This window comes from Ovis canadensis, chromosome 20 (assembly GCF_042477335.2).
Source record: "Ovis canadensis isolate MfBH-ARS-UI-01 breed Bighorn chromosome 20, ARS-UI_OviCan_v2, whole genome shotgun sequence".
Classification (NCBI taxonomy): Eukaryota; Metazoa; Chordata; class Mammalia; order Artiodactyla; family Bovidae; genus Ovis; species Ovis canadensis.
Genome location: NC_091264.1, coordinates 52,572,763 through 52,627,828, shown reverse-complemented (window position 1 = coordinate 52,627,828; position 55,066 = coordinate 52,572,763). Strand labels below are relative to the sequence as shown.

Genomic DNA, 55,066 nt, shown 5'->3' with positions numbered 1-55,066 from the left:
CAAATCCAGGTCTCCTGCATTGCAGGCAGATTCTTTACCATCTGAGCCACCAGAGAATTATCTAAGACTTTAACAAATTTTTAGATTATCCGGTCAAACAGTTGTCTTTTAAGGAAAAATATTTTATGAAAGATTATAATATCATTTAATTCTATTTAAGAGAAAATTGTTTATCTGTATTCCCTCCCCAAGGGGTGGTTTTTCAAACTGAACTATTTTTATATACAATTACTAATGTTGATAAAGTTCAAAGTTAACTCAGTCTCTTTTCCTTTAATTCTGCATCTTTAATTCCTTTAGTGCTTTGTTGCATATGTTTTGCTAGTAGAAAAGTGTGCTAGTTTAATCATTCTACATACAAGTGAGCTTTCATGCTGTTTGTCTCCCTTCCACACACTTATTTTCCACCACAGGTACACAGCTGACTGACATCATGAACCATCCAACAACCAATGACAGCTGTGTGAGTTCTACAAAAATGTCTCCAAAATTCCTCCTCAGGGGCAAAATAATGCAACTGTTTCTTGAACATTGTATCTGTTCTTAGGAACCATGACCTAGATATAAAAAGATGGGAAAGCTATTTTTCTCAGCAAAGGCAGATTTGCTGTTTTGAATTCCTACTCAATATTCAGTTCCAAGATGTGAAGCCAACTACTGTTTACTTGGTGTCTCTCCTCTAAGTAGTTAAAATACACTTAATTGAGCTTTTTCTGTAGTATTCTGGGATTATTTTGTGTTCACTTTAAAAGAAAGGGAGGGGGCTTCCCTGGTGGTCCAGTATCTAAGACTCAATACTTACAATGCAGGAAGCCCCAGGTTCCATCCCTGGTCAGGAAACCAGATCCCACATGCTACAACTAAGAGTTGGCATACCACAACTAAAGATCCTGCATGATGCAGCGAAGACCCAGCACAGTCAAATAAATAAATAAAAATAAATATTTTAAAATAATAAAAGAAAGGGAAATACTAAAATCCCTCCACCAGTGAGGTCTAGCCATAACTTATGCCATGAATAGAACAGACTATTAGCAAAGTCTCGAATTATTACCTGCTCCAAGAAAGAATGCGGCAGAGGGATATATATCAATATTTATTGGGACAAGTTTTTTAAATAGTAAATAAACGAATAAATAAATTCTGTTTCAAATTTCTCTATAAAGGATAATGATGAGCTAAAGTGAGAATCTGGTCTCTCTGGCCTCTTCCTAATCATTTTATCTATTACAAGCTCATTTCAGTAATGGCACAGACACTGATGGACATTGGTGTCTATTATGCACAAGTGTACTGCCCCCTATTGTTTACTTACTGCTTTTCTCCTGGGACTTTCAAAGCAGCAAATCCTTACTCCACCCCTCTAAGTCCCTCCTCTTGGCCAGTGGAGAAGCTGAGGCTACTGATTGAGCCATAGGATTTTAAGAGCAAATACAGGGTGCCTGCTGGGAATTCGTGCTCCCTGCTCTGGAAATGAATGCATCTAATCCTGTTACATTGTGTATTTTCTTGCGAAGGAAACAATGAAGAGGAAAAAATGCTAGGCCATCCTGAAAACAGAGTTATGAAGCATCTTATCTTCTCCACCCAGTGTGCATTTGCCCCAAGGCAGCGGCTAATCTGGGATCATTGAGACCGAAGAGGTCACAACTGAGGTGAAACAGAGATGAGAAACCAGAACATAGCTTTAGTTTTTGCAAAAGAAAAAAGTATTTCAAATAGTCAGGCTGAGTCTCCTCCTCAGAGCCTCAAAAACCCACGTCACAACAGAACAGGTCATGAACCAGCAAGGAGTGGATGTGGTTTTAGCAGAGTCCACTTCCAGTAAGTGACTGAATATGTTAATGCATTACTATGACAGCTGATACATTAAAGCAATATATGTCTCATGACTGCTTTGGACAGTGTCTCACCAGCATTCCGTTAATGCTATGATCCCTGCCTGAGAGCAATTTGATACAGAGTTTAAAGGAAAGACAGAGAGAGAGAGACCATAAAATGCCCACCTGTAGAAGTTAGAAAACAAACCCTGGTGGATTCATAGAAGGAACTCTTCTGAGTTTTGAAAGTGAATTTTTTAAACTAATACTTTTAAACAGCTCTATGGAGATATAACTGGCATTCAATAGATACAGATATGTTGTACAACTTAATGTTTCAACATACATCTGTGAAACTATTACCACCGTTAAGATAATAAACATATCCATCACTCTCATTCCCCTTCATGGCCCTTGGATATACGATTTTATCTCTTGGATAGGTGCCTAACGGGAATGGCTGGGTCAAATGGCATGTATACATTTTACTTTGTAAGAACTTACAAAATTGTTTTCCAGAGTGATTTTTCTCCTTCTACATTCCCATCAGCAGTACAGAGAGTTACAGTTGTTCCACAACCTCACCCATATTCAGCATGTTCAATCTTATTAATTTTAGCAGTTATGACAAGTGTGTAGCAGTATCTCCTTATAGTTTCGAAGCACAGCCCAAATGATCAGTGACTTTGAGCATCTTCTCGGGTGCTCATTCATCATTTGTATATTTTACTTAGTGGGTACCCTTGCCTGGAAAATCCCAGGGACAGAGGAGCCTGATATGCTACAGTCCTTGGGGTCGCAAAGAGTCAGCCACGACTGAACGACTTCACTCACTCACTAGTCTTATGGAGCCTTGTGTCAATTTTTTAACTGGGTTGTTTGTTTTCTTATTCATGAGTTGTGAGAGTTCTTTATATAATCTGGGTACACGTTCTTTATATATTTTGGATACAAGTCCTCTCTTGAAAAAATTTACAGATTTTTAACTTTCACATGGAAACGCAACAACTCCAGAATAGCCAAAGAACTCTTAAAAAGAGGAGCAAAGCTGAAGGACCAGCCGATCAGCACGACCCGATTTCAAGACTTGTAAAGCTGTATAATCAAGACAGTGTGGTCACAGTGTAAAAACAGACAAATAGACCAGTAGATCAGGATTCAGAGGCTAGAAATAGACCCATCATACACGCAACCAACTTTTGACAAAGGTGCAAAGCCAATCCAATGGAAAGAGGATAGCCGTTTCAATGAAGAGTGCTAGAACAACTGGATATGCAGAGGCAAAAATATTAAGTTCAATCCATATCTTAAGCAACATACAAAAAGAACCTGAAAACAGATCACAGATAAAACATAAAAGCAGCCCTGAGTGGGCCCAAAGCAAAATGAAAACACATGGCCCCCATTCAGAAATTACTGAGAATTTCAAAACAGCAATGGCAGAAGCATTAGCCCAAGCATGGGGCCCTTCTAAATGCGGGACCCTGTGTTACTGAACAGGTTGCAGGCCTGTGAAACCAACCCTACCTAAAAATTATCAAGCTTCTAGAAAAAAAATAGGAGAAAACCTATGTTACCTTGGCTTATGCAAAGATTCCTTAAATAGGTACAATACCAAAAGGACGATCCCTAAAAGAAGAAATTGATAAACTGAACATCATCAATATTAAAAACTTCTGTTCTCAAAAGATTAAGTGAACAAAAAGATAAGCCACAAACTAGGAGGAACTATTTATCAAAAATAATAAATTTGAACATTGTACACATCATGTGCCAATGTTCTAAAAACTTTATATAAATTCACATATATATATAATAAATACCTTATAAAGTAGATACAGTTTTAGCTTCATCTCATATAAAAAAAGATACAAGAATTTAAGAATCTGGCTTAACGATATAAGACAATAAATCAAGGAGCCAAAGTACTGGAGTCCAGGCTGTCTGATTTTGAGGCCACGTTCTTGATGTCTTCTACAGTAAAAACAAATGACATTTCTGTCTTCTCATTTTCTGTCCTTAATTTATCTGAGGGGAGATTTTTTTAAAAATCACCTACAACTTATTTCAACAGACTACCTTGAAAAATTCCCGAAGTGGGCATTGTTGATGGCCACGACTGCCCAACTATGTTCAGTATACAAAGTCCTCTTCCTATAAGCCTTTTCCAAGGCCAGGTAAACCCAGCGGTTATCAGTGTTTCCGGGACCGGTATCAGCAGTCCAAGGGTAGCACAAGTAAGTTTATAAAGCTTAGTGCCAGATAAAGCAGCCTTGATTTGAACTGCCTCATTGCCCGATTTTCTCTTTTGCAGCAAGGGACATTCCTGCAGCAAAGTACAGCATGGTTTCCTATGCCCAGAAAGAATGCATGGGCCTCATTCAGTGACCACTTACATCCAGAGAAGGACCAAAGCATGGGAACACTCATGTTTATCTATGTGCCTGAGCCCACCCACTGCTTCACTGCAGGCCACGGAGAAAGAAGCATCAAGTCCTAAAAAGGCATTGGGGCTGAATAGCACAATATGCTTGGATACCCATGCTTCATGTAAACACAGGGCAATTGTGAGTTCTGAGAGCCTGGGTGTTGCAGTTCAGCGAGGGTCTGATTAGCATCTAGACAGCAACCCCAGAAAGGGCTGCAGATCCCTTTGTCTGGAGGAAGGGGTGTACACATCATTCTGGTCAACAGGACTCCCCAGCAACTCTCCTCTGAGTATGTCACCCCTGGTTCCCACTGAAGTATGTTTTGGGAGTCTCCAGCATCTTCACAGCAAAGGGCTTTTGGCTTGTCTGCCTTACTTTTTACAAGCGCGAGGGCAGCAGTTTGAAGTGAAAGGGAAGAGTCATGGGAAACTGAACTTCCGGCAGAAATAATATAGCTCGTGAGGTTGCTACAGAAGCTGGCAATTGCTGAGTAAACTCTGTTTTGAACTAGCGGTGTCCGGAATCTTTCGAGACTTTAGCTTTGACGTCACGTAAGTGATTGTGTCTAAAAATCAAAAACAGACACTGCGAGAATCCTAGTACTCTCTGGTTTCCTGGGTCAAAAGGCTCAGGATGCATATCTCCCTCCTTTCCACAGTATAATGCTTTAGGTAGAACTGTGATTTTTTTTTTTTAAACTGTCTTGCTGCCTTTCCACCTTCACAAAGAAGAATATACAATGACTATTTCTGCCCGCTCTGTGGTAAGAGCTGGAGATAACGTTTTTCCTGAGAGTTCTCGATCCTGTGGCCAGAGTACATTCCTTTAACTTACCCGTTAAGAGTCCAACAGTCACTCAGCCTCTCTGACTTAAGACAGTCACACACAGACCAACCCCAACAAAACCTAAAACTTCGGTATTTGGCACCTGCCACACCCAGGGCATGGCTTTCAGGAGATTTCACCAGGTTCAAAAAGATGGATATGATTGTCCCTTAGTGTTACGTATTTGAAACTTAAATTTTAATTCTTATCAACCTAGGATATGAAAAGTTGTGACGTGTGAGGGTACCCTGGGCATATCAGCACACAAATTTTGTCAAACAGAAAAATCATAGGTTCTTAATTCAGGAGCAGTTTTTAAACTCTCGGAAAGAGAGAAAAGAATCAGTGGAACAAAACATCTGTACGTAGATCCTTTTATTACTATTATCTGCTGACGTGATTGGCTCCAAGGGAATCACTTGCACCCAGAAGGGTTCCCTTGCCCAGCTTTCTATCTAAAATGGCAATATTCACTGTGTTTATTTATATCAATTTAATCAGTTATACTTCCCTGATGGCTCGGATGGTAAAGAATCTGCCTGCAATGCAAGAGACCCCGGGTTCAATCCCCAGGTTGGGAAGATCCCCTGGAGGAGAGCATGGCAACCCACTCTAGTATTCTTGCCTGGGAAATCCCATGGACAGGAGTCTGGAGGGCTACAGTCCCTGGGGTCATAAACAGTCAGACACCATTGAGTGGCTAACACTTTCAAGCATTTATAAAACTATGCCTGTATTTAGAAGCAAATCTTCTTTTGGGTTTTCTAATTCTGCTTTTCTGGATAACTGCATGCTGACCATCTAGGTGTGCACATTAAGAATCAATAAGATTGTCACTCACTTCCAAACAAACATCAGAGATCTTAATATATAAAGATTTAGGGGCAAGGAGGGCTGTTGCCTCTCCCTGTGAAACCAGCATTAAACAGTCACTCTTCACTTCATCAGGAAAAAGGAATGTACTCTGGAGAAACAGCAATGCTCTAGTCATAAAGTACCCACGTGGCTAAACAAAATTCCCGCCCAATTCAGGTATTTCAGTTCTGGGAAGGAACGGAGGGTTTCCTTACAGAGGGTAGACAGGAAGAAATGAGGTCCATGTCCCTTTCTTTCAATTATCTATAAAAATGAAGGTGCTTATTTATATAAGGTATATAAATTAAGAAAATTCTAGAGCTAATTCATCTAGCTTGTCTAAAGGTGGGAGGTTTGCAGGCTAAAGGCGCACAGAATTCATGTCCCCATTGACAGGGTTTTCATGCTCATTTCTTATCTGAAGGGCTCAAGTTTTTCTTGCAGAGTACACACAAGGCCCTATCAAAGTTCACTGTGCAGTTTTGTTTTTAGCTGCTGAAGGACAGCTTTCCCATTAGAAATCTAACACAGGAACGTCTTTAATTAGCAGACTTTTCTGCAGGATGGGGCCCAAGCAGGACTACCGGGACTGAAGTGTGAATTTCAATACTTCGTTGCAAAAGGAGGAGACTGGACATTCTCATTATCTTATTTGAAGCGGGGTACGATGACTCATACGTGAAGCAGTGCATTAATGGCCTACATTATGTTACAGGTATGAATTTTACATAAAACGGATTAATATTATATGTCATGGTGGAATTTTAAATACTCCGTGCCCATGCATTTTTAATTATTACGTGCTCTAATTTAATGTTCAAGGCAATTGCATTTCTTGAGCCCACTTTTGCATCTAGATGGGTAAAAGAAAAACCCTACGACGTCTCGGTTTTATTTATACGTCCCTTCACCAAAAATGTGCATTCGGCCTTCTTTTCCATTTCCCTCTCCCCACCCGCCACCCCTCACCGCCCAAGCTTTAACGTTTTAAAAACAGGCACGGAAAGGCAACGCATTCCATTCCATCATTATGGTTTCAGCAGTTGGGAAAAGCTGAAGAAAGAAACGGGAGTGGGGAAACAGGAGAACGAACGTGCCTTCTAGAACAGCGTCCTTCTTAAGGCGCTGAAATCCAGGGATGGAGGGATGGGTGGTGGACGGTCCTCGGGCGCCAGGCTGTTAGCAGTGGCAGGAGAGCCTCGAGCAGGGCCCGGGCGCTCCCTCCACCGCCTAAGCCGGGGCGGGGGGGGGGGGGGGGAGTGAATTCCAGCCGCACATTCCCGCAGCTCTTCGCAATTAACTTCTCCCTCTCTTTTCGCCTCCCTAGGGCACACACCAGCCTGGCCCGACTCCCACCCAGCTCTCGGTTCTCAAAGCCCCCACCCACGGCGTTGACGGAATGGAGTGCCCTTCCCATTGGCCCGAGCGTCATTCCCTGAGGTGGCACCGTCCGCCTGATTGGCTGGGCACTCCCGACCCCCCGCCCACCCCTCCACTCGGGTTGCCCGGCTCCCGCCCCCCGGCATCGCCGGGAGCCCCCGCCCTCGCCGCCTCTCTCCGCGCACCCGCCCCCCAGAGCCCAGCCCGGACTCGGCTTTCGCTCGCGCGGCGACCCGGCCGGCGCGCTGGCCCCGCCCCCGGAGCGCGCGGCTTATAAATACAGCTGCGCGGCGAACCGGGCCGGAGCGGAGAGGAGGTGCGGTTGTGAGTCTGAGATAGGAGCTGGGGACACCTCGGGCCTGGGGGAGCGCGGCCGCGGCGGCCGGCTGGCTGTAGTCGGAGGTCCGAAGGGAGTGACTCGGGCGCCCGGTGGGCTGCTTTCTTTCCGGTGCCTTTGATATTTTTTTTTTTCTTGCCTTTTGGTCCCGGCCGAGTGTCGCCCGCTGTCGCCCAGAGCGATTCTTCGGTCAGTTGTGGGGCGCGCGATCGCCTGGAGCTTTCCGGTGCCCCGAGCGCAGAGCAGGAGCGCGGGGCGCGAAGGAGAGGGGAGCGGAGCCGGCCGCCAACAAGGGGAGGGGGCCGGAGCTTGCCTGCCTCGCTCGCTCGCCCAAGCGGGTCCGCTCGCGCAGGGCGCAGTGCGCGCGCGATGAAGGCGGTGAGCCCGGTGCGCCCTTCGGGCCGCAAGGCGCCGTCGGGCTGCGGCGGCGGCGGCGGCGGCGAGCTGGCGCTGCGCTGCCTGGCCGAGCACGGCCACAGCCTGGGCGGTTCGGCGGCGGCGGCGGCGGCGGCGGCGGCCGCGCGCTGCAAGGCGGCCGAGGCGGCGGCCGACGAGCCGGCTCTGTGCCTGCAGTGCGATATGAACGACTGCTACAGCCGCCTGCGGAGGCTGGTGCCCACCATCCCGCCCAACAAGAAAGTCAGCAAAGTAGAGCTCCTGCAGCACGTTATCGACTACATCCTGGATCTGCAGCTGGCGCTGGAGACGCACCCGGCTCTGCTGAGGCAGCCGCCGCCGCCCGCGCCGCCGCACCTCCCGGCCGGGACCTGCCCGGCCGCGCCGCCGCGGACCCCGCTCACCGCGCTCAACACCGACCCGGTGAGAGGCCCCGGGGCGGATGCCGCGGGGGTCCGCGGGGAGGGCGACGGCCGGGTGGAGGCACGCGGGCGCTCCCTTTCCCCGGGGCAGGGCGGCGGAGAGTGACAGTTCGTCCTGCCGCTCCTCCCGGGGGCTGGGTGCAGCAAGCTTGGGGGCCGGCCGGGTGGGCGCGCGGGGCGGGAACCAGGGGCTGGGCGCCTCCTGGGCTGTCAAGTCCACTCGGTGCCCCCCCGGGGAAGGGGCGTCTCCCCCTGGGGCTGCAGGTTGGGGTGGGGGCATGCGTCGGCGGGCCAGCCTGGCTTCCGGGAACCGATGAGGAAGACCGGGAGGAGCGCGGTGGGGGCGCCCGCTAACCTTTCCCTCGGTGTCGGTTGCTGTTCCAGGCCGGCGCGGTGAACAAGCAGGGCGACAGCATTCTCTGCCGCTGAGCCGCGCGTCCCAGGTGAGCGCGCGTTTCCCTTCTCGGGTGGCCGGTCACCAGAGACATCCCGTCCCCGGGGCCTTCCGGTGTCAGGCACAGTGGTGTTCTTCGCCATCCCCCCACCCTACCCCACCCCCCGCCCCAGCATTTCTGAGGGCAGATTCCCAAGGAAGATTCATCTCTCTCTCTCTGCCACCCATTTAGTAAGTGAACCCGTACTTAGCTTCGAGAACTGGGAGACGGATCACCTCGTATCCCCGCCGCCCCCAGTGATCGGCCGGTCTCCTCGCCGAAGTGAGGGTACCCTCGTGGCCGTGGGGCCCGATGTCGCCCACCCCCTCCGCCCCCTACAGTCTGACACCCACGAAAGAGGACGCAGGCAGGGTCCCCGGAGTGGGTGCCCGGCGCGGGCTTCCCGGGGGCTCGCGACTGCCTGCATGGCGCCGGGCCGGGCGGCGGACTGCGGGTGTAGTCTGACCCGGTGGTTTGTTTTGGGTTGTTGATCAAGCATGTCTTGAGTTTGGTCGGTGGCGCCAGTTAGTCTGCAGCGGGAAGGTTCACACACCCCCTCTATTCATTCCTCTTCCACAGGTGTGCGGCCGCCTGAGCCCGAGCCAGGAGCCCTAGAGAGGGAGGGGGAGAGAGCAGAAGTTAGAGAAAAAGCCAACCGGAGGAAGGAAAAATGTAACAAAAAGATCAGCAAATCTTAGAAACGTTTCATTCGTCATTCCAAGAGAGAGGGAAGAAAAATAAAACTTTTCATCTTTGTTAAATTTTTTTTGCACGTTCATAAACATTCTACATACGTATTCTCTTTTGTCCCATTTATAACCGCTGTGAATTGTACATTTTTTGTGTTTTTTGGAGGTGCAGTTAAACTTTTAAGCTTAAGTGTGACAGGACTGATAAATAGAAGAATCAAGAGTAAATCCGACTGTTAGAAACCGACTTTGTGACCAAGGAGCTCAATTTTTGTTTTGAAGCTTTACTAATATACCAGAGCATTGTAGATATTTTTCTTTTTTTTGACATCTATTGTTTAAAATAGATGTTTATACGGAGGCAGGGAACTTTGTGTTCCCTGCAAGAATGTTACATATTGTATAGATAACTGAGTGACATTTCATACCATGTATATATAGAGATGCTCTATAAGTGTGAGAAAGTATATGCTTTAATAGACTACTGTAATTATAAGATATTTTTAATTAAATATTTTTTGTAAATATTATGTGTGTGTTTTTTTTTAATCTGTGGGAATATTTCTTTTGGAAAATTATTTTTCAGCTCAGTTGAAGAGCTCTTGATAATCTTGAATGTCTTTTCTGTTTGGTCTGGCTCTTAATTTGTTTTTGTCTACCGGTGGCCGGTAGACTCGGAAGTAACAGTTATAGCTAGTGATCCTGCATGACTGCATGAGATGTTTAATCACAAAATAAACTTGTTCTGAGTCCATTCAAATGTGTTTTCTTTAACCTAGATCGAAATCTTTGTATTTGAAGCCTACATGTGAAAAATGCGCTTTATCAGTTTTTAAGTACAGGGTTTGATAGTGTAATATATAAAGAGTAAGTGTGTGTTTTTCCTTTTTTAACCGAGGTCAAGATGGATTCGGAATGATTTTGCTTACGGGATGGGGAAATGCTTGGATCCTGATGAGTTTATGAAATCTACTGTTTTATCAAAGTGGAAAAATGCTTATCCTTCATTTTACACTAAAGCTTAATGTCACTGAGTTTCATGTCTGTACAGATTATTTAAATCATAGAAATGAAAAATGTTCTCTGCTTGCTACCAAAGGACAAACTCTTGGCAATGAACACTTTCTGCTTTCCTTCCTCCAAAGAATATTAATAGGCAACAGTGGGAGAAAAAAAAATTTAAGGCATAATGGCAAATCCTTCAAGCAGGGATAAAAGTCGATCTTCAAACATTAACTTAAGTAGACCAAAAATTCTGATGACCGCATCTAGATTATTTTTTTATAAAAATGATTTTCACTATAGCTATGTTAACCGCTAAACTACTGTCCAATCTCTTGTGATGTGTAACTTTTACATGTGACTATTAAAGTAGATTTATCTGTCTTGTACCGTGATTTCTGGTCTCATTTCTTCAAAACCTTAACACTTATTTTTAAGACTTTCTTTTCTCTTGAAGGAAGGTAGTATATTCTGGGTTAGATAGGACTGTCAGGGCTTGTGAACATTATGCATTTAATGTGATCAGTGCTCTACACACCAGTTAGATGGAATTTTTAGAGTGAGAATTAAGTAGGATTTAATTGGGTGCTTTGTAAATAGTTAGTCAACTGTGTGTGTAACGTGGTCTGTTTGATTTTTAAAAGGAAAGGATTTGTTTCAGCTTATACAAGAATAAAAGTATTACAAACCCAAGGGACTTTTTATGAGGTCAAAGTCAAATATTTATATGAATATGAAATATGGCCTCTAGTAAGTCAGTTGAAATGGCAATATCTCAACAGAAATGAACAAAGTTAATGCTGATAGATTCTAAAAAATGTAAGATTTTAAAAAATCTGTCCCCTGTCTCCTTCATGTTACCCCCTCAGCTTTGACATTTCACTGGTCTTAGGTATTTTTAGAATTTGATGTATTTGATGTTGAGACTTAAAAAGTCAAAGGACCACTTGTTTAGATGAGGTTTATTTTTATTTTTGATGTTATTCATTCTTGTCACACATCGAGGAAAACACAAGAACACTGCTGGAATTCCAAGTCTGAAGAATTCTAACGATTGCATTCTTTGTTATTAAGAAAGGGGACAATCCCTCCTTTTTATTTGGCAGCTTAATTTCAGTAGGAAGCAAGTCACATGTGCTCTGTTGGTTGGAGTTAGGCGTTTGTCAGGCCTAACTACCATATCCTTAAGTTTTTAAGCAGAGCTTAAACTTATGCTGGGAGATTGTACATCTCAAAATGAATATTCTTGATTTTTGAAGATAAGTCTTGCTCCTTAATTAATTTCATATTTGGGGCATGAAGAACCACTAAAAGGGGAAAAAGTATTATGGATGTTACATTTGAGAGACTTGACATTTTCCCCTCAGCCACTCACATAGCACTGAATGTCTCTAAAGAAGCTAAGTCACTGTTCACTAAATTTATATGCAGTTGTATAAGATAATACATTTTATTAAATGTTGGCTGTGTCCTAACCAAGTAACCAAATAAAAACATTTGTCATTTATCTATGTAGTTGTAATGATTCAGATAATTGGTTTCACAGAAAAATACTGACTTCTTTCATTTAGTTTGTCTGCCTTTAATGTATAGGCACAACCAAAGAGTAAGAATCGTTTATACCTACAAAGGGAAAAAAAACATCCCATGGTGAGATGTTTCTCATTGTGGTTTTAAAATCCTGAACATCTCAAGACATTTCATGTTGAAGGAGAAAAAACTTTCATTTCAAAAAACTAATATACTTTGGCATTGTATAAATCTTAAGTCTATTGTCAAGCTTTAACTGAATTTTTAGAACTTTTAAAAATTTTCACCCCATAATCTGTTGTATTAAATGCCTTCTATAATAATAAATCTTCACTGAGCAAAGGGTTCTGAAGTTTGTGGTTTTTAATTGACTTTTTACTGAGTTATGCAATTTTTCATGATCAAGAATGGGTCTTTTGATGGATCACCTCAATTATTTACAGTGTTCCTTACCAGGTGATGAAAAATGTGGCTTGAAAATGGTGATATGAACGAAAAGGAAATCTAGTTTGAATGCTAGAAAAATCTTGTTTACTCTTTGGTATGTGCTAGGAGAGGGAGCAAGAATTCCAAAAAGCCAACAGAATGATCCTCAGGGAAACTAGAACCCCCTCTCTCGCTCTCTCTCTCTCTCTCTCTCTCTCTCTCTCTCTCTCACACACACACACACACACAATAATGTTGACAGAAACTATTTTACAGTAGTGCAGAACCAAATAAAACTGGCTCTGTCTTTCTAGCTGATACACTTTAATTATATATATGTTAATCAGCCCAGATAGCCCTTGGGTCTCTACTGGGCCAAGGACCAACCCCTCCAGGTTTCTGAAGAGGGAAAAGCTTCTCCTTGCTGCTTTGCAAGTCCAGGAAATTAATTTACTCACCTCAGAATTAATCTTAATAGGGTTGCCCTCAGTAGGTACTCTTCAGACCCAGATGGTTTCTTTCAATTACAACCCATGACATTTTGCTAAAATATTAATTATATTAATTAGAACCATTGCCCAAAAGGTTTTAAAATTGTAATTTTACTTCGAGTTCTACCTTGAGCAATGATACAATAGATACTTGAAAAGATAAAACTCTTACAAAAGGGAACTCATTTGTTCCAGAGAGATGAACTGCAGTCGTAGAAACTTAATTAAAAGTGATTTTCAAATTTTTGATGAATTTTTTAAAAGTGTGTTTCTGTGTTCAAGTGCCTCCTTCATGATGATTTATATCCTGGCTATTATAAAAAATTTTGCTTAGGCGCTAAACTAGGGTCTGAACACATTGCCAAAGTTTTTTTATACTCACCGAAGCAAAGCAATTCGGTAGTCAGCTGCTGAAATTGACTCCGTCTTTCATAAGTCTCCACAATAAATTCACACAAGGGATATGAAAAAGGGGCCATAAAAACTGAAGTTAATTTGAAAAGCCCCTTTGAGTCCTTAAAAGAGTAAACACATCAGTTTCTCGGGAAGAAGAACAAAATATGTTACCTGTATTCCACTGGCTAAATGTGATTGAAAAGGAACTTAAAATATTTAAATAAAGAGACCGAAGACAAATTTTCCATATGAATTCACTGACTCTGAATGTTTTTCCAATAGGAAATCTCATACTTTAGAAAGAGATTTCCTAAAATATTACCAAGGTATTGGCAAAATATGCAAATTCCTGTTGAAACAGGATACCATTATTTGCTTTAAATGACTGTTTCTCAATTCATGATGATAAAAAGTTCGTGTTAGCACTTTTAGCATGCATATTAAATTCACATTCTAAAACTGCATCTTTTATTCCAATGTTTAATTTCCAAAAGAAGGTACTGCAGTCCTACAGTTGTTCTTCATGCAAATTCATGTATTTTAGAATGTTCCTTAAATATTTTCTTAAATATTTTAAGCATTTTTTAAAATATCTACTGCCCATTTCATAAACTTTAGCAGTCAACGGACAGACTGTAACTGTGTGTGTATGTGTGTGTTTATCTAAAAATAGTTAACCAACATACAGAAAAATAGGTTTGAAAAAGAAGTTTCACTCTAAAAAATAAGTAAATTGTTTTAACCTTCCTCCATTCTCTCTCCACTTTAATTCCTAAGATTGGCGATTTCCATGAAGATGTACCCTTCATTGTTTGGACTGCTGTGAGTTAGTCATGTCATGTTTAAGCATAAAGAATGATAGAAAATAAAGAGCAAGTAAATCAATTCTCATGTTTATCATCTCCTAGAATTTGGCTTAATCTCATAAGAAATCTGAAGAAAAAAAGAAAAGGCCTTGGGGGGTGGGGGGGGGAACTAACTTACATGGAAAACCTCAGAGAAAGCCAGAAAAAGAGATCTAAATTTGTAGACATAATTTTACACCTTACTTCAGCAATAAATCTAAATACTTTTGCACATGTTAAACCTGAGCTTGAGGCCATAATTTAAACAAAGTAGGCTCCTTAAAGGGCTTCCTTGGTGGCTCAGAGGTAGAGAATCTGCCTGCCAGTGCGGAAGACACAAGAGACGCTGGTTGGATCCCTGGGTCAGGAAGATCCTCTGAAGTAGGAAATGCAAACTTGCTCCACGATTCTGGCCTAGAAGAATTCCATGGACAGGGGAACTACAGTCCATGGGATAGCAAAGAGTCAGACACAACTGAGCACACACACAGGCTCCTTAAAACATTCGGCTATATGTGATTCTTCTTTGCATGTCCTACAGTGCTTTACCAGGGCCTGGTATAGTATTTGTTGCACTGAATTAAAGTTTTAGTCACTCAGTTGTGTCCAATTCTGTGCAAAACTATGGACTATAGCCAGGCTCCTCTGTCCATGGGATTCTCCAGGCAAGAATACTGGAGTGGGTTGCCGTGCCCTTCTTCAGGGGATCCTTCCAACCCAGGGATCCAACCCCTGGCCTCCTGCATTGCAGGCAGATTCTTTACCATCTGAGCCCCCAGGGAAGCCCATTAACAGAGGATCTGTCTTCCCAATGCTCTCAGTTACTCAGTTGCTGCTTCATCTACAGTGATTCACAGTTGAACTGGAGACCAGCATATCTACCTGCCTCTGGTCCTCTCTGCCACTGAAGTGCAGTAGAGTTGAAACAGCATTTAAGGTTTCTGCAAACTTGTCCCTCTTTCTGGATTTCCTATTGCCTTGGTCAATTTGGGCTGCCATAAGAAAGTAGCATTGACTGGATGGATTAAACAATAAATGTCTATTTCTCCCTGGTCTGGACGCTGGGAAGTCCAAGATCAGGGAGCCAGCCAGTTCTGTTCCTAAAAGTCGCCACTACTGCAAGATGAGCATAGCAATCCTCGTGCTTCCTTCAAGTCCCCACAGTCACACAGGGTGCTTGGCTTCCTCCTTGGAGCTGGACCATAAGATAAAAACAGAACCCAGGGCTAAGCAAGGTCCTCTTCCTGCCCCTGTGACCTGGATGGAAGGATCTTTCAACTCGCATTTCCATCAGTCCTTTCTCTCCTTTACTTCTGGCTGCCTTTAAGCATAGTCTATACTTCAGCTGCGGGCTTCTCTGGTGGCTCAGATGGTAAAGAATCCGCCTGCAATGCAGGAGACCCGGGTTGAATCCCTGGGTTGGGGAGATCCCCTGGAGAAGGGGATGGCTACCCACTCCAGTATTCTTGCCTGGAGAATTCCATGGACAGAGGAGCCTCATGGACTACAGTCCATAGCGTTGCAAAGTGTATCAGACAAGACTGAGCAACTAACACTTTTGCATGCTTCAGCTGCACCGAAGTTCTCGTCTCGTGGATACTAGCCAGTAGAGCAGGCTTCTCTCTCTAGTCCTGACAGAGTATGATTGATTTCCCGAGAGTTAACAAAAGAGCAGGCTCAAGAAGGACACACATGCAACATGGAGGGTGGAAGTGGGAGAGGGGACCTGCCCTGCCAGCCAAACCAGCTAAGTCCACTTGCCCATCAGTGGGTAGGGCGGAACTTGCTACATCCAAAATGGTGCGCTTTTTTGTGCTTTCTTTCCGCTGCAAGTGGTGTTACCCCCGCCTGGATCCCATCACCCACACTCCCAGTCTAGGCTGTTGCTGACCTCCTTCCTTCCCATCCTGTAATACCCAACCATCACCTCTGCTGCAAGAATTATAAGATGCCTCTCCCCTTCATCCCCCAAAGAGCCAACACACCCCATGCTATAGTATAATTATTTTCACATGTCTGTGTTTCCTGTAGCTTCCTGACCCTCTAGGGATTCCAGACCACAAAGTACTAGAAGAACATTCCTGTAACTCTCCGTGCCAGCAAATCTAGCAAATTCCTTACAACTCAACAGTGCAGTTGAGAGATTTTCATTATCTCTGAAAGCCTTTGGCTGCCTTAAATGTGGAAAACAGATAAGCTGTGTGCTCTTGAGAGTGAGGGAGTGTGTGGTCAGCCTTGGGCAGAGAGAATCAGAAGGAAGGGCTGAAGACAGGAGAGGCTGAACAGATGCTGGGTCTCCAAGAAACAAGAGACAATTCTGACCCAAGTTGGGATAAATAAACAAAGACACCTCAGTGCCAGATGTGAAAACATGGAGCAATGACCACACACAGGTGTGGGATGTGATGGGTCTGGGGTATAAGCAGGAAGATGGTGCAATGGGGTTCCTAAGTGTGTCATAGGCTACTCTGTTTCCCAGGACGTGGGGTCCATCAGCCACAAGAAATGCAGTGACTCCTCATGAGTCAGTTCTGAAAGAACACACCTGCTGCCCGAATAAGAATCCCTTTTCCAGATGGAAGCTTCATTACCTCTACTATGACCCAGGACCCTAGAAGCAGAATCAGATAATTAGTAACCTGCCATATGTCTTATACGGAGAAGGCAATGGCAACCCACTCCAGTACTCTTGCCTGGAAAATCCCATGGACGGAGGAGCCTGGTAGGCTGCAGTCCATGGGGTCGTGAAAGTCAGACACGACTGAGTGACTTCACTTTCACTTTTCACTTTCATGCATTGGAGAAGGAAATGGCAAGCGACTCCAGTGTTCTTGCCTGGAGAATCCCAGTCTGTGGGGTCCCACAGAGCTGGACACGACTGAAGCGACTTAGCAGCAGCATGTATCCCGTTTTCCAGTGAAGGAGACAGAAGATGACCCAGAGGTGAATGGTGGAGTCAGATCTAGAACCTGGTTTTTCCGTCTCTAATCCAGGACCACGAACCTCAGTATGGATGGATTCTGTCCCAGTATACTCTTAGGGGGTTTCTTTCAGCTCATATTCTCATCTACAAATTGCCCCATGCTGTCTCCTAAAAAGATGGAGTCCAAATCCTAAGCAAGTAGTCATTAAAAGCAGGACTGATCTGGTTGCCTTGTATTTCTTTCATGGTTGGTGGTTTAGCTGCTAAGTTGTATCCAGCTCTTGAGACCCTGTCGACTGTGGCCCTCCAGGCTCCTCTGTCCAGGGAATTCTCCAGGCAAGAATACTGGAGTGGGTGGCCATTCCCTTCTCCAGAGATCTTTCAATTGTTGTATTCTGGCTGCCCTTTAAAAAGGAGAACAGAGGTAAAGTACTTTTATAACGAGAATCAAAGCTCTTTGACAAAGGAGCAAAGGCAATTCTGTGAAGCAGGGATAGTCTTTTCCATGAGTGATGCTGGGACAACTGGATGTCCACATGCCAAAAAAAAAAAAATGAACTTAGTTTCAGAGCTTACACCTTTCACAAAGAATAACTCATAATGGGTCATAGACCTAAATGTAACGTGGAAAACTAGAAAGCTTCTGGAAGGAAACGTAGGAAGAAATCTGTGTGACTTTCGGTTTGGTGATGAATTTTTAGATCCAACAACAGAAAGCATGAGACTTGAACCCTAGGTTGCGGTCGTTCAGTCGCTAAGTCATATCCAACTCTTGTGACCCCATGGACTGTAGCCTGCCAGGCTCCTCTGTTCATGGAATTCTCCAGGCAGGAAATACTGGAGTGGGTTGCCATTTCCTTCTCCAGGGGATCTGCCGCTTCCCAACACAGGGGTGAAACCTGGCTCTCCTATACTTTACCACTGAGCCACCAGGAAGCCCAAATCCTGTGTTATCCTCCAGCGTTTTATCCCTTGCATCCATTCAACAGAAGCAGCGTGGTGTGGGAGGGGTCATGGACTATGTGGTCAAGGCAAAAGAAGTGGATGCTACTCAGAGCTCTGCAACTAATTAGCTGTGTCCCCTCAGACAAGTAACTTTTCCATGTTCCAATAGCCTCATCTGTGAAATGAGAATTACCTATTATTGCATAGAGGTTTCTTGAAAGGTACAAAGAAAGTAACATATGTGAAAATTTTATAAGACAATGGTTATAATTTTGGTATATATAAAAAAAATCTGAGGGACTTTCCCTGGTGGTCCAGTGGTGAAGAATCCACTTTCCAATGCAGAGGATGTGGGTTCCATCCCTGGACAGGGAACTAAGATTCCCACATGCTGGCAGGGCAACTAAGCCTGTCTGCCACACACTACACCTGAGAGAAGCCTGAGTGCAAGTGTGAAGATTCCACATGCCACCACTAACACCTGACGTAGCCAAAAAATGAAAAATACATCTGGAGAGAGTTTTCAGTTTTCGATTCCTGAGTTCCACCCCTCCGTCCCTCCCCTCCACCGAGACTGACTCATCAGGTATAGTGTCGGAACCAGGAAACTGCATGTCAGTGTTCCCCCAGGAATCTAAGGCAAGTCTCCCAGGAACCCCACTTCAAGAAACAGGACTGTAAGCCATAAAATGCCATATAGGTTTAGGCTGTTGTTGCTATGCCACGCATGGTGGGTTTCTCCTTCTTTTTATAGCACTTTCTAATTTTTCCTTCCATGGTGGCTTAGATGATAAAGAATCTGCCTGCAATGCGGGAGACCCGGGTTTGATCCCTGGGTCGGGAAGATCCCCTGGGGAAGGGAATGGCAACCCACTCCAGTATTCTTGCCTAGAGAATTTCATGGACAGAGGAGCTTGGTGGGCTACAGTCCATGGGGGTCGAAAAGAGTCAGACATGACTGAGCAACTAACACTCTCACTTTCCAGGTGAAGTAAAAAGCAGAGATTAATACAATATCATGTTTTACCCATCCCACTGAATCTTAAGTTTTCTAAGGAAAGATACAAAAGAAAGAGATCAATTTCTACCCTCTTATACATCATTCCAAAATTTAGGTTCCCTTACCACATGTATGTATTGACTTAAAAAATGTCTGGAGAAGATGAGCCTGCACAGGCAACAATGAGCAGTATTTCTTTAATAGTAAAGAGATTCTTCTGGATAAACAGATTTAGGAAAAAATGTTTCATTTCTCCTGGTACATTATATATCATTCTAAGAGACTAACTTTAACATGATGTAAAAAAAATACTGTCTAACTGGTCTTGCTCCAATCTGTTGTGTTAGACTTGGAACTGTCCTAATTCATGGCTAGCAAATGTTAAAATACCATACGCATGTAAAGTTGGGATACGATATAATTGTACCTTCATTTCACATAATAGATTTCTTCTTGCTAAAATTATATGATTTTTATGAATCATAAAAAGCAGTGGAGACAATGGCTTCCATTCTTCTAAAGCTGTGAATAAGAACTTTAAAAAAGGAAGCATTAGGAAGTCTGTGGAATTAGGTTGTGCACTCTGCCACTTACTGTGTGGCACTGGGCAAGGTACTTAACCTCTCTGAGCCGTATTAAAACTTTTTTTTATAATGGGATTACAATAGTTATCAGTAAGAGTCTTTATGACTCTTCATGAGGATCATGTGTGCAAAGCCCCTAACTTCGTGCCAGCCACAGGAACTATTCAATACAGGCTAGTTTCTTTCTTTTAATCATTCGCACCTCTATTCATATTCTAAGACCTAAGAATGTGCTTGCCCTCCTCCCACATGAAAATGGGATTAACAAGCATGGAGGAGCAAGGGATGTGTGTGTATCTGGGTCCTCAGGATGCAGGGCAAGGATTTCAACAACACATCAACCTTTCTGGGAAATCAAGATTTTAAACCTTCTAAACGCACAAACTATTTTCTGTGCCATTTCTTTTTTTCCAGAATAACCCGGAGGTACCTACATACAAAAGATATAAATGACCTACATGTTGATGGACAAAGAAGGATTTGAGGAAAGGTGGGAGTCTGAAGAGCAAGAAAGAACTGCCGTGGTAAGAAAGCAGAGAAAAACAGATGAAGGCTTACAGGAAATTAAAACGGTGGCCTAATAGCTGTTGATCTTGCTGTTAACATGATCAGCCAGAAGGCTTGTTTGCTTTGTGATCTACTTTCTGATATTAGTAGATAGCTAAGGGCTACTGGACTGAGACAGATGCTAAGGATGGGCCAGAGGGAGCAACTCCCTACATAAACTCCCAGATTCAGGGCTGAATAATCTGGCACCCAAAAATATTCTCCTGGTAGCGACACAATTTTGAAAACCAAACATATACCACTGGAGTGGTACACAAGAGTCCAGGTGGTATTTAAGAGAGAAACGAAAATTAAAAACAGCATTAAAAATTGTGTATCTCGTCATGGCTTAGAAAAGCGTACCTTTTACAATGCATGTTTAATATAATTTCTGATAGCTATGCTTTATCATAAACTAAAGTTTATCACTATGCAGTTACAGGAGAAGGCAATGGCAACCCACTCCAGTACTCTTGCCTGGAAAATTCCATGGATGGAGGAGCCTGGTAGGCTGCAGTCCACGGGGTCGCACAGAGTTGGACACGACTGAAGCAACTTAGCAGTAGCAGCAAAACCAAGATTAATTCAATAAGGTAAAGAAATCAAGGTCAATTGCCATACTTCACTGAATCATAAAATAAGAATTTTGAAGTAAATTCAAATGCCCTTACTTTACTGAGAAGAAAACTGAGACTCTAAAATGTAAAAATGAGCCTTTCGTAAGATGACTTAATGGAGGGGCAGAGCTGCCAGCAAAATTCAGGACTTCCAACCTGCAGTCTCCTTAATTTTATTAAGTTCAACGGATTTATGGTTATTTATCTCATCGGGTTCTTATTTGTTGCATGTATATTTCTTTTTTCTTGCGGATCATTTTCCTCTCAAAAAAATTGTGTAAATACAGCCATTTCTCTTTTTCTTTCTTGCTTTTTTTCTTCATTTATAATTTGAGGATTGGGGTCATTCCTGAGAGAGCTATGTTCAGGAGAACAATTTTTTTTTTTTTAAAATTCTGGAGATGACTGCTCTGGAAAACAGAAATGTATCATTTTGCCTAGAATTATTTTGAGATGAAAGATCTCAGGATTACTCTGGATTCTGTTATTCTACAAGTGGATTCCATGGGTGCATGCTAAGTCGTTCAGTTGTGTCCAACTCTTTGTTACCCTATGGGCCATAGCCCACCAGGCTCCTCTGTCCATGGGATTGTCTAGGCAAGAATATTGGAGAGGAGTGCTGTGCCCTCCAGGGGATCTTCCCAACCCAGGGATAGAACCTGAGTCTCTTGCATTGACAGGCAGGTTCTTCACCACTAGCGCCACCTGGGTAGCCTCCAAATAGACTACAAGGACACTTAAAGAAAGCTCCAGACTTCCTTTATGATCCTATGGAGTAATAGAGACCCTGTTAATTTGTTTATCAATTTGCAGCTTTAATTTCATGACATGTGAAACACTAGTAAAAAAATAATCTCCTTAATCTCCTGCCTCAATATTTTGGAGAATACAGAGAAATACACTATCACTGTAGAGCAGTTAGCTCTTGCCAAGTCTGGTTTTTAATACGATACATATGAAGAGAATCCTCTATTTGCCAACATCTATAAAGGGACAGATTTCCTCAGCTCCATGGTAATTGTTTAATATTAAACCAGTCCAAAATTTCAGGACATGTTTCTCAGAAACCCTTTGTCTAGCATCAGTTGTGGACCTAGACAATATAGCAGCTGTTAATTCTAGGTTGCAGAAACAAAAATAAAATAAAAAAGATAATGTGCCGATTCCTAGGATGGGAAGTTCCCCTGGAGAAGGGATAGGCTACCCACTCCAGTATTCTTGGGCTTCCGTGGTGGCTCAGATGATAAAGAATCTGCCTGCAATGTGGGAGACTTGGGTTCAATCCCTGGGTTGGGAAGATCCCCTGAAGGAGGGCATGGCGACCCATTCCAGTATTCTTGCCTGGAGAATCCCCACAGACAGAGGAGCCTGGCAAGCTACAGTTCATAGGGTCGGAAAAAGCAACTAAGTGCAGAAGGGAAATTCTTCAATGCAATCGAACTTGTTGAAGAAGTAAAAAAATAAATAAATAAACGTCAGTTCTTTTTAAAAATAAAAAATATGCTCAAAATCAATGGAGTTCAACTTTTAAAAGGCAACATCTAGATTCTTTAAGTATTTGAGGTTTTCCAGGTAACTTGACATGATTTTAAAATGCTTTTAATACAAAAGGAACTAGAGTGAAAATAATTACTTAAAACCAGGTCAGATATTTTTAAAAGATCATTATGAGCTTTGCAATACCATTTCAGGGTTGATTTTAACAATACAATTCCTTTCTGTTCACGGTTTTTCCCTGCCAAATGACATAGAAGAACTTTTCTGGGAGGCTATATTAGTAATAAGCACCTGATATCAGACTTTTTAGGAAACAGGATCACAGAGATGAACCCTGGGATGAAATCCTAAACTCTGCAAGACTGGGTTGAGGACTCTGCTTTGCTTTCTACCCAAGTGCTTCACGCCTCTTCCCCTCCAGCAGTGTTTTTCCTCCTCCACCCTACCTGCCCCCAGCCTCCCTGAAACCCCAATCTCCCAGGAGCTGGGGCATGTCCTTCCCATCACAAGCTTTCTTCTGCAAGCACTGGAAAATCTCAGAGAGAGTAAGAGAATCCTTTGCTCCCACATCCTGTGATTCTCAGTCCCTGTGCAATTTACCAGGTAGGGAGAGACTGCACCCTCTTTGTGGGGAGGGTCTTGTTTATTTCAGAATATCAGCCAACTCTCTTACAAGGCCGACAAAGCACGTGGGCAGTCTCTCCACACCACCCTGCACGGCCATTGCTCCTGTGTCTCGGCTGTGACTTTGCTGACATAGGCATCGCAGGTTTTCAATCCCTAAATCACGTGGCATGAGGCTTCCGTGGTGGGCAAGAGGCCCCCACTTGCCCTCCATATCACCAAAGCTCATTAGATCCCATGAATCAAATATCTGCTTTGACAGATATTAAACACGCAGTTCTAGAAGCACACACTTCTGGCTCAGCTAACCCTTGCAGGATGTGAGTTTTGATAAACCTGCAGATTTTCTATTGACATTCCTCAGGTTACAGGCTTTCCTGGTCCGACAGGCAGTGTCAGCTATCTGCTGCCCTCTTTTGAGTCTTAGGGCACACTGCAATCACAAACAGAGCCCATTTCCTGCAGGAGCCTCTTCTGCCTGTCAGGGTAGGAGTGGGTGGATGGGCAGGTTCAAGCTTCTAGCTTGGTTTTCTGATGACCAGCAAGGGCTATTCCAGTGGTGTTATAATGGTACTTTAACCACTCTGACGGTTTTCTTCTGTGTCGATAGCAAAAACCATTTTCTACAACAACAAAGCAGCAGATGAATTACAAGACAGGCTATTGTTCCGTTTTGTTTTGTTTTCTTATCTTATCCCAATTTGTCACCTGGACCAGTGCCCCTCAGGGCTGATCTATTTATTCCCCTAAAGTACTCACACACGTTTCTGGCTCTAAGGATATTATTGAAAGGAAGGTGTGTGCCTGAATACATTCCCAATGCCCGTCCAGCTGAACACATCTGCCCTTCTAGGACAATGATCAGGCTGAGGTCCTCACAGAGGAGACAGTAGTAGTAGTAGGGTTAGTTGCTCAGTTGTGTCCAACTGTTTGTGACCCCATAGACTATAGCGCATCAGGCTCCTCTGTCCATGGGATTCTGAGTGGGTTGCCATTCCCTTCTCCCTTGCTGACACGGGGATCGAACCTGGGTCTCCTGCATTGCAGGTGGATTCTTAGCCGTCTGAGCTACAGGGAAGCCTCAGAGGGGACAGAGTCACAGACAGATCAGAAGGTCTTGCAGGAAGTTAGACCTGCTGGGCTGGGTACAACTCATTAATACACCTTTGCCCCACCCCCCTCCTACCTGTCTACCAGCTCCTCTTGGCTGTGGTTGTATCATTCCCACAGACCATCTGTATAATGGTTTCTTCCCCGAATCCTCCCTGTTAGCATCTCACCGCTCTGTCCCCATGGCTGCTGGTCATCTCTCCTGTTTCCTTGTAGCAAACTAAAATAGGAAGCAATAGGTAAGAAGATGCTCACTCAAAGTAAAACAGAAGAAACGATTGTCATCTTTCCCTCAAAATCACGGGGCTTCTTTGGAGAATGAGAAGATGGCAACAACGTAGTGCTCAGAAAAACCATGAGAAACCATGGCCAAGGATCCCGGTCTATCAGAAAGCTGACATCTGTCTACTCTTTTATGGCAATCTCTTTGTGTGTCTCTCTCATGCTTCTTTGAGCTCCACCCAACCCCCATGGCAGTCTCTTATTGAGAATGGCTGCCCTCAGACCACGGAGATGGAAAAGTGATCCCACTGTAGCTCCAGGTGGGGAAAAGAATGGATGGTACTGTCTTCCCCCAGCTGAAAGAAATCCTGAATTTGTCTGATGGCCCAATCAGGCCCCAAGAAGATTAAAGTGCAGGGAACATTCAGAAACTCTCACTCTGCACCAGGGCTGGCTTCCTGGGTGTGTAGCCTGTGGGGTTGTTTACAGTCCTGCCCTTAGAAGAGCCCACACTTAGCCGAATGCTTTGCTGTCATTGTCTTGAAATTCTTCAGACTTTTTGAGCATGGGGCCCGCATTTTCTCTTGGCACTGGGCCCTACAAATTGCCTATCTGTTCCTCTGCAGCCTAGTTCTGAAGTATCCTATTGTGCCTGAAATGGTGGGTTGAGAAACATTTACTTACTTGGCAGGGGGTGGGGGGTGGGTGGCGGAATGATGTGAGCTTCACCTTCTACCTGCATTGGTTCTCTTAGCCGAAACACCTGCCTGTGAGGGTAATGCTACGTGCCTGACTCTTCTATTCCCAGGGCCGGCAGGCTTGGTCAGTTATGGAAAGGGAAAGTTTCCATGGAGAACTGTGTGATGTGCCTGGAAGGAATCATCTTAGCGCGAAGAAAGATACTGAGAAATTCTGCTCCAGGGAGATAGTTCAGTAAAAAGAGAGGTTCACAAACAACTCCCAGGGGTCATCCTGTTGTGTCTAGAAGAAAGAGACAAGAAAAACCGTTTCTTCCAGATTCTTCCTTTTCAACTGAAGCCACGAGGCCCCTGGCACACACTCAGCCGATGTTTTTTATGTCTTCTGCAGTTTACTCTGAATCCTTCTCGAGCTGTTGCAGAGAGGCACTACATCACCACAATTTATTTCATTACGATGCCATGTCATAGCATATATCTCCTGTTCACAGTAGGTTGACAAGGCATTGCGTTTGTGTACGAGCATATATGGATACATATTACCACAATTGCGGGGGAATAGTATTTATTGAGTGCCCACTACCTTATTAGATGCTACAGACAGAACTGTGAGGGCACATATAACAATTTAATAACAGGGGGGAAGAAAGATACTCTTTCTATTTAATTCGGCTTGCAGAAAAACAAAACAAAACCCAAAAAGAGACTACTTGATATTTCCTCTCTGTGCCTGCTGGATGGTGGCAAGAAAGACCTCTAAAGCACATAGAGCTCTTATCTTTGTTCATTCCCCAAAGAATAATAGATCAGTCAGAGCTCTGATGCTGTTTTAATAATGTACAATTTACAATTCATTGGTTACCAAGCACTCATGGTATAATTAATTTTACAGACCTGTTCAGCAAATCCACATGGTTTTGTACAATATGGGGAGTGGGGGAGGGGGGAGAAGTATTACCAGGAGGAGGTGGAGGCTGGGGGGAGAGTGAAAGAAAAAAGCCATCTTTCCTCCTCTTTCAAAGTAACTGAGTCCTGCACCAGCTGCACAGATTGGCAGGCAACTGTAGGCTATAGGAGAGATTGAGTTTGATGCACAAGAATCTCCCCACCAAAAAGCTTTGGACCAGCAAAAATGACTATATTCAGTCTCCTGGGAAGTGCTCACTGAGGAAGCATGGGGACTAACCACAGAGCAACATCAAGCCATCACTCTTAGAAGGAAGCTGCCTACTTCCTAACTACACTCTTGCATGAATAAAATCTAAAGCTGCATGTGATCACCCCCTCCCTTTCAAAAATGTGTAGCAAAAACAAGAGTACCAACTGGGGGTGGAGGGGCTGGGAGAGGAGGGACAAAGATTCCCTGACTGTTTTCACGACCCTCCAGAGGGCCATCATTTACTTGAAAGGGCCTCTGGAAATTCACAGAGAATTCTCAAAGCCAAAGAAAATTCACAGGAAACCTGTCTAAGTGTATTTCTGATCAACGATCTGCTTTGTTTTAAATCTTTGCTCTGAACTTTTTGGATTTCCCCAAAATATACATAATGTTTTAGGTTAAAATCAGTCTGTCCAAAAAGGAAAATCTGCTCAATTATGTATCGCTGTCCTTAAAAACAAGAACATTAAAATTTTTTAAAAAGTGCAGAGGCGCTCAACATACTTCTGTTTATTTCTAAAGTCTGTTTCTCTCTTTACTGTGGATTCTAAGGCACCCAGAATGGGACATAAACACATGCAGGGCAGAAATTCTGCACCAGCACCAAGTGATAATCACTTAGGTGCTCATGTCCTGCACAGTAAGGAGGCCAAGAACAGCACAGATGGAGACTCAGACCCCAGCTTTGTCCCTTGCTAGGTGCTTGCATGCTAAGTCGCTTAAGTCGTGTCCGACTCTTTGCAATCCCATGGACTGTAGCCTGCCAGGCTCTTCTGTCCATGGACTTCTCCAGGCAAGAATATTGGAGTGGGTTGCTGTGCCCTTCTTTTGAGTATCTTCCTGACCCAGCGATCGAACCCACGACTCCTGTGCATCTTGCATCGAAGTCAGGTTCTGTGCTGCTGAGCAACCAGGGAAGCTCTAAGGTATTTTGTTGGAAAGGTCATTTAACCTCTTGAGGGCTTAGTTTTCCCATCAATAAAAATAAAGTTGAAACACTGACTTGTTCACAGACTTGTTGAAGAGCTAAGGGAGATCATTTGTATATATCCGTCAGCATAATGCCTTACTTTTGGTGGGTGTCAATAGTAAACGGTCATTGTCATTCTGTTGATGTTATTCAATCATGGTTAGTCATTTTGCTATGCTCAATGACTCTTTTTTTTTTTTTTTTGCTCTTTTTTGCAGCCTGGATAATAACCAGAGGAGACATCGACCAACATTGACTCCATCTGATCTGGGATGCTGACACAGTGCCGATGCTTTCTAGCCTCCCACCAGGGAGGGGGACTAGAATGGGGGGCGGGTGGTGGTGAAGGTCTATGATTATTTTGAATAACCAAGCCTAAAGTAGTCCTGTTCAGAGTAGCCTGAACTTCCCTTCAATGGAATTCCAAATGGGTTGCTTAACAAAGGTGGGATATCGTCTCCATTCGCATATTAAAGTGCTTTCCAGAGCTGAGACACCACACAAAACAAGTTCAGCAAGGGAATGAGGGAGTAGGCGGCATACTGCAGGGGTCGGTCAAAGACATTATGCTGCCCACCCTCTGGAGTTGGTCTCCAACAAGGCTCCTTCTGCCTGGTGCTGCTGGAGCCAATAGGAGACCGAGGTGGTTTAGAAGCAAAGTATCATTCTTCAATGAAAGAATGGAGCGGTATGAGCTCATGATCGAGAGCAGGAGTGAGCTGATGTAATAACATTAGTAATAAAGTGCACAATAAATGCAATACGCTTGAATCAGCCTGAAACCCCACCCCCCACCCCGAGTTCGTGGAAAAGTTGTCCCTCACAAAACCGGTCGCTGATGCCCACTGATCTAGAGTGCCCACCGGTCAAGGGCCGAGCTGCGGAGCCGCAGTCTCTGCACACGGCCCTCCGCCCTCACCTGGGACTTTGGTTTCCGGGCAGCGAGTCTGCGCACGGCCCGCTGAGGGGAGGTGTGCGGAGCAGCCATTTTACACCAGGAACGCCCGCTGCCGGGCCTCTGCACTCGGCTCCCTGTCAGCAAGTGAAACTGGAAGAACAAAGGAAAAGAGAAAAGCAGGTTAGACTTTATTATCCAGATTCTGTTTTTATTCCCTGAGGGGATTGTTCAAGGGCTTTGCCTGTTTCCATCAGGCCAGCTGTAAAGGGACCGCTTCTCCTTTAATGGACATCCAGGATAAGGCGGCGCGAGGCGGGGGCACAGTGGTAAAGAAACCGATGCAGGAGATGCAGGAGACGAGGGTCTGATCCCTGTCTGGAAGATCCCCAGGAGGAGGACATGGCAACCCACTCCAGTATTCTTGCCTGGAGAATCCGGTGGACAGAGAACCCTGACGGGCTAGGGTCCGTGGGGTTCCAATGAGTCAGACACCACTGCGCCGCAAAACAACAGGAGAGTTTATGGCAAGAATGGAAGGCCCCCAAGAGCGTAAGGGAATGGAGAACACCATTGCTTGTGTTCAGTTCAGTTCAGTTCAGTTCAGTTCTGTCGCTCAGTCGTGTCTGACTCTTTGCAACCCCATGAACTGCAGCACGCCAGGCCTGCCTGTCCATCACCAACTCCCAGAGTCCACCCAAACCCATGTCCATCCAGTCGGTGTTGGACATAGAGTTTAATATTTCCTGGATGCTCTCCTAAATGCTTTGCGTGTGTTAGTTCATTTAATTTCTCATAATTCTGGTTGCAGTCCCCATTTTACAAATGAGAAACATGAGGCACAGACAGGGTAAGTCCAAGGGGACAGATTCTTTTTTCCTGTCAACCTAAGTGACAGCTCTGCAGCTACTAAGATCATCAAGATGGGTGTTCTACTCGGGACTGGGGCTGAAAAGAGCAATGGCTTAAAATATTGTTGTGAGATTACAAATTATAGCCACTTCTAGTTGGAAGCTTGGAGAAAGCTGGTGGAACATTCCCAAGCCAGGAGGATTTGGGGGGTGTGGGGGAGGGGCGGAGGTGGGAGGAGAGGGGGAGGGTCTGAAGTAGAGAACACCTGTCCTGTCCTCTGGTGACTCCTTAAGGGTGTTGACAAGGGGCGGTTCCCATGTGCTTGTTGCCTGCTGCTGCTGCTGCTAAGTTGCTTCAGTCATGTCCGACTCTGTGCGACCCCATAGACGGCAGCCCACCAGGCTCCTCTGTCCATGGGATTTTCCAGGCAAGAGTACTGGAATGGGGTGCCATCGCCTTCTCCGTGCCTGTTGCCTAGTAGCTCTTTTTTCCACTGAAGACTACAAACTGTGTTGTGCCCTTCTGTTTTAGTTGGGTACTTGTGGGTAGGGCAACAGAGACCCATTCAGAGTACAAGGAAAGGGGACAGTGCTGTTGGGAGGATGTCCACAGATTGGAACTGGACCATGAACTGCAAAACTCTAGAAATCCATGAGGCTGCAGCGATTAGCTTCTCTTCCTTTCAAGGGCAGTATCATCTCTTTCTGTCCACGTCTCTTGTCTTTTCTCCGCATCTCTCTGCCAGATCTCTCGCTCTCTCTTTCCTATTACTGGCTGCCTTTGCCTCATGAAGGTTTCCAGTCCCCTTAAACACTACCCACCATGGCCTCTCCTATCCCAACTCGATGCCAAATAGTCCCCCTTCCCACCAATTGAACATATTTGTTACAGTGTCTTTGTTTGTATTTCCAAGAGGGAAAATCTGATTGGGTTTGAATTTTTTTCTGAACAGAGGTATAGGCGCTGTCCAACCTGAGAGTTTTCTGCTCTGCGGTAGGACACCTACACCTGTCCCAGTTAGCTGTGAGACAGTGGGGGTCACATGGTACAGAACATGGGCCTGAGGGCTGCTGCTTCTGCGTGTATGGGAGGTGTGTGCTAAGTCAATTCAGTTGGGTCTGATTCTTTGCAACCCCATGGGCTGTAGCCTGCCAGGCTCCTCTGTCCATGGGATTTTCCAGGCAAGAATACTGGAGTGGGTAGCCATTCCCTTCTCTAGGGGATCTTCCCAACCCAGGGATGGAACCCATGTCTCTTATGTCTCCTTCATTGGCAAGAGGGTGCTTTTCCACTCAAGGCCACCTGAACAAGGCAACTGATATTATTCAAAAAGACTCTATCCAAGGCCAGTGTTGCCAGCCAGCCTGGTGCCCCTCTAGACCCACATCTGGATCTGGCAGTAAGACCATGCTCTCAGAGGAGGCTCACCAGGACTGGAAGGAGGCTCTGATTCAGCAGAAAGCTGCCCAGCAACTTCCTCTGGAATTTTAGCATACATTTCCAATTTTTTCTTGTTTGGCCTGCTCTTCACCTCCTGCTGGCCCTCCACCTGCAATCATCCTCAACATACACACACACTTGCACTCACATTGGTGTGCTCATCAGTCATGTTTGACTCTTTGCGACCCTACTGCCTGCAGCCCGATAGGCTCCTCTGTCCACAGGATTTCCCAGTCAAGAATACTTAGATTGGGTTGCCATTTCCTACTCCAGAGGATCTTCCTGACCCTGGGATCGAACCTGCCTCTCTTGCATCTTCTGCATTGGCAGGTAGGTCCTTTGCCACTGTGCCACCAGGGAAGCCCCTCACTTCGGGGTAAGCCTCTCCTATTGTCTATCGGATCTGCTCACACTCGTCTTCTTAGGGGACTTTGGTGCATGCCCTAGGTTTTCCCCCGCATCTGACCTCAACCCAAACTGTTGTTAGCTTAGCTTCTCTCTCGTCAGGGCTTCCCAGGTAGCTCAGATGACAAGGAGTCTGCCTGCAATAAGGGAGACCTGGGTTTGATCCCTGGGTCAGGAAGATCCCTTGGAGAGGGGAATGGCAACCGACTCCAGTATTCTTGGCCTAGAGAATTCCATGGACAGAAGAGCCTGGCAGGCTACAGTCCATGGTGTTGCAAACAGTCGGACACAACTGAGCAACACACACTTTCACTTTTCACTCTCTTGTCAGGGCCAGTGCCTCGAAGGAATTTCCATTTTCTGAACCACACAGTCTATGATGGATGGACAAATGCGTTTTGCTGTAAGGGCACATTGGGTCATGAATGATGCGGAGCCGATGTCTATCAACTGTCTAGAGTCAGTTTGCTCAACAGCATATGCTAGTATGAGTTCAGTCACTAGGAGTGACTAGTTGCTGCTTGTCACTGACACACATCAAATCCTCAGGGTTTGTTTTGGTTTGTGGCAAAAATGAAGAAGTGAAGCGAAGTTGCTCAGTCGTGTTCAACTCTTTGTGACCCCATGGACTGTAGCCTACCAGGCTCCTCCATCCATGGAATTTTCCAGGCCAAGAGTACTGGAGTGGGTTGCCATTTCCTGCACAAATGAAACAAAAATATCTCCCACCAAGCTAACCTTAACGTGCCTTCAATGAATGTTTCTTATCATTCCCATCTGACTCTAAATTGTTGTGTGTGTAGTGTGTGTGTGTGTGTGTGTATGTGTGTGTGTGTGTGTGTGTGTAGCCTCTTCCTAGCTTTGATCATCTAGATGTCCTGATAGTCATTTATTCCATGGCAACTCCTTCATCTACCCATCTGGCCCAGCAGGATATAGTTTATTTTATTCTTCTTCTTTTTTTTTAATTGCCTTCAATACTGTACAGTCACATCTGATTTTTTTCCCCAAGGCAACTGTCAGGGGCATCCTAAATGTTCCCTGAACATATGACCTTGATTGGGACCTTCCTGCGGTCCAGTGGTAAAGACTCCATGCTTTCAGTGTAGAGAGTATGGGTTCAATTCCTGGTCTGGGAACTAAGATCTCGCATGATGTGGGCCATGGTAAAAAAAAAAAAAAAAAAAAAAAAAAAAGGACCCTGATTTACACTGGGTAGCAGCCAAATTTGAATCTCTATGGGATCTTTTTCCCCAGAAACCAAATATCTCGTATAGTTTTATATATGGGCATGTAAGGACTCTGGTGTGATTTCTAAAGTGCTAGGATGACCCATTGCTCATCAAAAGACCCTTTTGCATATTTTCTGACTCAGTGATTATCTCACAGGGAGATTTAAAAACTATGGATGCCAGACCCCCGCTAATACCAGGTAAGTCAGAACCTCTGGCGTTGGAGTCCAGGCATAAGCACTTTTCTTCCTTTTAATTCCTAGTGGTTCTCATGTGCAATCTTAGTTTAGAATACCTTCCTTAGTTCAATAGTTTATAAACTTGGCTGTACCTTGGAGTCACTAGGGAACTTGAAACAATACTGATGCCTGGGTTTCATCCTTGGAGATTTTGATTTAATTATTTAGGGTTTTAGCCTAAGTTTTTAAAAACTCCCCAGGTGGCTACAATATGCAACCAATATTGAAAATCAGTACCTTAATGGATGCTTAAAATTTCAATATTAGGCTATTCACTTATCACTTAAGTTTCTGATTGACACCAAAAAAGACTTGTCATTGGGTGAAAGATGATGCTTTTCTTAATTACCTATATCTTAATGTGAATGTGGTCCAGATTGAATACAAGGTAGTTTAGTCACTAAGTGGTGTCTGACTCTTGTGATCCCATGGACTGTAGCCCACCAGGCTCCTCTGTACCTGGGATTTTCCAGGCAAGAGTGAATTGCCATTTCCTTCTCCAGGGGATCTTCCTGACTCAGGGATTGAACCCAGGTCTCCTGCACTGCAGGCAGATTCTTTACTGACTGAGCTATGACAGCTCTTGAATACAAGTCTCCTGGCTAAATTTGAGTTTCAGATAAGCGGATAATTTTTAGAATAAGTATATTCCATGTAATATATGGGTATATTCATGCTACAAAAATTATTCATGGCTTATCTGAAATTCAAATTTACCAGGGCATCCCATACTTTTATTTGCTAAATGTGGTCAGTCCTATCCAGAAAGCTTTCCAAGGGCAGGATGTAAGAGTGGGGCATGGAAAAAGCCCAGTGAGAAACATGGAGACCCTGAGGGGAGAGCACAGGGAATAGTGCAGAAAGACCGCAAAGCAAAGAAGGACTATGCAAAGCCCCAAATCACTTGCCTTGTCCAGCTCGCTCGAGTACCATTCTGCCACATCTTTGTAAAAATCAACATAATCTTCCTTACCTCACCAGCTTAGGTGGCCGAGTGTACATTATCCCTCAAGACTGGTCTGCGACCATGCACAGCAGCAGACGTCTTGCGTCTAGAATCTCTCTCCTGCTCATGTTAGACCAAGATACTGGGCTGGCCGAAAGGTTCTTTTGGGTTTTTCATAGCATTCTATGGAAAAACCCAAACAAACTTTACGGCCAATGCAATAGACATGTAATCCATCGCTAATATATTCACTGATGTTCTAAATTTTTTAATTTAGAATTCACTATATTTAGAATTACACATTTATGAAAATTCTAAATATAGAATTTAATTAAGAATGTAATTAAATCTCAGTATAAAATTTAATTATACTCAAAGCTTTCCAAATGTCTGGCTTTGACTTATGATAATTGTAACCTGCTTTCAGAAAGTTAAAAAGAAAAAAAATGCCTTCAGAATTAGAGAAAGAAGGTAGATGTGTAAGTAAATATGATAAAGGCTTCCTAAATTAAATTCCCAGTAAACCTATTATAAGGTCATGTATTCTATGGACTCTAATCCCAGCCTCCACATAAATTCACTCGTTAGTTTTTTTCAAGGACAGTTTTTCTTTTGCTTTTCTTTTGAACTCTTCCCTTTACATTTGTAGGTACCTGGGGGGTTTTCCTCTCACTGGCTTCCAAGTGAAGCCAAACAGAGTATCCTTACGTATGGTAACATGAAATGTTGGTGCACCTCGGAGAACTGGGTCTACGTCCAGAAACCCTTCCTTAGATTCCTGAGATTCAACATATTTTACCCTACTATGTTACCAGGATTTAGACAGACAAACTTATTTGTCTATAAACATTTTTTCATTTCCTCGGTTACATCTGACCGAGCATGAAGTCAATATCCCAGAAGACAATGGAAGACATTCCTTTGTCTCAAGCAAATTCCACAGGATACCTGAGTATATAATGAGTTCTTAGTACATCGGCAGTCCATAACCTTATTGGCACCAGGGACCAGATTCGTGGAAGACAGTTTTTCCACAAACAGGGTGGTGAGGGAGATGCTTTTGGGATGATTCAAGTGCACCACACTTACCGTGCACTTTATTTCTATTATTACTGCATCAGCTCCACCTCATCATCAGACATTAGATCCTGGAGGTTGGGGAGCCCTTAGTACCTCCTTCCACTCCCTCGAATCCCCTCTTCTTCCTACCCCCAATGACCCCTTCCCACCGTTTATGTTCCTTGCTTTCTCTTACCGTCATCTCATCGTCTTATCTGGCAGCTTCATGGAATGACACTTTTCAGGATCTTTGAGGTCAGTTAACCCTCCTTGATTGGCCGCCTGAGACGAAAATGGCCTTGTGACCTTTCCATAACCTTGTCTTAAAAGAGAAATGGTTATTGCCTTTTCAGAGATTATCCAAATAAGGATGTCAGGAAAACGCCCTTTGCTTTCCTGCAAAACTAAAAAGTTTGGTGGTAGGGCAACGCAAATTATGTTTCCCTGGTGGCTCAGTCGATATAGAATCTACTTGAAATGTGGGAGACCTAGGTTCAAACCCTGAGTTGGGAAGATCCCCTGGAGGAGGGCATGGCAACCCGCGTCAGTATTCTTGCCTGGAGAATCCCCAGGGACAGAGGAGCCTTGCGGGCTGCAGTCCATGGGGTCGCAAAGAGTTGGATACAACTGACTAAGCACAGCATACAGCAATGCAAATTAAGTGTTTAAAACAAGGGACATCCTTCTTTTCTTTTGCAGTGGGCATACCAAACCTCCCACTAACATGGCCCCTTCCTAAGGGTATTGCTGAGTAGACAGGAGTTGTTGGTTTGCAATGGGAACACCAGGAATTATAACATTGCTGTCCAGCTTACCGATACCTCCCAAGTCAACTTCTTATAGGATCTCTTCCCATCTCTCCCTCTTCATCAGATTTAACTCAGAGGTGCTGAGCTAGAAGCTAAGCTAACCAACCAGGAAGGGTGCCTCTGGTCAAGTAAGGAGCTACCAATCATTCTAAGACCTGTTGGGCGAGCTTATCAGCTTCCCAATTTCTCCAGAAATGCCTGGCGGTTTCAAGGATCGAGATAAGCACAGCTGTAATCTACCATGATCCAGAGCTTATTCACAGATCACAGCTGTGTAATTTCAGGTAACATGCTTCCCTTGTTTGGATTTGTTTAACATTGTTAAATATATAGTCAGACCATCTGCACAGTATTTTTTTTAAATTGGAAATTACAACCATAACTTCCTTTTTATATATCAATAAACTAAACAGCAAAATTTCAAAGGGATCCTTCTGCACCAAGCACGGAAGCAGAATGCCTGTCCCACGCCACACCACTGCCTAATTGCACACTAATTGGACAAACGTGATTAAATATTTCAAGATCTTTACTAATTGCCTCTATTTTAGCTTTAAAATTTGCTTGCCACCAACAAATTTAATGACACTGGTGTCTAGTCATCAGCAAAAAGCCCAAGAGTTGCTCTTTAAAATGTACCTAGTCAGAGTATTTACTGATTGTGCATTGTCTCCAATGTAGCTTAATTAGAAATCCAATCAGTTCGCTAAGTCTAATTATACTTGATTTGTAGATTCAGACTATGATACATAATGAAGCCAAGCAGCTAACAGTAAACGTGCCTGAAATGTAACAATAAGAGAAATATATATTTTTTTAATGTATGTCTTGTCACTTTAGAAAATCAAGTAATACACACGATCTCTCATGATGGGGATTGGGGAGGTTTGAGCTTCTCAGTGTTTCCTTGAACCGGATTCCAGTTCTATTGGTGAAAACCTGCTTTGAAAGATGATGATCAGAAAATATTTCTATGTCTCCATACTAAAGATTAAAAAGAAAATAGAGACAATTGCTTCCGTCCGTTGACTCTGTGAGGAACTTTTGGGGAATTATTTCGCAGAAGTTGTTCCTTGATGAAACTGATATGGTTAAAATGGACACATTCACGTAATTCTTAATTTTTTTAAAATTTGCCTTCCAGAAACTTGTTTCGACTATCTCAGAAAATGCCTCATCCGGTACCTAAAAACTACAGTGTTGATATAAGCATATATTCAAATATGTGAGGGTATAATTCTGTATGTACACACAATTTTACTAAGAGGAATACTTCTAAATGTATTATTGCATATCTGCAATAATTTGCAACCAACTGTTGGTCTGTGGAAACAGGTTATGTGAAGTAGAGAAAAGAAGCTTAAAAAACATTAATGTAGATTAAGATGCCAGTTACCACTGCCTCAATCCTCCAAGCAACTTGAGGCAGTGGTAGTTGGAGGGTTTTGAATGCTTAGCGGTCTACCTTCCAGAATCCACTCATTTCTGTTGGCACACAGGATGCAGACATGGTGCATCCTAGGCACATCCTAGCACCACAGGCGTGGTGCTGAGATCTAGCCATCTCACCCCAAAGTCATCTCACCTCACAACCGTCGCCTGCAAAAGATGGCAGTGCTTTGGAACGGTAAGGACAGCAGTGATGATGCTGGTTCAAACACACCTCAGGAGTCACGGGCATTTCACTTTCACTTTGAACACGTGGGAGGAATCAATAAGGTAAACCAGAATGAAGGGAAATGGATAGGAAAAAAATGTGATTTTTCAGCTTTGGGGATAATATAAACATAATGAAGGATGATTCAAAACATCCTGAAACTCTAAATTAATTACTGCGGACTGTTCAATAATAGACTATTACTTTAGCACAGTTATTTTTCCTTTAATGTAAAGCTTATCTTTTATAACATGGATGCATGCTAAGTCACTTCAGTCATATCCGACTCTCAGCGACCCCATGGACTATGGCCCGCCAGGCTCCTCTGTCCATGGGGATTCTCCAGGCAAGAATACTGGAGTGGGTTGCCATGCCCTCCTCCAAGGATCTTCCCTACTCAGGGATCGAACCCATGACTCAGGGATCGAACCCATGGCTCTTACGTAACCCACATTGGGAGCTGGGTCCTTTACCATTAGTGCCACCTAGGAATCCCGTATCTTTTTATAAGAATGTAGCCTAAAAGAAACATTGACATATGCTTGGATGAAAGGCTCCACAGAACTGCAGTGTGTAAGCGGTTTTAATTTTTGCATTAAAAATTGATCATTTATATTTATTCTGGTATTACTTTTAAAAAGCTATGCAATAAAATTGCTCCATGTAAGTGTGTGTACATGAGTGTTTGTGAACGTGTATGATTTTAAAGACTGACAAGTACATAACTTTTTTCTTTCTCCCTGTTTCAAAAGCATCTTGTAGCATATACTGAACCTCGAGGGTTTTCCTGTGCTTGCAGCTCTTTGCCTTTGGGCGCAATTCCTAATCAACATGGCCTCTAGCCAAGACCCTTAGTTTTACTGTTTTGTTATAGCTCTTATCTTCGCTGTACTCTGGTGTCAGCCTTTATTGATAATTTCTCAAACTTTAAGCATAATGCCAATTAAGGAGTTGTTTTTCTCCAATCAGAATTCATCACACTGACCTTTGGGTTAATAGAGACAATCCTCATTGGATGGGACACCAAAAGTTCTTTACCTTCCTTTCCTAGGAAGATTGCTCTTCTAATGTTGCCACTGAGATAGTCAAACACCGTGAGGTGTGGAAGCTGGGAGGAGACAGAGATGCTCTTATTGCAGAAGTCTGAGGCAGGTTATTTCCCTATCTTCTTTAAATGATTGCGGTGGGAGAAAGTGGAGCTGTAAACACATGACCTGAGCCTGACTCCAGAATGGCTAATTGAAAGCATAAGTTGACAGCCATCTCACTTGTTTAAAATAACATGGTTTCTGTTATGTATTTGACATTGACTGAGACAGAATAATGTTTTTTACATGTGGCAAAAAAATAAATAAATAAATACAGGGCAGTACAGATATTCACAAATGTCTAGAAAATCAGGAAGGAAAAGAATCACCCAATGCAGTCCAGTCACTTTTTAAATGCTGGTGAATTTTTAAAGGAGAATTTTGTTCCTTTTTTTCCTCTCAGCTTAGCTTTATCTTTTCCTCTTATTAATAAGGCCTGGCCCCTCGTTAACATGCAGGCAGAGCCTAATGAGCCTTGCAGACTCCTGTAATTTCTTCACTGTTGAAAATGCCTGACACTAATCTATGCCATTTATACTAATAAGAGGTGGATCAGCTGATATTTGGTGCAATGAAAATATGCTAAATATACTTTATTGAATTGCACGTAGTTAGTTCTTCCCAGTTCGCTGTATTACAGCAACAGATGCACCATCATTACCTCTGCGCTCTGTGTGGAGCCCAGCCTTTGGTTTGAATAAATGAGAAAAGTAAGACATTTCATGTGTTCACTTTCTTTTTTAAAAATGCTGATAATACTGACTTTCAAACTCCTACCTTGAGAAAAATCATCTTTTCTGTGATTTTCAAAGCCTAGATACAGTGCTTCCCATTGAAATGGCAATGAAATGAAGATCTGACCTAAAATATAACATTTTATATTAAGTGGACTATGTGTGTGTGTGTGTTAAGTCACTTCAGTCGTGTCCGACTCTTTGCAACCCTACAGACTATAGTCCGCCAGGCTCCTCTGTCCATGGGATTTTCCAGGTAAGAATATTAGAGTGGGTTGCCATTTCCTTCTCCAAAGTGGGCTTTAAGGAAGGCTAAATTTGAATGGACTTTGTGTAGAGCTTATTAATCACATCCATAAGCTCTTTTCCCAAAGAGCTCATGGTGATTAACAATTTTCTCATGAATACTGAAGAAATTTTTACCGATTTTAATATATGTTGAACATTGTGTTATTATTCCATTAGGCAAAAGCAAACTTTTTCCATTTTTGCATTACCAGTCTAATTTTTTTTTTGATGACTGTTAATATCTATGTTTCTTTTCTTACTTGCCAAGAGACACAGGGCCGAGGAGACTGACTGCAGGTGTTAGTAAATGTTTCCAACACTTGTGTCAATACCTGTTTTTGGCTCAGGCTTCACAAACCTGAGAGTGCTTTTAAAAACCTTGTTTAAAATCTACATATTTATTCAAAACAGTCAGCTATGACTACATCCTCTGAGATGTGCTGTAAATACGGTGGAGACTTTAGGGACCTGAGCTAAACATTTATACCTGTGGACCCCCCTCCACCACCCCCACCCCCCACCCCACCTCAATGCATGATCACCTAAAGTCCTCCAGTGAGTGATTTCAGCAGGAGAAGCTCAGTCTTTAGAGGAAGGTTGATTACAGTATTGAAGTTTCTCAGTAGCTTTGACCAGAGGTTTACAAACAGAATAGCAAAGTGGTTAGGAAGGCAGAGATGAAGTGAAAATGGTTAATATCATTCAGAACCTCAGTTCCCCCAGCCTACCCGGTTATTTTTCTCCTAGCAGGACACACATTTGACAAATACGTCCAAACCACTCAGTGATGCAAAGAGAGGAAAGCAATATGTAGTGCTGCCTAAACACATTTCACATGTATGTGACTCCCTCCCATCAGTTACCAAGCACTCTTGACTGTCTCCTGACCGATATTTCCTTGGAACACACTTTGTGTTTGTTTGGAAGGTATATCTCACACTTATCTAGGAACATATTTTTCAGATTTCGAAATGTCTGTCAATTTATCCCCTAAGAGAATTATGAGTCTGTTCTACTGCTCTTCCTTTCCCTGGACAACTGCTCTATCTGTGCCTTCTAGAATCTCTCGCCTCTTAACCTCTGCCAGCACAGGTGCAGTAACTCCCCAAAGATTAACAGCCTGGTTGTAGGTGTGATTGAAATTAGCTTGGCTTGCCTTCAGAATCCAGTGCCCTAGTTTACTAAATCATCCCCTACAATCTTGTGCACTTAGGCAAAGCAAACAAAATAATCTGCCAGGAAATACTAATGGGGCAGTGTCAACACCGACATCGTTTGTATTAACTGTCCCATTCTTATTACCCTGCTCCTTAAATCCAATCAAACTTCACTTCCGACTCTGCAGGGGTTGGATGTTAATTAGAAAGGATGCGTGTTTGTATGTACCTGGCTGTACACACGCATGACCCTTCACATACCCATATACCCTCATGCATGCCTGTGTGTGCCCGTGCAGACACATGTCCCATGACTAATTAATTTAAATTGTAAGTGCAAGCCGTGTTTCCGGTTTGCTGTTCCAACTGAGGAAAGCATACATTTCGCGTGCATGTCTTCTGCCCTGGTGTCGACATTTTCCAACAGATGTTAGCTAATGTGGTTGTAGGAGGTTCACAGTGGAGGCTGCAAGCCCAATAAATCTTCCTCTTAAATGCAGGCACTCCACCATCGCAGCATCTTATACCTATAATACGTTTTAATTACTCGGCTATTGAAACGATACTAAATTAGATTTGCACAGAAGAGCACCACAGATTTCTCCATCCATGTTTAAAGCCACCACAAACAGCATAAAACCGGCAAGCACGCTTTTACTGGAACTTGCTGGAGCCACTGAAGTCTGATACCTTGAAAATTATTAAGTGACAAAGATGACTAGCACTCTGGTTCTACTTTGCTTCCCCATTAGCCATTTAGGTGACAGCTGCTGTATTACACATGAAGATGAACCATTCCTTGCGGGGTGATAGTGGCTCCGCTGTGACACTGCTGGCGTAAAGCATTATCAGACCACGGCTGCGCTCGGAGCCATCACAGTCTCCTAGGCACCTATCAGTATCCTCATTATCTGCATCACGGAGTGCCGGGGATGAGCACTGCCAGGCCTCACAGCTTCGCAGCTCATTTGAGAAGCGGAAATTAAACGTCCCAAGAGAGAAAACAGGGACACTGTAACAGCACCGGCGCTCTACACCAATAACACGGCGACCGCTGTAGCGCGGACTTCTGTCTCATTAATTTCATAGGCTCCTGCAATGAGGATGGGAAGGTGGAGAGGCAGACTTGACGAGGAGATGACTGAGCGGGGCTGGCATTGTGTGTCTTGCGAGCTCATAACAGAACGAGGACTTGCTGTGGGTACCGCAGCTCTTCAGATGTTTGTTGGGGCTTTTAGAAGCCCTGAACGGTGGCGAGAAGAAATGAAGGGAGGGAGGGAGAGAGAGAGGGAAGGAGGAAGATCACTGAACAAGGGCAAAATGAACTGATCATAAACATGATCTACGTTCATATTATGCAGCATTTCTACGTGAGGTGAAGGGAGCTTTAGAAGGCTATAGATAAAATGCATTCTTTCCACATAGAAAAAGAATCCCTAATTGTGTCTGTGTGTGTGTTTGAAAAGCCTATTTAACAGACACCCTTCCCTGCTAAAAATGATTTTTCATAGCACTCTTTCCAAAAAATTTTAAATGATTTTGCTGCAAAAATACCAACTCCTTAATGATCAGAGTGGCATCAAGCAAAACAAAGCTGGGAGGCAGGGGATTATCCAGATAAGTCAGACCAAAGAAACCTCTTAAGAAAAACAAGATGCCTGAAGTCTCCAGGTAATAGAGGCAATAGTGGTTTTTTTCACTTTGAGTAATCTGATTAACAGCCCTAATTCTTGGCTGGATAGACCTGCCTGTTTGGAACCCTACAAGCCCCAAGAGATTCAAGACAGTCCAACTCTGAGATTATCAACACAGATTTTTATACAGTGAATTTTAACTTTCAGTGCCTATTCTCCACTGTTGTTATTTGTTTAAAGGCCTCAGGAGAAACAATGATCAATAAATCTAGTCCCCTGCACTTTTTACTTTGGTGACCCTGTCTCTTCTTGACCTCAGTTTCTGTATTAGTTAAATGTATCTGCATTGGATGATGCAGAGACTTATGTGCTTATGAAGAATTATCATCGGAGTATAACAGACCCTGGTAAATCTCTGATCACAGTGATCTTTGTCTTCATGCTACAGCCTGGCAGGATTATGGGATAGTTGGAAAGATGACTTGCTGTTCCCAGGATCAGAGGAAAGGTTTTGTGTCTCAGCACAATATTTACTCGCTGTGTGTCTTTAGACAAGTCACTTTACCTCTCTGAGCCTCAGAGTCTTTGTCAGCAAAAACAGGGAAAACTTCTAATTCTTAGGGTAGTTGTGAGAATTAAGATAATGTAAATGAAAGTCATTGGTATGGTATGCTGGTGTTCAAAGTTGTTTGGATGGAATCAGACCCTGTATTACTGATTTATACTCCTCTGTGTTCTAAAATGGATTTTTGAGAGAATATTCACTGTAAAGGGGCTTTCAAAAAGGGAGGAAATGAGGAAAAGAAGGGATGAAATGAATAGAGAGGTCTTTCTCTGTCACATATCAGTCTTCCAAGATCCTCTCACAGCACAGCTATTTTTGAGCTGCATGGGTCACAGATTCGTTGGAAAGCTGAAGAAAGCTGAGGACCTCTCTTTTAAGAAGAAAGAATTTACTAGAGCTTACAGTTTCAGAGTCACAGATTTCCCCAAACCCAGCCATGGAAATCAGGTCAAGCACACGTATTTCAGAGAATGGATATATTATGAGACTTTTTGTGGTACCAGAGAAGAAATCACCTGTTCTTATTTCAGACACACACACACACACACACACACACACACACACACACACACATGATAACCCAAGCTCTCTTATTAAGGATACAGATGATTGAGAAAGCAGAGTTCTAAGCATCACAAGGCATCAGCATTCTCCTTTCTCTTTCCTATTTTGTTCAATACTGCTTCCCTCTTCTACATTTAGGATGAGGATACACTTGGATGCTGGCCTCCCCGGAAGGCTTGGGGCCAGCCTTGCTCCTGGACCACTGGAATGTGGGAGCAGAGGCCAGAAGCTGAGCTAGCTTAGTATCGGTCAGTCTGAACTTTATACCTAGTAAGCAGTAGCAGAAGCAGCAGAGGTGTTTACCTCTGATCAGTGTCCCTGCCCTTGTTGAGGAGCTGGGGTCTTGGCCAGTTGCGGACTGGCTCCCATCACTGGGCTCTGCATTATTCTTCTCAGTGTCTGTATGGATAAGTCACCTAGGACCCCGGTTCTTTCAGGAGAGTTTCCTGTCAGGTCCATTTTTCACAGGAGACTAGATTCCTGACCCCAGTTCAGGCTGGAGGACTGAAGCTGGGACTTCTGCCCCTCTCCAGTTGCCAGCCTCCTCCGCGCACCCCACCTGCCTCTCCTGGACTCACGCCTCCCTCTCCTGTTGTTGCTACCTGCCCGGGTTTGCTTGTACCACCTGGTGGCCTGAGGGCAGCAAGGAGTCTCTCGGTACTGGCAGTTCTTGGTCTGACAGGCTCTGCACATAATAAATACATAATAATTATCTCTTGAATAAATATTGTGACAATATATAAAGAAAAAGGACAGGGAATGAGAAGAAAAAAAAGGAATAAAAATGTGTACAGAGGTCTTCAGGAGATGAAGTGAGGGAAAGTGTGTCATCATAGTTACTATCTGCTGTGAATGAGAATTTTAATTGAAAATTCTCCCCTACATCTTAAAACGTCATGCTGCTTTTTCATACTCCACCTCAAAGACAGGTTTCTCGCTTATGTGGTGTGCTCAGTTGCTCAATCATGTCTGATTCTTTGTTACCCCATGGACTATAGCCTGCCAGTTTCCTCTGTTCATGGAATTTTCGAGGCAAGAATACTGGAGTGAGTTACCATTTCTTATTCCAGGGAATCTTCCCAACCCAAGTATAAAGCCCATGTTTCTTGCATCTCCTGCTTTGGCAGGTGGATTCTTTACCACGGTGCCACTGGGAAGCCCACATAATGATGGGAATAAAAGAAAACAAGAGGCGATACCTTGCAAGAGAAAAACCTACGGAAGGTCACTGTGGCATGCTTCCACCCCCTTTTAATGTCCCATCCTGTGCCCCTGCAGAAGAGGGTCTGTCCATTGTGCCGAGGTTGAGTAAGCCTCTTCTGGATGCACTGCACTCTCTAACTTTTAATGTTTCCAGTACCTTCCTACCCCTCCTCTCTTCACTGTGGCCTCTCTTATCATTAACTATATTGCTTCAGCCAAGCTACATACCTACACAGTTGGTCCCTGCATAAAATTGTTTCTTTTTTTGGCTATATCACAGTAATTCTTTGAAGTACAGAAACTTAAAAAATAAATGCTCTCTGGGAAGGAAAGCATAGTAATCCATTCTCAGGCATTCACAATGAAGGTTAGCTTTAAATTCTAGAAGTCAAGAGATAACCTGGCTGATGATTTGTGATAAATGGCCAGAGGTCAGGGAAGTCCATGAACAAGGCTAGGTAACATCCCACAGGGCATGGTCCTCAATAGCTGGGAGGTGACATGAGGGATCTTCAAGCTAAGGGAAAAGAAAAAAGCCAAACCAAGAGGGATTAGGAAGAGTCCTTCTTAAAGGAAAGAAGGAGAAAACTGAGATCACACTGAACTTTTCAAATACTGTCTATGTGTTATGGGCCCAAGCCTCTATGTTCTCTTGCTTCAGAAACAACTTTCTCCATCCTACAAAGTGTTGTTGCTGTTCAGTTGCTAAGTCGTGTCCGACTTTTTGCGACCCCATGGACTGCAGCATGCCAGGCTTCCCTGTCCTTCACTATCTCCCGGAGTTTGCTCAAACTCATGTCCGTTGAGTCACTGATGCTATCCAACCGTCTCATCCTCCGTCACCCCCTTCTCCTCCTCCAATGTAATCCTCCTCAAACCTGAAGCTCATTCCTCTTTTCTCTTTCCCAGTCTCACCTCCTCCAGGAAGTCTTCTTTGACTCATTTACCTTTTACCTCATGTCAAGTTGGTTTTGTATCATTTCCACTTGTTGAAGAGGTTTTCTTTTCAGCATATTTTTAAAATGAAATTTTTGTGTATATTCAGTCTGTCTTGGGCTTCCCAGGTAGCTCAGATGGTAAAGTGTCTGCCAGCAAGGAGAGAGACCCAGGTTCAGTCCCTACGTCAGGAAGATCCCCCTGGAGAAGGAAATGGCGACCCACTCCAGTACTCTTGCCTGGAAAATTCGATGGACAGAGGAGCCTGGTAGGCCACAGTCCATGGGGTCGAAAAGAGTTGAACATGATTGAGTGACTTCACTTTCACTTTCAGTCTGTCTTACTAAAACAGTTCCTTCAAGGACTGAATTTATTTGTTTTGATCTTTCTTCCTAGAGTTAAAATATTCTCCTATAAAAGTTGTTATTTGGGGTTAGTTTCATGATATGAAAAACAGTACCCTACCTGATGTGTATGTGTTAGTCTCTCAGTGGTGTCTCACTCTTTGCAATCCCACGGATTGCAACTGGAGTGGGTGGCCATTCCCTTCTCTAGGGGACCTTCCTAACGAGGGATTGATCCCAGGTCTCCTGCGTTGCAAGTGGATTCTTTACCATTTAAGCCATCAGCTAAGACCTTGCCAAATAGTGACCCTGGAGAAGGAAAGGGCAACCCACTCCAGTATTTTTGCCTGAAGAATCTCATGGACAGAGGAGCCTGGCAGGCTACAGTCTATGTGGTCGCAAGAGTCAGACACAACGGAGTGACTAAGCACACAGCACACGCACAAGTTCAGTTCAGTTCAGTCATTCAGTCGTGTCCGACTCTTTGTGACCCATGAACCGCAGTACACCAGGCCTCCCTGTCCATCACCAACTCCCGGAGTCCACCCAAACCCATGTCCATTGTGTCGATGATACCATCCAATCATCTCATCCTCTGTCATCCCCTTCTCCTCCTGCCCTCAATCTTTCCCAGCATCAGGTTCTTTTCAAAGGAGTCAGCTTTCCACATCAGGTGTCCAAAGTATTGGAGTTTCAGCTTCAACATCAGTCCCTCCAGTGAACACCCAGGACTGATCTCCTTTAGGATGGACTGGTTGGATCTCCTTGCAGTTCAAGGGACTCTTAAGAGTCTTCTCCAGCACCACAGTTCAAAAGCATCAACTCTTGAGTGCTCAGCTTTCTTCATAGTTCAACTCTCACATCCATACATGACTACTGGAAAAACCATAGCCTTGACTAGACGGACCTTTGCTGGCAAAGTAATGTCTCTGCTTTTGAATATGCTGTCTAGGTTGGTCATAACTTTCCTTCCAAGGAGCAAGCGTCTTTTAATTTCATGGCTGCAATCACCATCCACAGTGATTTTGGAGCCCAGAAAAATAAAGTCAGCCACTGTTTCCACTGTTTCCCCATCTCTTTGCCATGAAGTGATGGGACCAGATGCCATGATCTTAGTTTTCTGAATGGTGAGTTTTAAGCCAACTTTTTCACTCTCCTCTTTCACTTTCATCAAGAGGCTCTTTAGTTCTTCACTTTCTGCCATAAAGGTGGTGTCATCTGCGTATCTGAGGTGATTGATATTTCTCCTGGCAATCTTGATTCCAGCTTGTGCTTCCTCCAGCTCAGCGTTTCTCATGATGTACTGTGCATATAAGTTAAATAAGCACGTTGACAATATACAGCCTTGACGTACTCCATTTCCTATTTGGAACCAGTCTGTTGTTCATGTCCAGTTCTAACTGTTGCTTCCTGACCTGTATACATGTTTCTCAAGAGGCAGGTCAGGTGGTCTGGTATTCCCATCTCTTTCAGAATTTTCCACAGTTTATTGTGATACACACAGTCAAAGCCTTTGGCATAGTCAATAAGGCAGAAATAGATGTTTTTCTGGAACTCTCTTGCTTTTTCCATGATCCAGCAGATGTTGGCAATTTGATCTCTGGTTCCTCTGCCTTTTCTCAAACCAGCTTGAACATCTGGAAGTTCACGATTCACATGTTGCTGAAGCCTGGCTTGGAGAACTTTGAGCGTTACTTTACTAGTTCATTGAGGGATGAACTCCCCAGGTCAGTAGGTGCCCAATATGCTACTGGAGATCAGTGGAGAAATAAATCCAGAAAGAATGAAAAGATGGAGCCAACTCAAAAACAACACCCAGTTGTGGATGGGACTGGTGATAGAAGCAAGATTCAATGCTGTAAAGAGCAATATTGCATAGGAACCTGGAATGTTAGGTCCATGAATCAAGGCAAATTGGAAGTGGTGAAACAGGAGATAGCAAGAGTGAACATTGACATTCTAGGAATCAGTGAACTAAGATGGACTGGAATGGGTGCATTTAATTCAGATGACCATTATATCTACTACTGTGGGCAGGAATCCCTTAGAATAAATGGAGTAGCCATCGTGGTTAACAAAAAAGTCTGAAATGCAGTACTTGGATGCAGTCTCAAAAACGACAGAATGATCTCTGTTTCCAAGGCAAACCATTCAGTATCACGGTAATCCAAGTCTATGCCCCGACCAGTAATGCTGAAGAAGCTGAAATTGAATGGTTCTGTGAAGACCTTCAAGTCCTACTAGAACTAACAAAAAAGAGGTCCTTTTCATTATATGGGACTGGAATGCAAAAGTAGGAAGTCAATAAACACCTGGAGTAAGAGGCAAATTTGGCCTTGGAGTACAGAATGAAGCAGGGCAAAGGCTAACTGAGTTCTGCCAAGAGAACGCACTGGTCATAGCAAACACCCTCTTCCAACAACACAGGAGAAGACTCTACACATGGATATCACCAGATGGTCAACACCAAAATCAGATTGATTATATCTTTTGCAGCCAAAAATGGAGAAGCTCTATACAGTCAGCAAAAACAAGACCAGGAGCGTACTGTGGGTTAGATCATGAACTCCTTATTGCCAAATTCAGACTTAAATTGAAGAAAGTAGGGAAAACCACTCGACCATTCAGGTATAACCTAAATCAAATCCCTTATGATTATACAGTGGAAGTGAGAAATAGACTTAAGGGACTAGATCTGATAGATGGAGTGCCTGATGAACTATGGATGGAGGTTTGTGACACTGTACAGGAGACAGGGATCAAGACCATCCCCAAGAAAAAGAAATGCAAAAAAGCAAAATGGCTGTCTGAGGAGGCCTTACAAATAGCTGTGAAAAGAAGAGAAGTGAAAAGCAAAGGAGAAAAGGAAAGATAGGCCCATTTGAATGCAGAATTCCAAAGAATAGCAAGAGATAAGAAAGCCTTCCTCAGTGATCGATGCAAAGAAATAGAGGAACACAACAGAATGGGAAAGACTAGAGATCTTTTTAAGAACATTAGAGATACCAAGGGAATATTTCATGCAAATATAGGCTCAACAAAGGACAGAAATGGTATGGACCTAACAGAAGCAGAAGAAGTGGCAAGAATACACAGAAGAACTGTACAAAAAAGATCTTCACAACCCAGAGAATCACGGAGGTGTGATCACTCGCACTCACCTAGAGCCAGACATCCTGGAATATGAAGTCAGGTGAGCCTTAGGAAGCATCACTATGAACAAAGCTAGTAGAGGCAATGGAATTCCAGTGGAGCTACTTCAAATCCTAAAGATGATGCTGTGAAAGTGCTGTACTCAATATGTCAGCAAATTTGGAAAACTCAGCAGTGGCCACAGGACTGGAAAAGTTCAGTTTTCATTCCAATCCCAAAGAAAGGCAATGCCAAAGAATGCTCAACCTACTGCACAATTGCACTCATCTCACACACAGAAGACTATTATCTAAATTCTAGACTGCACTTGGATTTCACCAGTTTTTCTATTAGTGCCTTTCTTCTGTCCCAGGACCCCATTGCGTTGAGTTGTCATGTCATCTTAGACTCTTGTGGTCTGTGAATTTCTGAGACTTGCCTTGTTTTCCATGATTTGGGCAGTTTTGAAGAGGACTGGTCAGGTATTTTGTAGAATGACCCTCAGTTTGAGTTTGTTGGATATTTCTCTCATGGTTAGACTGGAGATGTGAGCTTTTGGATAGAAAAACCAAAGACTAATGTGCCCATTTCTTCACATGACATTAGGGGTACATGATGTCGACATGGCTTATCATTGCTGATGCCGACCTTGATCCCTTAAATGTTGTGTCTGCCATGTTTCTTCACCATAAAGTTTCTTTTTTTCACTCCCCATATTCAATTCTTTGGCCATAAGTCACCAAATCCATGCCACACTTCAGAAGAAGGAGAATTAAGCTCCCATTTCTGGAGGGAAAGTATTACATAGTATTTGGAATTCTTCTGTGAGGAAGATTTGTCTCTTTTCCCTTATTTATTTATCTAGTCCATCATTTGTTGTTATCATTATACACTCACGGATATTCATTCTATTTATTTATTTTTTTGGATTGTAATCCAATACTGTATTATTTATTTTGTGCTATTTATATCTTCAGCATGCACAAGTTTTTGAGAAATTAAGATTTAGGATTTTCTTATTATTTAGTTTCTCTTACATTTACATTCTTCCAGCTTCAGTGGTTGCCCCATAGTTGTCAGATTCTGAAATTCGCTGCACAAATGTGTGTCACCTCCAGGGACACCACACTGCAGAGCCCCAGGGGGTGCTGAACACTGTACAAATGATGCATGGTTCCCCTGGAGGTATACAACATGAAAAGACAGGCCAGTTCTGTTTTTCATGATTTTTATAAAGTTTAACCAAATCTTCTCCTCATTTGTTTGAAATGCTTCAGATGAAGAACAATCTGAATTTCCTTTTACTCTATTACAATATCATAAGAGATAAGGTGTATTTGTGCATACTCAGTTGCTTCAGTCCTTTCCAACTGTTTGTGAGCCCAGGGTCTGTAGCTCTCCAGGCTCCCCTGTCTGTGGAATTCTCCAGGCAAGAATACTGGATTGGGTTGCCATACACTCCAGGGGATATTCCTGACCCAGGGATTAAACCCAGGTCTCCTGCAGTGCAGGCAGATACTTTACTGCTGAGCCACCAGGGGAGCCCAAGGTATATTTATTTAGACATAAATTCTAAAACCTGAACATTCAGGTTTTAGCCTCCCTTCCCTACATAGATCAATAGCAGTCTTGCTACTAAAGCATCTTTCAAGGATGTCTTCTTCCAGAGCGTTGCATAAACAAAATTGCAGCTTGCTGGTTTTTATCCATCAGTAATTGAAACAGCAGCAGCATTTGGTGACTGGGTTGGGGATGGAAGAAAGTTGTTGGCCAGATATCAAGAGATGTATTCATGAAATTGATTCGTACATTGAAATACACAGTGTCCCCACGTGGAAGTTAATCCCTTTTGTTATTTGAATTACTCTTCTCCAAAACATCTCCAACTTTTCTTTATCTTTCTTGAACCAATGAGAATTGCACACAGGGGACAGAGAGGGACTGTCTGGTCTGCTTTCTGATCCACTGAGTGCATACAGTGTCACCAGAGACTCTGTTCTGGTGTTTTGAGAGAACAGTCTACAATTACTCTTGTGCAAACGTCCATGGTGGGTGCCATCGCCCCCAAGAGGCCTCTCAAGACCTCTCTCCTGGCTTAGTTCAGGGTCCCCAGGAACTCTCACAACACCTGTCTTGTAATAATAGCCCATCATGCTCTATTACTATTATCGATCTGCTTATGCACATAGCTGGTGACTTTCCTATCTAATTTCTATTCCAGATATTTTAAAATTACCTTAAACAATTATAAAACAAGCAAAAGTCTAGGGATTCTGTAACCAGTTTACACAGAGAAGCGTTGAATACCCCAGTCTTCTGTTTGCTGCTCTGAAAAATGAGTATTAATAAATAACTCACTGGTAAAATGGTTTTTATTTTAAAAAGATGTTTATTCAGTTGTAATAGGCCAGCCCTCCATAAAGAGGAAGGAATTGGCTTTAAGGTCCCCTTGCTAGTTTCCTTTCCTCATCACTCTTCACACAACTTTGTATTGCATGGCCCAAGTGTCTGAGAGATTAAAGATAAAAAAGAAGGGCTCTTGTTCAAAAGGAAATTTGGTATATATGTGTATGATTTTTTTTAATAGACTTTATAGCTACAGTTTTTCTTTTGGTTGTGCCATGTGGTATGCGGGATCTTAGTTTCCTGACCAAGGATCGAACCTGCACCTCTGCATTGGAAGGCAAAATCTTAACCACAGCACTACCAAGGAAGTCACTAGATTTTATATTTGGAGCATTTTCAGGTTCATAGCAAACTTGAGTAGGAAACACAGAAATTTCCCTGCCTCATCACACACGGAACTTCCCCAAATCAACATCTCCCACCAGAATGGTACTTATATTAGTAGATGAACCTACATTGATACATCATTATCACTCAAAGTCCCTAGTTGGCCTGAGGGTTCACTCTTGGTGAGTTAGAGTATATCAGTTCAATGCACAATGACACATATTCACATACAGAATAGTTTCACTGTTTAAAAACCCTCTGTGTCCATCTAGTCATCCCTGCCTGCCTCCTAACTTCTGGTAACAACTATCCTTCTTATGTTTTCTCCACAATTTTTTTTTTTTTTTTTGGCCTAGGATGCCATATAGGTAGAATCATACAATACTTAGCCTTTTCCATCTGGCCTCTTTCACTTTATAATATGTATTTATGTTTCCTCCACGTCTTTTCCTGGTTTGATAGCTTACTTCTTTTTGTGTGCTCAGTCATATCCAACTCTTTGCAGTCTCATGGATTATAGCCTGCCAGACTCCTCTGTCCATGGAATTTCCCAGACAAGAATACTGGAGTGGGTTGCCATGCCTTTCTCCAGGCAATCTTCCTGACCCAGGGCTCAGACCTGTGTCTCTTGCATGTCCTGCATTGGCAGGCAGGTTCTTTTTATCACTGAACCACCTGGGAAGCCCAATTACTGCTGAGTAATATTCCATTGTTTGGATATACCACAAAAAGTAAACTTTTTAATAAACATGGTGTAGAATAAAGAACGCAAATCATTAATGCACAGCTTGATGAATTTTCATAAAATAAACACACCTATGTAGCTAGTACCCAGATCCAGAAACAAACCATTTCAGCACAGAAGACCCCTGGTATCCAGTTCAAGTCAATGGCCCCCTAAAGGCTAACCTCCATCTTGACCTCTAACACCATATATTAGTTTTGCCTGTTTAGACTAGTTTGGATGTAGACTTTGGAAACATTTCTTTCAGTTGGTAACCTAGAAGGCAAGTAGTGATTTCCTCCTACAATCTGGCATAAAGCTAGTTTAGTTTTTTTGAAAGAAAGTGTTAGTCACTCAGTCATGTCTGACTCTTTGCAACCCCAGGGTCAGTAGCCTGCCGGGGTCCTCTGTCCATGGGATTTCCCAGGCAAGAATACTGGAGTGGGTAGCCATTCCTTTCTCCAGGGGATCTTTCCAGGTTTAATCCCTGGGTTTCCTGCGTTGCAGCAGATTCTTTACTGTCTGAGCCACCAGGGAATCCATAGTTTTAACAACTATATTATGGTTGTAAAAGGTGATAACTTTAGGAGAAATTGAAACTGGGGGATATTGATAGCTTAGTGAAAAATTGTATGGACAAAATAAAAGCATAAGAAAAAATAACATAGATGAGAAACATGACTCATGCTAGGTTGCTTCAAAATGAGGATTTGTTTCAGGCATTATAGATGTACCCCTGAGGAATGAACGGAGAAGCCCTTGTCACCTGAGACTTTCATGACGATTTAAGAACGCTTAACAATTTTAACACTGTTTAAATTGTTCATCAATTTAGGGCAACCTACTGACCTGTTGAAATTTTTTTTTCAGTTAGGCAAGGAGATGAGAAGTGTCTGTAAAAAACATATGACCTCATATCGATGCTCAGTGCCAAGAACATTTCTCATTCACTTTACTGAGTCACAGTAAAAACTTCAAGTGTTTCTGGATGAAACCTTCAATCTGGGGATGGCATGCATGACTAAAAATGGCTTTTCAAGTTAGCATCTTTTGTCCGTCCTTACAAAACAAGCTCACTTCAGTATTCCAAGTGTAGGTCAAAGAAAACACAGTAATTCCAATCTGGAGCTGAGGGATATACACTCTAGGGAGTGAGTTGGGCAATTTCCATGCTCTAAACCTCCTGGTAATATGCTTATCTGGCATACTTGTTGAAAATGTGTTTAACTTTGTTAATAAAGTCTTGATGGATTAGATGAAAAACCTTCATGAGTATTTTCCCAACTCAGTCTAATGGCAGAGAACATTAGATAAGCAACAGTTTCCCTACTACTTCACAGATCTTAGCAGATAATCTGATATCTTTCAAAAGAATAGATGCTAGAGATCACCTTGTATTCAATACAAACAATAGTGTTTCGATAGCTCCTTGAAGCAAAACTCAACTGGAGACATTTGATTAGTGCTGCAAACATTTGTCATTTTTGGCTGTCAACATTTTTGAGGTCTTTTCACATTTTGTTAATTTTCTACATAGGTGGAAACTCTGTAGACTTCACATTTCCAAAATGCTTTGTGGTGAGGGTAAAATGATGGACCTGACTTCAGCCCTAGAACATCTGTGGCAGACCTGGGTTCAGGAGTAAGAATCATGAAGAAGTGGCTGGGTAGAAGTATTAATCTTTTGTAGAACTCAGGGGCAAGGCATGTTGTTGCTTTTGAAGCATCAGTGCCCAGTACTAAAAGTCAGGTTTGCTCAGCAGCAATGGTCATTTTTTATAAAAGATGCCGCCGTGTGGTTGGGTATTTATTGACAACTCTATAGCCCTAAAGTCTGGGCTTTCTGGCCCTAATGAGCCATCTGTGAGTTACTCAAAACCCTTTCATAAATTCCTTGCCTACTTTGAGTAGCCACAGTGAATTCTGTTGTTTGCAACTAACAACCTGTACCATTTACATCAATTAAATATTTTCTTTTTTTTGGTATACACAAGGGAGCTGGGGTGTGCTTAACATAAAACTAAAGTTCTAGAATCACCTTACTCATCTCATCTTCACCTTAGCGACATATGGAGCCCAATATCCCTTATTGTTGGCTAATATAAACAAGTTTATACTTTCCAGGAGTAGCTTGTTACATATTTTTGAAGATCCATTTAGTATAGCTTATATTTTGTTTTTATTTTTTAATTGGTAGATGTAACAACATGATTTTTTAAATGAAATTTATTTTAATTAACGGAGAAGGCAATGGCACCCCACTCCAGTACTCTTGCCTGGAAATGTAATAGCATATGTGGTATATGATATGAAAAAATCATGAAGGTGATACACAAAGGACAGAAGTAGAGACAGGAGTTCTCAAATCTCCCTAAAGTAGTCAGGGAAAGGATCACTGAGAAGGGAACACAAGACAGCTACTGAGGCAGGAGATTTTAGGCAAAGAGGAAAGAGGGAACTCCGGGCAGAGGGACCGGCAAGTGAGAAAACAAGAGGGCAGGCACAGTGTGGTCCATTTAGGAAAATTCTTGTAGTGCAAAATGACTGGCGAATACGATATTAGACCGAAGGAACGGTCTGGTAAGAAAAGATGAAGACTCAAGTCATGGTCCCAGATCAGAAAGAGCCTCACATCCTTTGTATAAGATTTTTAGACACTGTGAAGATTGGGGAGCAAATGAAGAGTTTTAAGTGCTAGAACATATCATCAGGTTCACTTCTTAGAAATATAATATTCAAAGAGTTATCCTAATTTCAATAGAGACCAAAATCTTATTAAAAAGAGAGAGAGAAAGAGATAGTGCTCTAATGGTAGACTCTCAGGCATCATTTAGAAATGAGAAGACTGTTCCCAGCCTGACATTATGCTTTGTATTCTGCTTACCTGTAAGTCTGGCTATGTGGGAAAAGAAAACAGAATGTTTTTATAGTTCACTGTAATCCAAAAGTAGCTTCAGTGATGAATACAGTCCCCTGAATATTATTAGAGCTCATATTAGAACACTGGTGAATCGCTTCTTGGCCTTTTGGCTAAGATCAAGTGTAAAACACCGGCTAAATTGTCATTATTGAAAAATGCCATCTCCCTACTGACATGGGCGCTAAGTCATGAGTGAGGGACCATGGGTGACTTAGTGTTCTCTCTTTTTGCCCATACCAGTTTCCTTCTGAGATCCCTGCTGTGATCTTAGGACAAGCCATCTTTCACAGAGAATTCTATTTCTTTTTCAAATCCCATACTCAATACTTATACTGATA

At 43.2% G+C, this 55,066-nt stretch overlaps 1 protein-coding gene and 1 long non-coding RNA gene across 4 annotated transcripts; both read left to right on the top strand.

The window, feature by feature from the left end:
- The first annotated feature begins 7,515 nt into the window (after nt 1-7,515).
- On the top strand, nt 7,516-10,984 carry ID4 (inhibitor of DNA binding 4). 3 transcript variants are annotated; one of them, XM_069564039.1, is made up of 3 exons: nt 7,516-8,465; nt 8,849-8,907; nt 9,478-10,984. In XM_069564039.1, the coding sequence occupies exons 1-2, from the start codon at nt 8,016-8,018 to the stop codon at nt 8,891-8,893; spliced, it is 495 nt and encodes a 164-aa protein (XP_069420140.1). In that variant the 5' UTR covers nt 7,516-8,015; the 3' UTR covers nt 8,894-8,907; nt 9,478-10,984. The 3 variants fall into 3 exon arrangements, with proteins under 3 accessions (XP_069420140.1, XP_070145523.1, XP_070145524.1); XM_070289422.1 differs by having other exon boundaries at nt 7,557-8,465; nt 9,091-10,984; XM_070289423.1 differs by having other exon boundaries at nt 7,612-8,465; nt 10,486-10,984.
- A 5,949-nt stretch (nt 10,985-16,933) lies between these two features.
- LOC138425760 (uncharacterized) lies at nt 16,934-27,943 on the top strand. The gene is made up of 4 exons (XR_011251384.1): nt 16,934-17,220; nt 20,144-20,253; nt 20,712-20,868; nt 27,391-27,943. It is a non-coding gene; the product is annotated as an uncharacterized lncRNA (long non-coding RNA).
- Nucleotides 27,944-55,066: the final 27,123 nt, after the last annotated feature.

Excerpts from the sequence above, each read along its gene's own strand:
- ID4 (XM_069564039.1), top strand. The coding sequence starts at position 8,016 with ATGAAGGCGGTGAGCCCGGTGCGCCCTTCGGGCCGCAAGGCGCCGTCG. Across the intron at positions 8,466-8,848 it reads CCGCGCTCAACACCGACCCG|GCCGGCGCGGTGAACAAGCA; the intron begins GTGAGAGGCCCC and ends TTGCTGTTCCAG.